The 72,089-nt window shown below is 43.6% G+C and overlaps 1 protein-coding gene across 1 annotated transcript; it reads right to left on the reverse strand.

The window, feature by feature from the left end:
- Positions 1-12,489: 12,489 nt before the first annotated feature.
- Positions 12,490-36,958, reverse strand: NPTX2 (neuronal pentraxin 2). Its single transcript, XM_040439782.1, has 5 exons — positions 36,217-36,958; positions 32,281-32,497; positions 23,152-23,396; positions 17,153-17,332; positions 12,490-15,041 (listed from the first exon to the last, which is right to left on the reverse strand). Exons 1-5 carry the CDS (start codon positions 36,649-36,651, stop codon positions 14,814-14,816), a joined length of 1,305 nt encoding a protein of 434 aa, XP_040295716.1. The 5' UTR covers positions 36,652-36,958; the 3' UTR covers positions 12,490-14,813.
- Between the last annotated feature and the right edge of the window lie 35,131 nt (positions 36,959-72,089).

Raw genomic sequence — 72,089 nt, forward strand, 5'->3', positions numbered from 1 at the left:
CTTTGCAAGGACACTCAAAAGCCTGCCATCCATGGATTCTGTCAGTGTTTGATCTGTTCATCATCAACATTGCGTGCAGCAGCAACCACAGCCTCCCAGACACTGTTCAGAGAGGTGTACTGTTTTCCCTCCTTGTTAAATCTCACATTTGATGATGGACCACAGGTTCTCAATGGGGTTCAGATCAGGTGAACAAGGAGGCCATGTCATTAGATTTTCTTCTTTTATACACTTTCTTGCCAGCCACGCTGTGGAGTACTTGGACGCGTGTGATGGAGCATTGTCCTGCATGAAAATCATGTTTTTCTTGAAGGATGCAGACTTCTTCCTGTACCACTGCTTGAAGAAGGTGTCTTCCAGAAACTGGCAGTAGGACTGGGAGTTGAGCTTGACTCCATCCTCAACCCGAAAAGGCCCCACAAGCTCATCTTTGATGATACCAGCCCAAACCAGTACTCCACCTCCACCTTGCTGGCGTCTGAGTCGGACTAGAGCTCTCTGCCCTTTACCAATCCAGTCACGGGCCCATCCATCTGGCCCATCAAGACTCACTCTCATTTCATCAGTCCATAAAACCTTAGAAAAATCAGTCTTGAGATATTTCTTGGCCAGTCTTTTTTTTTTTTCTTCTATTTTTTTTTTTTTCAATAAATATTTATTTTATTTTAGAAACCACAAATTAGTACATAATCCAGTATTGATCAAGTCAGTATACATAAACACAAACAATATAAACATCATTGCGGCAAACTTATACGATCATATAAGTTTACACCCAATATAATGATAATTATGATAATAATACCCCCCCCCTCCCCCCCCCTTCCTCCCCCCCCCATATTGGCTGCCGTCCAATCCATTCCATCAGCTATAGAACAACATTAAATATAGCTAAGTGGTCCTGTGTGCCACCCCCTAATTTCTTGCAATCTCCTCATATACTCTAATTTGTTGAAGGTATAAACTCCACTCGCTTACCGAGGGCGGGGAGACAGAGCCCCAATACTTAACCAACATAGCTTTGGCAACCATCAGACCCCTCATCCAGATCTGTCTGACCCGGAGGGGGGTTTCCATTTCTGAGAGATAGTATCCCAAAATCACTGTCAAAATGCCCGGGTTGTAATTCGACGCAGACTCCTTTTGTAGAAAAGAGAACACTTGGTCCCAATATTTTTTAATTTTAATACAGCCCCAAAGCAAATGTATATAATCCGCGTTAACATATCCACATTTAGGGCAACAACACTCCCTAGCTTTATTTTGAGGGAATTTTCCTTGGATTTTTGGGGTATAATATAATCGATGCAAAATCTTAAATTGGATTAATCTATGGGCCTTGGAAACCGACGCCTTCCTCACATTCTTATAGATGGAGGACCACTGTAGTGGAGAGCAATTCAACTCTTGCTCCCACTTAGTTGGACTTTTAAAAGGAGTAACAGTTGCCAATGCCGTTCGGAGTTTAGCGTATAATGCAGAGATCTTCACCTTCTCGTACTTGTGAACATCACAATAATCAAAGAATAAATTCTCTCGTGGAAAAATGAAGTCCCTATTCCTAGAGGCTACAAAAGTGTGTTTTAAACGTGTATACATAAACACGTCTAGTGGTGAACTATAAGTGAAACCAAATTCCAAAAGCGATTTAAAATGACCCGAATAAAAAAGGTGAGACACTTCATTGATATCCTTACGTGACCAATAACCAAAATCTGTAATTTTGAAGAATTCCGCCAGCCCCCTGTTCTCCCACAGAGGAGTAAAGGCAAAGGGACTGGAAACTTTAAGGATATCCTTCAGCTTATTCCATACCCTCTGTAGTGAACAAGGGATCGGCAAGGACTTCTCCAATCCCATATACCCAGTCTCCAAACATGCAAAAATATTCTCTATTGGTTTATCCATCACTTTAGTCAAATAGCAGCGCTGTATCTGTGCACATAAATAATAACCTTGAAAAAAGGGAAGTGACAACCCACCATCTTCCTCCGACAACCATAAGTATCTCTGCTTTATACACACCCTCTTCCTTCCCCAAATTAGATCGTTTATCAGAGTCTCCAATCTATGAAAAAATATATCGTCAATCCAGATTGGGGAGGCACATATCCGGAACAAGACGATAGGCAAGATAATCATCTTAATCAATGCTATTCGATCTGTCTGGGCCAACATCAATTTCTGCCAAAACGCTTATCTTACTCTTACTTTGTTCAATACCGGGGCCAGATTCAGCTCGTAAAACCTATTTATGGGTACCCCCAATCTTCACTCCCAAGTATTCCAAAGTATCCTTGGGGCCAGAACACTGATCCCCCTCCCTTCATCTACAGCCTTCCGGTTCAACGGGAGGAGCGATGACTTTGTCCAGTTAATCATATAACCTGATAGTTTACCATATTTCTCTATTACCTCTATCACGTAGGGAAGAATTTTCCATCCCTGATCCAGGAACAGAATCACGTCATCGGCATACAGACTTATTTTATCACTTACTCCCGCCACCCCGAAGCCATCTATACGATTATCCGAGCGAATCCTGCAGGCCAATGGCTCGATAAAGAGGGCGAAGAGGAGGGGAGACAGAGGGCAACCCTGTCTCATCCCTCTCCTCATCATAACAGGGGGAGAAGTCAAACCATTAATATTAATAGTTGCGACTGGCTGTTCATATAACATTTGGGTCATTTCCAAAAACAGATTCCCCAGGCCAAACCGAGACATAGTAGCCCACAAAAAAGGCCACTCCATCCTGTCGAACGCCTTTGCGGCATCTAATGACAGGATGGAGTGGTCTATACCACCCCCAACAGAAAGGTTCAGATACACCCTATATTGGCTCATCTGTATTTGGCGACCCGGGATAAAACCCGTCTGGTTAGGGTGTACCAGGGAAGCTATAACCCTCTTCAAACGATTAGCCAAAATTTTAGCGAGAATCTTATAATCCGTATTAAGGAGCGATATAGGTCTATATGACCCCATATCGCATGGATCCTTCTCCTTTTTTAACACCAGGATAATCACTGCCTCTCTAAATGATGGAGGTAAAGAACCGAGCCTACAGGATTCGTTCAAAACTAGAAGCAGGATCGGAAGGAGGGATTTAGCGTGATACCTGTACAGTTCAAACGGCAATCCATCTGGACCAGGGGATGAATTATACTTAAGGAGTGGAAGTATCGCCTGCAATTCCTCAAAAAGGATAGGGGAATCCAACATCTCTCTATCTTGTGCAGATAAACTAGGAAGCTCCAGTTGTTGAAGGTATTGGTCCATATCACTGCGACTGAACATAGAGTCAGACTTATAGAGAGTAGAATAAAATTTCACAAATTCATCGCTGATCTCCTCTACGCACCTCACGCTATTTCCTAGTGCATTCCTGATTTCCCTTATACTGGTAACCTCTCTCTGGTTAGCCACCAATCTTGCCAAGAACCTACCTGTTTTACCAGATTCACAAAAGCGCTTTTGGCCCTGGAATAAGAGCTTATGTTGTGCTTTTCTATATAACAATATCTTAAGCTGTGAATTGGCCTCCTTTAACTGATCAATGTATTGGTCCTTGTGGCAGGCAATCAAGGCAGCGCGTAGACTCCTTACTGCATCAGTCAGTTGTTGTTCCCTTCGCCGCTGTTCAACTCTGAACCTATTGATTTTAGTAAAATATAATCCTCTTATATGGGCCTTCAAAGAGTCCCACACATAATGAATATGCGCTGAGCCTAAGTTGAAGCCCCAAAATTCCTGTATATCCTGGTCTATTTGAGATTGTTCCCCTATCACATCAAACCAGTGCGGGTTCAATTTAAAGGCTCTACGCGATGGCAGAGCCTCCACGAACCCAATCAAGACTGGGGAATGATCTGATATTCCGTGCGGTTCATACTTCATTCTGAGAACACGGCGACACAAATCCTGGCTTGCAAAAGCCAGATCAATACGGGACATTGACCCATATGACTGGCTAAAGCAAGAAAACATTTTTTTAATGCCATAGAGGTGGCGCCAGATATCAACTAGCGCCAGCTCCTGGCAAATAGTAATCAGAGGGGATCGCGCCCGACCGTGCCCTGAGAACGAAGAAAACCGATCTAGCTCAGGGTCAGGTACTGCATTAAAATCGCCTGCCACTAATAGTGGGCATTGGTTTTTTGTGGCTATATATTTAGCCAAGTGTGAAAAAACCGTTGATTTAAATGGTGGAGGGATATAAATGAACGCCAAAATCATCTCCTGCCCTTTCAAAACCCCATAAAGGAATACATATCTCCCTTCGTTGTCAATCAAACTATCTAGAGGTTGAAACTCCATCCCACGGTGGATATATACGCTAACACCTCTTGCATATGAAGAGTAGCAAGCATGGTACTCAAGGGAAGCCCATTTCCTTTTCAATGTGAAGATCCTATCTAATGTTACATGGGTCTCTAATAGGACAACAATTGCAGGAAGATGACGAACCACACAATCAAACACCACCGTTCGCTTCACTCTGTCTCCCAGCCCTCTCACATTCCAAAATAGAATATTACATTCTTGGCCCAGTCTTGACGTTTCAGCTTGTGTGTCTTGTTCAGTGGTGGTCGTCTTTCAGCCTTTCTTACCTTGGCCATGTCTCTGAGTATTGCACACCTTGTGCTTTTGGGCACTCCAGTGATGTTGCAGCTCTGAAATATGGCCAAACTGGTGGCAAGTGGCATCTTGGCAGCTGCACGCTTGACTTTTCTCAGTTCATGGGCAGTTATTTTGCGCCTTGGTTTTTCCACACGCTTCTTGCGACCCTGTTGACTATTTTGAATGAAACGCTTGATTGTTCGATGATCACGCTTCAGAAGCTTTGCAATTTTAAGAGTGCTGCATCCCTCTGCAAGATATCTCACTATTTTTGACTTTTCTGAGCCTGTCAAGTCCTTCTTTTGACCCATTTTGCCAAAGGAAAGGAAGTTGCCTAATAATTATGCACACCTAATATAAAGTGTTGATGTCATTAGACCACACCCCTTCTCATTACAGAGATGCACATCACCTAATATGCTTAATTGGTAGTAGGCTTTCGAGCCTATACAGCTTGGAGTAAGACAACATGCATAAAGAGGATGATGTGGTCAAAATACTCATTTGCCTAATAATTCTGTACAGGGTGTACTGTAACATGAAATTTCACAAGACCAGAATCAGAAAACTAAGAAACAATTACAAATATATTGCATCTTTAAAAAATGCCAGAGAGGGGAAAAAAGGCTACAGAGTAGAAAAAACCGCTGGTAGGCATAAAAAAACACTTGCATGTCATGCAAAAAAAAAAAAAACAGCACCAACACCGTAAGGGGCAAAAAAGTCACTAAAAACCTATGTGTGTTTTCAGCCTAAAAGGCTGTAAAAGGGGTGCTTCATAAAGACAACGCCTGTCCATATGACCTATTAGGACCTCAGAAACTGAGTCTCGAGCTACGAGCCAGAATGGAGAGCCGCTGTGTACAAGTGACTCTCACTCTGACAGTCTTGAGTCCTCCATGAATTACATGGATGTCAATTCATCACAATGGCCGCCATGTAAGTCTAGGGTTATGTGGCGATATAAGTCACGTGATATCACATCTAATGATTGTTAATGGTGTTGCAATGTGGCAGTTGCAAAAATCCAGACACGATGCAGGTTGCAATTCGCATGTGACATTTAATCTACTGACTTTAATGTATGGTGCGTGAGACATTAGTGAGATGTTGGGCTTTACCTAATGAGTGATTCTAGGAAAGACCCCCATGGTCAATTAGTGTTTCATGGATGAATGCCACCATTGAGAGGCTGCACACCACCTGGGCCCTTCGGATCCCCAATCACTATAATGGGATCCGCCAAGTTTCTGGCATGAATGCCGGCTTTCTGCCAGTAAAAGAGTACTGCATGCAGCATTCGGATTCCATTATAGGAGACAGGGATCCTGCTGGCGGAATTCTGGTGCTCTGATCCTCTGCCGGAACAGAGTACCGAAATGCTAAAATGCAGATGTGGAAGTAGCCTAACATAGCCATGCCTAGGTTTGGGCATCCTTTAGCAGTTAATGGCACCCTTAGGGTACGGCCTAAATCTTGTGGCCATTAGTTGCCATGGGTGGCCATGGCTTGACCATATGTAGCCACCCGCGCCATTCGGCCATACCATTTCAAGTCATAACAATTTAACAAAGTTACCTGCTGTGTCTTGGCACAGTATTTGGGTGCTAGGTTGGGGTGCCACCAAAAGTACCCTGTTTTTGGAAGAGTATATACAGGGTAGCAAACTGAGTAAAGGAAATCTTTGCAATATAGTCAGTGAACCACTTAATTCACTTAATTCAACTACTTCTGGGTCAACTGATTCTGCATTTGCACCTTAAAAGCGTTACCTCCTAAACCCCTCTGTCTATATAAAGATGACTCCCTCCATTTCTAGGCTGACAGATCTAGCAAGCATCTCCAAGAACGCGGGCGACTGCAGGTTTACATATGCATGAGCATAAATATTTAATACCATGTGTATGCAGGTCAGGCATGAGAATATAGAAACAGCATTTAATCTATCAGCAAAATAAGAACATGTGGAGCGCCGAGACAAGAAGAAGAAGAAAACCCATAAAAGAAGAATAGTAAGAATCACTTTCCAGTGAGGTTTTATAAGCTAAGGCATCATGAAAAACAACGTAGCAAACACTTCAGTATAATTAGCAGCACACAATTAAAACACGATTCTCCGATACTGCGTCTTTAATTAAAACATCTGAAGATCGGCTTCATACCATTTATAAAATCTGACCTATATCTACAAAGGCAGATTACCTCTGTGGTAGATCAATGTACATTACATACACATAAGAAAAATAAATATTATAGAACAGTATAAATCTTTCTAGTTCCCTGCCACGTCTCTAGACTCTGTAGTACTCATATAATATATACCCCCAAGCTTAATATCCATATAACAAGGGAAGACAACTTTTGGCATTCAATGCCTGGCAGGAATACAACTCCCATGAGGCATTCTAAACATCTGAAATAATCAAGTCTTTATTATGTTCCGTCTGCTTGAGGTGTATCTGCTAGCTGCAATGCAGGAGAAGCTGTCATTTTTCAAGCTTTAGAGGGTTGTCTTACTACAAAAAAACATGTCCAGGTGCCCTATTGGGTCATATAGAGGTTATAAAGGGAAGTCCTCTGCCCAGGACTACAATCTATGAAGCAGCAAAAAAAGATTCTTAGCAAAGACCATCAATGTTTGATCGGTGGGAGGGTCTCCTTTTGAGGCTCCTGTTGGTCTTCAGAATATTTCCTTTAAAGGAGTTGTTCAGGCTTTGGAAAACATGTCTTCCTTCTAAAAAATGCACAACCACGTCCATTAGTTGTGTCTGGTATTGCAGCTTGGCTCTATTGAAGTTAAAGGCACAGAGCTGCAATACTGCACATAATTTGTGAAAAGGGGTGGTGATGTTTTTGGAAGAAAGTAGCTATGTTTTTTAAATCCCGGACAACCCCTTTTAAAGTTAACAGGCAAATACTGTATGTGGCTGTGCCTGGTACTGTAGCTCGGCCTCATTTATTTTCATGATCAACATGGGTTCCCAGTGGTTGGACACATGCTCGTAGAATCCATGGCCATCATCGATTTTCAGAAGCCATTGGATGTGGTGCCATTAAAACCCTTAGGAGCTGATCAGGAATTTAAATTACTGGAAAGATCTGTCAAAAAAAAAACTCTAGGCAAAGCTCCAACGATTTGATAAATGTTAGATTGATGGGGATCTCAGCACTTGGATCCCCATCAGTTAGAAGAAAGAGCTCCCCAGCTACATGAACATGGAAGAGTTTGAATGGAGCAGTGATACACCATGCGGCCACTCCCTTCAAACTCTATGGAAGTGATAGAAACAGTCGAATACTAATGGTGCCCATACACCTTCAGTAGCAGTTGACTAGAGATGAGTCAATCGATCGTCTCATTAGCAAGAGTTCTTCACTCCACTTGCACCACTCCTTGGAGCAGCACCACTGTCGCCAGCACAGGTGAAGAGCTCTTGCTAATGAGACAAATCAATTTGGTAGCATCGATTCGACATCCCTACTGCTGACCAACAGCTACCCCTCCCGTTTCCCCTGTACACATACAGGCTTGGTTCAGCTGAATGTGTATGGCTTTTCAATGGGAAGAGAAGAGAAAGTCACTGCCAGACGCCTTAGGAGAACAAAAGGACTGGGTAAAGAATTTCAATTTGCCCAATTCTTCTCACCCCCAACTTCGTCCATCAGAGGAGAGTAGGAAACTCCACAGGCCACACACATAGGATTGTCAACCGGTCCCCCTCAAAATGCTGAGATAGGCCAACAATAAACTAATGTGTAAGGGAGCTTTAACGGTTTCCCTAATACTATTCTAATCTACTATTTAAGTGCCAAATGTTGTCTTCCACTTCTTAAAGACAGAAAACAGACCCTTGAGGCAGTAGCCACTCATTGCAAAGATTACCGTGAGGAAATAAAAGCACGTTAGTAAAACACATCAATAGAAATTAAACAGCTTATCTAATAACACGGTGCAAATAACTACAATCTGCTGTCTTGGTAGCCAGCCATTAATCACCATATTACAACAGGAATCAGGACCCTGTGCTACACCGATAGCACAAGCTTGTCACATAGTGAGCATGTTCTGGTACATAGACAGGAACGTCATATTATTACTGGACCATTTTCATCTTGCATAATCCAATCAGATAGTCATGGGGCTCCAGGACCTACACAATTACCCCACTAAGTCTGTCTGAGGATTCTCAGGGTCTCACTCTTCACTCTTGGTTTTGGCTCTCAACCATAAAATGAGGATGATCCTATTCAGCCCTCCTACCAATGTAAGAAAATGAAGACTTTAGAGGGTCGTGGTGGATTCTAGAGGGTTGGATTTGAGAAAGAAGATGGCCAACCCTATGGTCCAATTGCAGGTTGCTCAAAGGGGCACCAAGAATGATTAGGAAACCCTCAAATCCATGAACTGACGGTCCCACCAAGCAAAGCTAAAGTTGTGTTGTAACAGTTAAATGTGTTACTTGCACCATGTTTTCCATCAAGCCTATAATGGTTCAGGAAGATATTATACAGAAGATGATAACAGGTCATCTAGCACATTGACAAACTCTTTCATGTAGAAAAACAATTCAATGCATTTTTTATCACTGAAATGATACCATGGATATGTTGATACGCGGCAAGCATAATGTGACTTTGGCACTGGCTCATAGTTGGCCTTTTACAGCAAAGACGTCAAAATTCAAACTACTGAAAAACAGTACAGATGGAAAAGGATGAAGAATGTGAGCAGAATTCCAATCATACCTAACCATATAAACCTAAACCTTATAGGCTTCATTTTTATTCTAGAATTACTGTACGTTCTTCCCAAATACTAGTAAGAAATATTGAGGTGGTCTGACATATGATGAGGACTTATTGTTTATTGCACCCTGGGGTAATCTGGCCTTAAAGGGTTCTCCACTTTAGGCAATTCCTACTTTTTAGAAGGGTCCTTTGATATTAAGCTGACCACAAAGTGTAGTCCTGTTGGGAACCTCAGCATTTAGCTGTTAGCCTTGGGAAAACCTGGCAGCAGGGCAACCACATGGGAAATTAAAGGCTATGGACACCTTTGTGGCATTTTTTGGGGATTGCATTTTACTCATTCCAGGCTAAAAATCGTTTCTTCTATTGGTCTTTATTAAAAATGTTCAACCATTTTTGAGGTACAAGGGTTAAAAAATCAGTCTGTTTGCAGAGTATCACTTCTCAGGTTAATGCAAAGCCTTATCTCTGATCTTCTGACCTCAAAAACACTCATTTAAGCCAGTTCGATAACAGTTTAGCTATAATGAGCCGTCAGCTTACGGGAATGAGAAGTGATACTCTGTAAACAGACTGATTTTTTTAACCCTGGTATCACAAAAGCGGCTGAAAATTTTTAATAAAGAGTAAAATTGAAAATATGATTTTTAGACTGATATTAGTAAAATGCAATCATAAAAAAAAGATTTGCCCTGATGGCATCCATAGCCTTTAGGCATTACACACAGGTTATCTGTGTAATTCAGGACAGGTCTCCCAGAACAAGAGATTACCTCTTTGTAGTCACCCTCCACTCTGGACAAGGATCCTGAACGTAGGACCCCATTCTATTATCTTCTAATTCTCTGATGGAGTATGTGAATATGGGTTTTCTAAAGCAAACAACCCTTTAACTCCCTGTTCATTTGCATACTGTACATGTCTGATTGCTGCCATTTTGAATTTAAAGGGAGTATTTCTTATTTTGGACATTTACGCCATATCCACAGAATGTGCTATAAATATCTGATAGATGCAGGTCCCACCTCTGGAACCTGCACCTATCTCTAGTACATGGATCCCCTCCGACCCTTTCTCGTGGCTGAATGGAAAGGTGGCTGTGCATGCATGGCTCTCTATTTACTTTTATGGAAGTGTAAGCATGCCATGTATATTAATGAGAGTTCAATTTTCTTATGTACAACCAATAATCACAAAAACCTTGCTCTTTGCTGGTCCTAGAAGAAGGAGGCTAAATACTGACCTTGTGTGAGCACTGCTAGTCATTGAAACTCCATCAATATGTTTCCTAAGAAATGGACTTAAAGGGCTTGTCTGCTTTTTACAAAATCTATTTGCTAAAATAGTCCCCCCAAAAATAAGCTGTTCTCGGGTTGTCCCATTACAACCCCCCTTTCCACAGTGATCCGCTATACCCTGTAGGTAGGGGAGAGGGATTTCACAGTACCACAGCAGTGGAGATGAATCACTTAAATAAATGCCCTATTTATTGGATATGTGAAAATAAGTTTAATAAACTAGGTCAATATTCAAAGTCATAGATCTAGTTTAAAAAAGTTATGCTTACTAGTGGACAACCCCTTTAAAGAAAACACCTTCACCAATGATCACCATCCCATAGCCTATAATCACACAAACATGTAAATTGCACCTTAATAGGTAGAGCAAATTAGATCACTATGGAAAGAACTGCTTCTATCTCATATGGATTGATGGTCCCACCCTTGGATAGTTGCCTTCTAGCATGGTCACCTCCAAGAGTTGAAAGAATGTGAATAGATGATGCTTATGAAGGGTGAGCCTCAAATGAATTTAAGGGGGGATTGAAACTTCTCGGAGTTACATACAGGTTGGGGTCTTCAAATTAATGTCTACATGACTGGCTTGAGGTTAGGTGCACCAGTAATGTCTGGTCTTTGACTGATTCAACACCATTATAGTACCAGATTAATGGAGACAAGTCTTCTCCTTCCTTCCAGCTATAGACGGTTACAAAACACTATGCTAAATAATGAGATGGAACGATCATTTACCACTACGTCACTTCATGTGGAATTCAAGGATTTTTTTTTTTGCTACTTGAGTAATGTATTAACAGCTCCTTAAATCAAACTGGAAACATTACAAATGCTAATTGTAATTCTATTGCCCATTCACAGCTTAATACAACTGTCAGTGTAACGAATACCCCGACAGAATACTGTGAGCAATAAATGTGATAAAAGTCTTCTACGATATATTATTGTAGCTGTGTTACTTTTTAATTTGATTTAGACTTCTTGGAATAAAGTTCTTTTGGCTGAAGTTATTTCTGCTTTTTTTAAATTTAATGGAAACTATTCAAAAGCTATTGCTACAAGTACAGAGGAGCCGGTAGACCGCCAACTGTAAATCTAATACTACGAATGACTGTAGCTCTTGATATATGGCTGTAGCTTTAAAACAGACTAATTAACATAGTGCAAACGTTTGTGATAAACCATAGCCACCAAACGGTAATGAACTTCTATTGGTAGAGTCCAGGTTTAAAAAAGAGTCAACATGGGCTTAAATGGCTTAAAGGGGTTTTTCCTATATGAGACGTTAATGTTTTCAGACACGTCATATGGGTCACAGTGATGGAACCCCAAACTGTCAAAAAAGTACCAGTTTCGAGATACCATTTTAATAGAGAAATCCATAGATGGACAAGTCTCCAGTGAACTCATAAACATATGAGAGGGTGAACTTGGTTGATTGATGTGACTCCCATTGAATTCAATGGAGAGGTGTCCATGAAGGTCTCACTCTCTGCTCATTACAATCCTATCCATAAGTGCCTCCTTCTCCATCTTGGTGTAAGTCAAGGGCAAACATACCCTACAGACGCACCATACAACTGCTATGGAGCCCTTGGAGAGGGAACCAGGGATGGTTGGTTGCATCCTTCTTACTGCTGGGTGCACCGCCATTATTATCGAACATAAATGTTGGGAATTGATTGATGGAAAGGATTTGGAGAAGGAAAAAAACACCAGATCCATCCTGGGTAGCAAAACCTAGAACCATAAGGAGGGTCCCAACTTGATCTTTGCTATAGGGCTCCTTCTCTTCTGTCTACACCATTGTTAGACCCTTCTGTTTGACCCCATCATTAGTTTTACGGCCTGTCTGATTGATGTGACATTAAACTTGGTCATAGGAAAACATTACAAATTAAAATAATGCAATTTATTGCTCATTAGCAGAAAACAAGCAGCCATTACAGGACGTGCATGAGATCAGAATACAGGATCCACTATCACATCCTGCTGAATTACTAGCAGTTTACAATGAAGGTCCAAATGGGTGTTACGAGTTTGGGTGGGGGTGTCCCTGCACAATCTGAGACTGGAGCCCTGATTGGACAATGTCAGACTGTGCAGGGACACAACCCCAACTGGTGACACCCATCTAGACCTTCATAGCTAACGACTATTAATTAATTTATAGAGTGATGCTGTTTCAGAGGGACAAAGGGAAACTCATTTTTCTAATCTCAGACAACGCCTGTAATGTTATTAATGAGCAGCCAATCAGATACTGGCTTATTGGCTCTGATCGGCCTTGGACTAATGTGAGCCAATATTTGATTGGTTTATTTTACGTTCTCCATTAGGCTATTTAATTAGATTTAGATTTTATATATATATATTGTATTATAATAACATAAAAATTTATTACATTTGTGCATTAATAATATTTTATACATATTATTTCCATAGCAGCTCTGGCAAAAAAATAGTCAGTATAAATTAGTATAAATTTGTCTTTCGTCCATCTCCAAATAGTTTATTTACATCATTTGGAGCAAATGAAAGTTGAATAAATATATATGTATATGTAATATATATGTTATCAAAATGTCTTGTTCTGGTTGATTCTGGGATCAATAAAGGTGATTTATACAGGGGTTAAAACAGCGCTATCGTGAATATATCCAGAGGCAGAATAGAGAAATATGATGCCGCAATATATGGGGCATTCTACAGTAATTAAACTGCTGCACATTATTATAATATTTATTTCTTATAATAACTATATAGCAACTGCATTTTGCAAGTGCTACATTTTGCAATTTTACTGAAGCTCGAGACATAACTAGTTTGCATAAAATATCTGCTAAATAGGAGCCGTCAGCTCTCCTGTCTCGTCTGTTTTAATAGCTTCATGCATTCCCCATGTAATAATTCTGGAGCATCTATTCATATGACTCTATGTTGTACCATTCCTTTATTATTTCTGCCGAATTACTAGCAATTTACAATGGAGGTCCAGATGGCTGTTACCAGTTGGGGGGTGTCCGTGTACGGTCTGACACTGGCAATACTGATTGGACAATATCAGACTGCGCAAGGACACACTCCCAACTGATAACACCCATCCGGACCTTTGTAGCAAACTGCTAATTCATTCATAACTTCTAGCAGGAATAATAAAAGAATGGCACAACATAGAGACAAAAGAATACATGAGGGAAGCAAAAAGTTACTAAAACAGACAAGTCAGGGGAGGGGACGGGTCCTCTTTAACGCTATTGTCATTTCATAGATTTATCCTTTTAGAACTAGTTATGTCCACATCACTAGTAAGATTGATCTCTGCAAATATTTGGACAATTTGCAAACTACACCTTGGCCAAAAGTCCCCAACCAAAGAGGGGTATATACTATGGAGGGTGCCCAGTGGCAGAATTAAAGATGGCCTAGCTTCATCCATGTGTGATCCCTCCACTTACAACTGTTCATAGTCTCAGTCATAAGGTGTTATAACAAAATCCCCTTCTGGGACTTTATTTTGATGGCCTACTCTTAGGATAGACCATCAATATCACAATGGTGGGGGTCTGACGACTGATTGCCGCTGTGTCGTATATTGTGTAGTGGCTGTGTCCTAAAATGGGAAGGAGTTGCAGTACCATACACAACCACTACATAATGTGTGGCACTGTGCTGGTTAACAATGAAGAGGCCGCAGCCCTCGCCCGGGCACCGCAGCCCCATCAAGCATCTGATAAGCAAGAATACCAGGAGTCAGACCCCCATCAGACTCATCCTAAGCGTTGGTCATCAGTGTTAAACCACTTCAACCAGAGATCTGTTTTCGGTGCACCCATATTGAAAATATGTCTATAGTTAAGGTATTTGAAGTGAGAGGAAGCTACATCTGAGAAGATTTATGGCTACGATAAGGAAGCAGTAAAATGTGACTTCCCCACAGAAGTGCTGCCGACATGATACTCTGGATTTATGCACGGAAAGCTGACACCATGGTGGCACCTGTGAGCTAAATTTCACATCAGATACAATAGTTTTGTCAAGGGATTAAAAAAATCATCTGAGCAAATAAGTGCATTGTAGGACAAGTAACCTCATTCGAGATTGTCTCCGTAGAGTAGAGCACTTAAGGGAATTGTGTCTTGGCTATAAATCCATCAGACGTTCTTCGCATGGCTCCAGGGGTAATTTTGTCGCACCCCCAAATACATCGACATTGTTATCGGCCCACGGTATAATGTTTCCTGGCATGTTGGTGGAACAGTTGGCTATGTTGACGATGTCTTCTAATTTTAGGACACGGTCCCAGATATTAAACTGGCTCAGTTCTCCGACAAAAGCTTGAGTGGCATCAAATCTTCCTCCAACAGTGTCCTTCAGGTGGGAAACAAAGAAGATGTCAATGAATATACCTATAGGACTACATCTGAATCTGCATATAGACATCATAGGGGGAGATCTCCATCTGTTAGTGGAAAGGGGCACTATGGTTAGCCGAGTGCATCCACATCTTAATTTTAGTGACTGGTGGAGGTCTCTGCATCCAGACAGCCATGAATACAACTGCAGTCTTTACTTCGGTAGGGTGACCTACACGGCATCTACTTAGCAGTGGCGACTCAGGGTATTGCAGCTTCATTCTATACCTTTAAAGGGGTTCTACAGGACTTTTATATTGATGGCTTATTCTCCGGATCAGTGGAGGGTCAAACAACCTACACCCTTGCCGATGAGCTGCTCTGCAGTAGCGCCAGAAGTCAGCGTCAGAACTACACAGCTCCATCCATAGAGTAGTGGATGAGCCGGTTGCTGCAGAGCTAATTTATTAAATAGACGGAACTGAGGATAGGTCATCAATATAAGTACCAAGTACCAAAAAATACCTTTAAAGGGGTTGTCCCACGAAAAATATTATACAGTTTTCAAACCAGCACCTGGATCTGAATACTTTTGTAATTGCATGTAATAAAAAATTTAGTATAGCCCCTGAGATATTCAATAAACTGTATCTGTACAGCGCCACCTGCTGTTTGTTTTTTTCTTATTTCTTAGTCCTACTCACAGAGATGGCCGCACATGCTCAGTTTCATCCTTCAACTGCCTCCTGAGCTGTGATAGGAAGAGAGCTAAAGAAGACAGGCCCCCTGAGAAAAGACATTTCCCTTGAGCTGCCAGCTTGATATGTACTATATCATTTCTGATTTTCCTTGTTTACATTAATCATGGGATAACCCCTTTAAGTGAATGAGATGAAGCTACAATACCCTGCATTGCCACTACAAACTAGATAGTGTGCTGGTCAGCGGATCAAGGGAAATATTGGAGAGGCTGCAGTGCTCATCCCTCCAACTGATCGGCAGGGTTGCCAAGAGTTGGGCCACCATCGATTTCATTTTATTGGCCTATTCTAAGACCTGCCTATTGTGTTCAGTCCTTCTAGTGCACTGATTCTTATTGGCTGCCTACACAATAGCAGTAATTCCTCTTCTGTCTGTATACAAGAGGATTAGGGTAATGGTCTGAGCTACTGAGCATGTGCAACCATTAGCACTGGACACAATAGGTGGACATACTGAGAGAGAAACACAATTTTGGAGCAAAGTAAGCCATACAACAGGTGATGCTTAACAAATCTATGTGAAGATATACCATATGTATCATCTCTATCATCTCTACACTGTCTAGTCTAAAAAAAAAACTGAAATCCTGCAGTTTTCACTCTGCCCATTAATTCTTATAATAGACTGGCACTTCCTGATTTGTAAAAAATAAAATAAAATCACTTCTCAGCAGTCATCTCATTACCCTTTAGAGGCAGGATTGCAATGGCAGGCATCATCTATATATACAGATAACATAGATCCACCATTCACAATGACCTCTGTAAAAGGTCACAAAGCACTCTACCACAAAAGTCATCTCCAGACTACAGACTACAGGTCCATATGGCTACTGTAAACCAATGATGCTAACAAAAAGAACTCAGGCATGATGGCCGTTCTCATAATCATGTACAGAAAATAGAATTTAAAAAATGTCCCATCAGAAAATGAAAACAGATTGGTAATAAATATGTATAAGTATCTGGTTTTAATAAGGAAATATATATGTATTTAGTCATGTAAATTAGCCACAAAATTTTATTTGTATCCAAATAGAATGTAAATTAGCAATAAATATTTATTTTTTTATCAAAATATTTATCAGAATATAAAGTCCATTAAAAACAAAGATAGAACACTGAAAAAAAACAACCCACTATTGCATATACAGAAAACGTGCCACTGGAACAGTAGTTTTTATCATCTCCATCCTTCAAAACAGAACAATTTTCAGACCAGCTATTTATATGGAACAACGAAAGGACATTGGTCCCTTGGGTGCTGTGGGGAAAGCAATGGAAGTGGCTACTATTGAGCTGATGTTCCTTTCAGGTACGTGTCTTTCCTAAGGATAGCTGTTGTGTAATTACACTCGGTGCTCACCTGCTCCTGGCCCAGAATAAGAATTCCATTTGGTTTAATTGGGTGCCAGGGGGCCAGGTTTTCCCCTGAGCCCAGTTTGATGCCATCCAGATACGCTTCCCACATTCCATCCCTGGTCGTCCATGTGATGCAAACATGGTGCCATTTTCCATCACCAATGGAAAAGGGGAGCTGGGCCACCTGTCGGGGGGAAAAAAGAAAAAGTCAGGCGTCAGGACGTTTTTTCGATGCGTCGGATAATAAGAATTCAATATGAAATGGGAAAGGGTTGTGCAGTGTAATATTATTGACTTTTCCGAGGATGATGAATCATTTATAAGTGTCTCTCTTGCTATTCAAACACACGATAGCTAAAACTCAATAATGCTACACTGGGATAATGACTAATGCCGTGGCATAATGGGTGCAGTTCCCCAGAATACTTAATTGCTCGAGCTGTTTGACTTGGCAGAGAGTCTTACTAAACACTCTTTGTCGGACCATCAGTCAGACCAAGGAGGAGTGAGGGGTGATCACTCAATTACAGCACCTCACCTCCCTATGCTATCCCAGTAGTGTGTGGTTGGTCAGGACTTCTCACACTACACTTACCATCAGTGTCGGACTGGGGTACCTAGGGACCACCAGTAAAATTTATTTTGAGGGCCCACTGTACGGATACATTCAAATATAATAAATAATCTAACAAGTTTTTTATATGAACATAGGCTGGTTGAGGTGCTGTACATTGAATATATGTATGTAGTGCAGTAAATCTAATGTGTTATGTGCCACTTGTGCAGGGCGTGGGAGACTAGGGGCCCACCTTGCTCAGGGGCCCACCGGGGGATTCCCCTGTGGGCCAGTCCGAGCCTGCTTACCATTGCACTGTTCCTCTGCTCTCATGTTTTTCTAAGTCTATCAAGAGCTGTCATTCTGTCAGTCATCCAAATCCTCCACCTACTCACTGCAAAGTGAGATTATCGCAGTGAGTATAACTCTATGGTGCTCACCAGTGATGAAACTTAGCAGTCTTTTTTAATTCAATGTTCCATGCTAGAGGTTAATATACAGGCATAACAGGGCAGCGCCAATGGCGTCGCCACCACTAAAATGTATGTTGCTATAATACCACTTGTCCTAGTAGTGCATGCAGGTGTACTGACATTTGGCCAAAGGCGAGCAATCACTGCCCAACTGTGGGGTGCAGTCCTAGATCAGATGGCTGGTCTGTCTCAGCAGTGTGGCAGGTGCCTGAAGCAATTAACCCTAACCGTGTGCAGTAAAGTCCAAAGCCAAATGCGAGCATTAGCTTTATTGACATTGTCTGGCAGCTTTCACTCACACAGGGATGTTGTCTCCCTGAAGAACAGTTGTTTTCTACAGTATTAGCTTGTCTGAGTAATACACCAGCAGCAGAATGCACTTCTTTCCTCTTGATTTGCTTGCTAGCCACTTCCTCTAGCCAGTTAACTATTTCCTACCCATACACAGCTTTTGGAATACAAAGTGCATACATCATAGCATCACAGTAAACATTTTAACAGTAGTGAAACATAACATTAACCCTTTAGCAGTGAACTTGTGGGTCACTGCTAAAGGGTTAATGTTAGATTTCCCTTACGGCCTCATGCACACGACCGTATAAATGACATCTATGTGCATTCCGTATTTTGCAGAACGGAACAGCTGGCCCTCTATAGAACAGTCCTATCCTTGTCCGTAATGCGGACAATAATAGGACATGTTCTATTTTTTTGCGGAATGGAAATACGGACATACGGAAATGGAATACACATGGAGTACCTTCCGTTTTTTTTGCCGACCCATTGAAATGAATGGTTCCATATACAGTCCACAAACAAACGGAACGGACACGGAATGAAAATACGTTCGTGTGCATGAGGCCTACTACTGATTTCTGACAGAAGAAGCTTTCATGGGATAAATATCTCAACCTCCTAGTCAATGAAACCCTACATGCTTGCACTTCCAACTTCTTCTATCCTGAACCCTTACAAGTCATTGAGCAGATACAACAGTTAACCATTGATGGAGTGGGTATTTGCTCAATGTGAATGCACATGTGGCAGCAGATCCTCATAAGCCAGTTTATCAGCATACCTTAAACATAGGAAACAGAATAAGAGACCCACATATGACAGCGCAATACTTATAAAAGATGGAAGTGGACTTTTCTGCCTCCAAGTCATTTTCCTGGTATTGATCCTTGGTCCTGTCATTAAACAGATTGACAGGGAATCTGTCACCCTGATTTTGGACCATTATCTACAGTAGTACATGAGTAGTACTGCAGATGAGGAGTTCAGATCACTATTTTTTTATTTTCCTACTGCCCCCTGTTCCCCCCCAGTCAGAGTTGTATTGAAATACATTGTCAGGACTGCTTTGCATACACACAGGAATCCCTTTCCATTATGTTAGCACAGCAGTCCCGACTACGCAGTTTTGAATGCTGACAGTGGGAGAACGGGGTGGAAGGAGGGGACAATAGGAAAATGAAAAATAGTGATCTGGACCCCTTTTCTGCAGTATTACACATATATTACTGTAGATAACTGTCCAAAACCGGGGTGACAGATTCCCTTTACCCCTGTTAGAGGCTGTTAGAGTAAGCTCTAGGGAATAGAGTGTGGGCATTGAATCCATGGGAACACATATTTTTTGCCCTATAAGACGCACTTTTTTTTTCCCCCCATTATGGAAGCGCTCATTAGTACAGGAGGACCAGGAAGCTGTGAATGTTGCGCTCCCCTGGCTCTGTACTCACCTGTTCCTGGTTTTCCTCGGCCGCTTGCTGTGCTTGTGAGTGCGTACAGCGTAAGGATGTCGACGCTCTATGAGCATCAGGTCACAGCACAACACGCAGGAAGATAAGGAAAAGCAGGAGCTGGATCTCAGGAGTGGTAGAAGCGTCCGGAGCAGGAGAGGTGAGTTGCTTTATTTATTTTTTGATCTGAGGTCTGATCACTATGAGGGTCATTAACATGAAGGTCTGATCTGATGTCTGATTAATATGGGGGTCATTAACATGGAGGTCTGATCTGAGGTGTGATTAATATGAGGGTCATTAACATGGAGGTCTGATCTGATGTCTGATTAATATGGGGGTCATTAACATGGAGGTCTGATCTGATGTCTGATTAATATGGGGGCCATTAACATGGAGGTCTGATCTGATGTCTGATTAATATGGGGGTCATTAACATGAAGGTCTGATCTGAGGTCTGATTAATATGGGGGTCATTAACATGAAGGTCTGATCTGAGGTCTGATTAATATGGAGGTGTCATTAACATGAAGGTCTGATCTGAAGGTCTGATTAATATGGGGGTCATTAACATGGAGGTTTGATCTGAGGTCTGATAATTATGGCGGTCATTAACATGAAGGTCTGATCTGGGGTCTGATTAATATGGGGGTAATTAACATGGAGGTTTGATCTGAGGTCTGATAATTATGGGGGTCATTAACATGAAGGTCTGATCTGAGGTCTGATTAATATGGGGGTCATTAACATGGAGGTTTGATCTGAGGTCTGATTAATATGGAGGCTTATTAACATGGAGGTTTGAATATGGAGCCTTATTAACATTGGGTGATCTAATCTGAGGTCTGATTGGGGGTCTTATTAACATTGGGGGTCTGTTCTGAGTTCTGATTAACATTGGGGGTCTGATTGGGGCTCTGAGCTGAGCTCTGATGAAAAATATTTTTTTCTTATTTTCCTCCTCTAAAACTTAGGTGCGTCTTATAGGGCGGAAAAAATCGGTAAGTCAACATAGAAGCTGCATACCCAAAACAGTATAGGATATTTTATATCTGCAAAGTTACCTTAGATTTATTTTTATTTTAGATACATAGAAACAATACCAATGGTTATAAAGTTGCATGCAGCTTTTAATTAATCGCCATCACCCAACTTGTGCTCGGATGTGTAACCTTCACCTGCACCTTCATATTTCCCCACAGAATTGGAGCATCACACCTTTGTTATTGGACTGTGGATTCCTCGCTTTACAAATGCTGGCAGCAACGGGAATACATTTAAGACGCACAAAATGACAGCAGCTTGTGAGATCTGTACGCATTTCTGATAAGCTGTGAAAAACCAGACCATCTGAATGGTACAATGGGTCTCCTAGCAACATTACTACTATACGCCATGGGACTATATGTTTACCGGCTCAATAAGCTTTGCAGAAAGCCTTACACTGCATGTAAATTATAGCGCTCATTATCTGGACTATGCAAACAAATCTAACCCACCGCACAGCCTATAAACCTAACCTGTAAAATGCTATCCCGCAATATATATTACAATTGTCCCTGCTATGGCATTTCTGTGACTCTTTATGGATGCAAAAGCTGAAACATAAAGCAGCGCTGACATCTTTGAAGTTTGTGTCGGTGAAGATCTACCGTGGAGAGCTATGGGAGCAGAAGTGCTGCTCCCATAGAGGACAGACACAGTATGCTGGGGATTAACTTTTGATGTCCCATGCTATGAATTTGATGGCACCAGTATGTACGAGTATACACAAAATCACAGATTTTGATGCCAATTCTGTAGCAAAACCATGGCAAAATACACACGCATTTTAAGGGGTGAAATCCACAGAAAGAACTGACTGGACTGCAGATCTAACATATAGTAGGTCAGTTTTTGTGCAGAATTTTTTTCCATGGCATTTGGATGAGATTTGTTAAAGTTATTATCCATGTTCCTGCAAATGTGTTTCTATGTGCATTTTATTCCTGCTAATCCAGAGAATCAACAGCATTTCTGCTACGCATGGATATAGCATAAGGACTCGTAGACATAGCAAAGCCACGTGCATGGATCAGCACAGAATACCTGTCGGTCCGTATTACAGACCCGTAGGCACTCAGGCTGTCACTAGGGATGAGCGAAGTGAGCTTCGGATCCTAGATCCAAAGTCGCTTCGCTCAAAACTTTGGTTAAACGCTATGGAGATCAGTCTCCATACAACATTAAAATGTATGGCCTCCGACGTAGCGAAGTCAGTTATCCCTTAATAACTATTTGATTTTTAAACAAAAAAAAAAAAACATTTTAAAACTTGGATCTGAACTCGGCTTCGGATTCGAGGTACTAGTCGGAACTGAAGCGAAGTTCAGATCCAAGTTTTAAAATGGTTTTTCAGTTTAAAAATCAAATACCTAAGTTAATCACCAAAGTCTCACAAGACTTCAGAAATAACTGACTTCGCCTCGTCAAAGGCCATACATTTTAAAGCAGATCTCTGTACAGCATTAAGCCGAAATATGGAGCAAAGTGACTTCGGATCTAGGATCCGAAGCTCGCTTTGCCCATCCCTAGCTGTCACCATATGGGGTCTCTGTAAGGTGCCATATTCTCCTCTAAAAGCAATACTGTGCTTAAAGGGGTTATCCCAATATAAAAAAATATAAAATCAGCCACCATACAGTACACTACAATCTAACAAAGCTAGAACCGGCCCTGTACCTCACATGGATCCAGAGATCTCCCCATTCAATTCTCCCATTGCTCTGCTGGATTTATTTCAAGCTGCCGGCTCAGGGGGCGTGTCCTCTCTGCTGCAGCTGGTGGCAATTGAAGGATGGAACTGAGCATGTGCGTCCACCTCAGTAAGGTGGACACAGAAATTGCAAAAATAACAAACAGCGGGTGGTGCCATACAGATATAATTCATCGAATAACTCAGTGGCTATGCAATTAGAAAAGTCCTCAGATCCAGGCACTGATTTGAAAACTGTTGAATATTTTTCATGGGACAACCCCTTTCACGTAGCATTGCAGTTCCTTCATTCTATAAACCCACCTGATGGATTATCCTACTGATAGTAGATTGCTAGGAAAAACGTCTTGCCCCATTCATCGAGAGCCCCTTTTATTTTCCTACACTGGCGAGCCCCATTGAATATGATAAAGGAAACATTACAAGCTGTAATATATTCTGCACAAGCAAGAGGGGGAATTCTTCTGCACGTACCTTGTCATTAATCAGTAGTTCAATAGGATGATTCCCCCACTCAATCAGCACTATCTCATTGGCTTGGCCTTGTACAGCATAGGAGAATGGGGTCCCGATGCCCGGTGAAGCACTGGACTTCAGCCACATGCAGATCGTGAAAGCAAATAGCTCAGGCAAAGTCTTTTTTATCTTCCCGTACAGATAATTAGTACGAAGCGGGAGGGAAACCTTGAAGTCATCTGGTGATTTGAATGCGCTGCTCCCTGTCAGAATATACAAGGTGGAAACACAATGTAACCAGTTCACAGTCAATAAATAAATACAATGACATTTCAATCGAAACCGACAAAATATAGAAATAAAATCATTGCTTCATCCTCTAGGCCAGTGGTGGCGAACCTATGGCAAGGGTGCCAAAGGGGTTACTCTCTGTAGGCGCCCGCACCCAGGAAAAAGTCTATGGTGTACCAATATGCCTCCTATCATTCATCAGCGCAGGGCGTGCTACGATCGGCACAGGCAGCGCACTGAATGTAGGCAGGCTATTATAGGTAAATGGAAGATATATTATATCGGACTGTAGTATTCAGGTTAACTTGCCGTGTTGGCACTTTGCGATAAATAAGTGGGTTTTGGGTTGCAGTTTTGGCACTCGGTCTGTAAAAGGTTCGCCCCCACTGCTCTAGGCTATATTATTCATACCTGGAGTCATCAGGGGTGGATTGGCCATAGACCCTACAGAGAAATTTCCCGGTTGGCCGATGCCTAGGAGGGCCACCCAAGCCCTTCGCACGGCCTCCATACCTCCGGGTACATAGTGATCTGATTCTCCCCATAAGCACCTCTCCTCCTGAATTCAACTGTGATGACGTCCTCGGGTGCAGCTGAATACTGTGGCACAGGTGGCAGTATTTTGTGCTGCACTACTGTGGTATTTTCTGCAATATATTGCTCTGCACTATGGTATTACTGGCCTTGCTTACTTCTGTTGTCCCTGTCTAATTATTTTGCCCCGTCTTACGTTAATTTGGACCTACCTGCAACATAAGTCCACGTTTACTTTTTTTCCCAGGGCCACTTTTAGGTTTCCAGTCCACCCCTGGGATTCACACTGGTACGCTAAGGAGCAGTGGGCACTTTGTGTGCCGCCATGTGGTGCTTCCATACAGTATTCAGTGGCATTGCTTCTAAAGTAGAAAATCCACATACACATGTGATGGAACGTGGCACATTTTGTGGTTCCAATAGAAAAACTCTATATGCTTCTGTATGAAATTGGAGTCATTATGGAAGCACAGTATGGAAACATAAGATGGTCATACGCATAGTCAGCCAAACCCAGTGAGCGAGGCCAATGATCTCTACAGGTATGGGTGCCCATAACTCTCTCGATGACAGATATTGAGGGAAATGGATCAGCCATGTTGGATTTCAACACGCACGATCCTTTGTTCCTGAGAACGACAACCTGCTGCAGTTAGAGTATCTGCCTTGTTCACGCAGCATTAGAGACTCCCCGTGATCATGATCAGATTCCCATCTGATCATAAACACCCCGTCGGATACTGTATAGTGCTCCGTATGGCAGCATATGACAGTGTTATTCTCTTCTAGAAGCAACAATGTATATATGATCCAAAAGAGAAAGCCTCTGCATGCTTCCATATCCTACTAAAGGTGTGCACAGGTAGAGCAAGGCCTACGGGTACTTACATCTCGTAAAACCCTAATGAGGGCATATGTCTATGACTACACACTTTTCCTGGTCTTTTATTTGCATGAGTTCTTGCAGAGCTATGCACGTTTTTATTTTGTGCTCATAGGCTCACCATTGCACTTTGTTGCACCCAAAGCTCCGCTCTCTCTCCCTGCTCCCCCCCCCACCCACTTTGAGTGACAGCACCGCCAGGCAGTGTTGACATAATCCCACTTGGCCCTGAAGTCTCGCACGTTCGCCTCTGTGATCAGTTCATGTGCAGTATAGGCTTGAATCTTGCTGGGCTGCAAAAATCTGTACTGTGCATGCGCCAATAATGTTGCTAAGCACCTGGCACTGTATTCGCAGTACAAAGTCTTTCGTCCCAGCAAGCTGTCGGCCTGCACTGCACGTGTGACGATCCGAGGGGTGAACTTCCAGTGATTACATCGACACTGCCTGGTAGTGGGCAGGGAAAGTGAGCAGAGTTTTGGGTGCAACGAGGCCCTAATGGTGACGCCCTTGTTGCACCAAGAACCTCCATTGCTTAAAGGGAATCTGTCACCTAAAAAGCGCCTCCCAAACCACCAGCATTACCTTAAAGTAGCCAGCAGTATGTTTCTAAAGATCCTTTTCTTCCTCCGGCCAGATGCACCAAAATCTTGAAAAACGAACTTTAATCACCTGCACGCGCTATGTAACAGCAGAGTTTGTAGTCAAGGGGGCAGCGGCCTCCTCGCTTCAAGTGAAGCTCAGCCTGCCCCTTACCCATCCTCCCTTCACTGTGATTGACATCCTGCTGTGAGGCTGGGATCATGCAAGTCTTGCGCATGCGCGGTGTGCTCCTTGTCATTGCGCAATCCCGTCTCCGGCTCCCGCACTCAGCCGGATGCTTTTCTCCCTCAGCGCATTCGCCGGGCGCGCGCGCACAATTGAAAAGCCCAGAGCATGCGCCGGCTGCGTGCGGGAGCCGGAGACGGGATCGCGCAGTGACAAGGAGCATTCCACATCACAGATGCGGACTCATTCACTTCAATGGGTCCACAAATCCTGAGATGCGGAATGGTGCGGAACGGAAGCACGGAACAGAACCCTACGGAAGCACTACGGAGTGCTTCTGTGAGGTTTTGCCCATACTTCCGTTCCGCAAAAAGATAGAACATGTCCTACATTTTTTGCGGAACGGCCGGATCGCGGACCCATTAAAGGGAATGGGTCCGCGATCTGCTGCGGCTGCCCCACGGACGGTGTTCGTGCATTGCAGGACACAGATTTCACCTTGACATCCTGCAGTGAGGCTGGGGTCGTGCAAGTCTCGCGCATGCGCGGTGAGCTCCTTGTCCCTGCGCGATCCCGTCTCCGTCTCCCGCACTCAGCCGTCCACTTTCCTCTCTCTGCGCATGCGCCAGGCTTTCCCATCGTGCGCGCGCGCGCCCGGCTCATGTGCAGAGAGACGAAAGCGACCGGCTGAGTGCGGGAACCGGAGACGGGATCGCGCAGTGACAAGGAGCGCACCGCATCTGCATTAGGCTTCAGAGTGAGGAGGCGTGTCTCTCAGTAATCCAATACGATTGGCTGGCAGGAAGCTGCTGGCTACAGCAAGTTTGTATGTGACCTGAGGGAATGCAGTTTTGTCCTCAGAGAACTGGCAGAGGAGCCATCTTGAGAAGATCCTCATAATGTAGGATTCAAAACAGCCGTAACTAAGGGGAAAACTCAAGGAAAACAGTGGTAAGTGAAGAAACTAAAGATTGCTTTATGCATAATGCTGCTGCTGCAGCAGTAACATATGCTAAAATAGATTTTTTTATGAAAATATATCCTTTAAGAAAATAAATAAATAAAAACGTGACTAGCTCTGCAGAGGGGCCACCGATCGAGATGGTGTAAGGTGCACTGGATTCTCTAATAAGTCATTTGCATTGATAGGCAGGTAATAAGTGGTGACAGATTCCCTTTAAATACTCGTCTTATCCGTCCTGCAATCATATAGATGGAAACATTTACCTTCTGCTTCCTGACATCTCACTTTTCTAAACTCTTTTATGTGTTATACGGGGATTAAATTATCCTGTGAACCCAAAGTAGGTTGTTTTTAAAATGGAAAATCGAATTGGTCTACCTTCCCGTAACATAATTCCTTATTAATGCACTTTACAATGTGTTTAGCCTTCAGATAGCAATCACAGCAACCTGGATGCATTGCCATACAGTCTTTGTTGCCCATAGCAACCTAACAGCGCTCAACAATGAGATGGTTGCTATAGGCAACACGGTCGGTCCATTTCTGCAATATTGTAGCAAACAGCGGACAGGTCTACAGTCTACTTAGGATACATTACTGTGATCTGTAGATGTATTGCACTGATCAGTAGATATAATTTGTTACCTCTTCCAGGTAGGTGGACCGTTCCGCTGTACGCCGCAGTAGTACGGTAGTTTACAATACATTGCTTGCTCTCCCAATACCGTGGGAGTACCAAATAATACAATGTCAGCAGTTTTACTGGAGTAGTGGTAGTATATGATATAATGCTTGCCTGCAGAAATTCCAGTACTCATAGCATATGGTAAACTGCAGGTTTGCATGCTGGAGTATTAATAGTACTCTGTATGGCACTATGTTACTCCTATTTGTTTTATATACTATACTAGTATTGTGATATGTCACGACTTAGTACTGCCAGATCTACGTATGTGCTACCCCGGTGATGGGATGATGTACAAGTTCACATCTCATTACAGTACGGTGAGCTCTGACGTGGAATGGACTCCACGTGATCATCAGACCAATATAGGGTTCATCTAATGGAAGGAAAGAATGCGGGTCCCTATTAATTGACAGCAAACAGAGATCTTAAAATTTATGCAGAAAGTAGAAAATTTTATAACTTTTCATTATATGAGGACCTTTATTGGCTGAGTCTGGAATATCCCCTTTAAGGGGCTGTCCCACGAAAAATGATCTACAGTTTTCAAACCAGCACCTGGATATAAATATTTTTGTAATTGCATGTAATTAAACATTTATCATAGCCAGTGAGCTATTCAATAAAATCTATATGTATAGCGCCACCTGCTGTTTGTTCCTTTTCTTATTTCTTTGTCCTGCTCACTGAGATGGCCGCACATGCTCAGTTTCGTCTTTCAACTGCTTCCTGAGTTGTGATAGGCAGAGCCTGGACACGCCCCCTGGGCTGTGATAGAGAGAGCATGGACACGCCCCCTTAGCTGCAGCAGAAAAGACACTCCCCTTAAGGTGCCAGCTTTGTATACATCTAGCAGAGCAATGAATGGGGAGATCTCTGGATCCATGTGAGGTACAGGTCTGGTTCTAGCTTTGTTAGAAAGAGATTGCCATGGACTATATGATGTCTGATTATCATTTATTACATTAGTCATGGGATAACCCCTTTTAAGAGGTAATATAGTTTAAAGTTATAGTAATATAGTTGTAGTATTTAAAGGGGTTGTCCGTGTTCAGAGCTGAACCCGGACATCCCTCCATTTCCCCCCCGGCAGCCCCCCTGACTTGAGCATCGGAGCAGTTCATGCTCCGATGTTCTCCTTTGCCCTGCGCTAAATCGTGAAGGGCAAAGGCATTTTCTGGAGTTCCGGTGATGAACCGGGCTCTCCATGGGGCTGCCAGGAAGCCCGGTGACGTCACTGGCACTGATGGGCGGGCTTTAGCTCTGCCGTAGCCAGTAAAACGGGTAGGGCAGCGCTAAAGCATGCCCATCAGAGCCGGTGACGTCACCGAACACACTGCCGGGCGGAAGCTTCCACCCGGCAGTGTGTTATTGTAAACAAAAGAGCCCTTGCACTGCGCCATCTAGTGCAGGGCAAAGGGAGCGCATCGGAGCATGAGATGCTCCGATACTAACATCAGGGGGGCTGCCTGGGTGAAAATATGGGTATGTCCGGGTTCAGCGCTGAACCCAGACAACCCCTTTAAACATAATTAAATCTTGGCTATACCTAGGTTGCTATTGTGTCAGAGTTAAACGGATCCGACCCCATTGACTTGCATTGCGGGTCATGACGGATCCGTCTTGGTCCGCATCCCATGACGGAAAGAAAACTACAACATGCTGCGGTTTTCTCTCTGGTCTGAGAACGCAACCAAACGGAACGGAATGCATTTTGGAGCACTCTGTTCTGTTCAGTTATGTTTTGTCCCCATTTATAATGAATGGGGACAAAACGGAAGCGGTTTTCTCCGGTATTGAGATACTATGGCGGATCTTAATACCGGAAAATAGAAACGTTAATGTGAAAGTAACCTTACATTTAGAACTGGAGCTGGATGCGCCGAAGTTATGGAGTGGCGTCTCTTCATAACTTCTGCGGATCCACCACCAGCTATGAGCCTTTATTATTACTGCCGTGATAGAGGGAAGGTATCACTATTAGTATCACATGACATTATCATGTTACAGATGTGCTTGGATATCGGTCTCACATATGGCGGTATACTAACTACACCTCCAGCTCCCTCACCCGTTCTCATTACCAGGCAGCAACTACTAAAAGTGCCGGTGGCAATATTTGGTTTTCTGGTCCTCGAGGAGTAAAATGCCCAGCAAACACGTATTTGAATTCAGCCATTATAACCTATCTATAAAATGCAGTGACACACAGGCCTCCATCCAGAACCTGCAGAAGACGTCACCGCCTGTAGGTAACAGTCTCCACGCAGGTTGTAGAGGTGGCCTATAGGGAGTCACTGTATGGTCTCAACCCCTGTAATACACCGACGGGATCCAACGGCTTGGAACTGGTTTAGAAATGAATATAATCACAGCTCATACTGGGATACCAGTGGTTAATACCTGGAGGCCATAGGTCCTTCCCTGTGGAAGGCACAGACAGTAAACCTGTCTATAGGCAGATCTGTGTACAGGCTTGAAGAATAGGAGGTTATCATACATGATACATACACATACTGTACACATTATCAGGGATGGACTGGCCATAGACCCTACAGGGAAATTTCCCAGTTGGCCGAAACCCAGGGGGCCGCCTGAGCCCTCCTTACGGCCGCTGGACGGATACATGTGATCCTCTCAGCATTAGAGGGTTTCTGTCACCTGAAAAACGGGTATTAAGCTGGCTGACATGAGCGACGTGCCAATGTCAGCTGAACATAACTATATTAGTGCCATCTCGCTGCCTAAAGCCGTGATGGAGAAAAAGGAACTTTTCTAATATGCTAATTAACCTCTAGGGTCCGGGGGGGCGTTGCACTTGCTCCTAGAGGCCCCGTTTGCCCACCTCTTTTCACACCCTTCTTCTCTTGATTGACAGGACCAGGGCAGCGCTGCTCTCCTCCGTCAGAAAATCTCGCGCCTGCGCCGTCTCGTATTCTGCGCAGAGCAGTGTGGGAAGGACGTTCTCCGACAGCCGGCTTCCTCACTGTGACGTATTGAGCGCAGGCACACAGTGAGGAAGCCAGCCGGCGCCGACCGTCCTTCCCTCACTGTGCGCCTGCGCCGAATACTGAGCGGGACGGCGCAGGCGTGTGATTTTCTTAGTAGACGCGGCTGGCAAGAGGAGAGCAGCTCTGCCCTGGTCCTGTCAATCAAGAGAAGAAGGGCATGAAAAGAAGTGGGCAAACAGGGCCTCTAGGGGCAGGTTCAACGCCCCCCCCTGATCCTAGAGGTTAATTGGCATATTATAAAAGTTCCTTTTTCTCAATAACGGCGGCACATAGTGAGATGGCACTAATATAGTTATGTTCAGCTGACATGAGCACATCGCTCATGTCAGCCAGCTTAATACCCATTTTTCAGGTGACAGAAACCCTTTAATTAACTCAACTTAATCAACTGTATTGCTGTCCTCAGGACGATGATACAGTTGAATACAGCAGCAGGGGCAGCAGTGCTATGTGCTGCACTGTGGTATTTGCTTCTGCTGCGGCGGTATCTTGTGCTGCACCAATGTATTGATTGTCCCATCTACTTTTATTGTCCCTGTCTAATGTGTTTTGCTCCTCTTTCTGTCAATTTAAACCCACCTACAACATAAGGACCACTTTTAGGTTGTTCCCAGTCCACCCCTGAACACATCTATTATCTATCTATCTATCTATCTATCTATCTATCTATCTATCTATCTATCTATCTATCTATCTCATATCTATGTATCTTATATCTATCTATTATCTATCTATCTATCTATCTATCTATCTATCTATTATCTATCTCATATCTATGTATCTTATATCTATCCATCTACCTACAATCTATCTATTATCTATTATCTATCTATCTATCTATCTATCTATCTATCTATCTATCTATCATCTATTATCTATCATCTATTATCTATCATCTATTATCTATTATCTATCTATCATCTATCTATTATCTATCTATCTATTATCTATTATCTATCTATCTATCTATCTATCTATCTATCATCTATTATCTATCTATTATCTATCTATCTATCTATCTATCTATCAATCTATTATCTATTATCTATCTATCTATTATCTATCTATCTATCATCTATCTATATATATATATATATATTATCTATCTATCTATCTATCTATCTATCTATTATCTCTCTATCTATCTATCTATCTATCTATCTATCTATCTATCTATCATCTATTATCTATCTATTATCTATCTATCTATCTATCTATCTATCTATCAATCTATTATCTATTATCTATCTATCTATCTATCTATCTATTATCTATCTATCTATCATCTATCTATATATATATATATTATCTATCTATCTATCTATCTATCTATCTATCTATCTATCTATCTATCTATCTATCTATCTATCTATCTATCTATCTATCTATCTATCTATCTATTATCTATCTATCTATCTATCTATCTATCTATTATCTATTTATCTATCTATCTATCATCTCATATCTATTATCTATCTATCTATCTATCTATTATCTATCTATTATCTATTATCTATCTATCTATTATCTATCTATCATCTATCTATCATCTATCTATCATCTATCTATCTATTATCTATCTATTGTTAAACTCTTACATACATTCTGTGGTCATCATTTTATCATCTGGTATCATTAATGAATCAGTTGTGGATGATAAAAGGAGAGAAAGCCTTAAGACGGTCACTGCTTCTTCTCTTAAATCCATCTCTTGTATTGGCTTCAAAAACTGCATAAAAAAACATGAACATGTGGCCGTACTGTAATTCTTCACATTTGAAAAGTCACATGTCTTATCCAGAATTAGAAGAACATGGCTGCATTCTTCCAGAAACAGCGCCACACCTGTCCACAGGCTGTGTCTGGTACTGCAGATCCTGTCCAGTGAAGTGAATAGAGCTGAGCTGTAATACTACGCACAACCTGTGGAGTGTTCCTGGAAGAAAGCAGCCAGGTCCATAAAACCTCCTCCGCCATCACTGCTGACACATCACGCATGTATGGGACTTACCTTTCTCCAGCTCGCTGACTCTTTCCAGGAGAGCAGAGAGCGCGGACTCGGTCCTGTGCCTGTGCGCTGCGCTCTCATTATGAAGCAACGACTTTTCATCTTCAAGTTCTGCCACTTTGTTTAAAAGCTGATGCTCCAGGTCCCCCAGCCTCCTCTGGAGCATCTCTCGGAGGTCACTCGGCAGAGCCGAATACGACACATTGGATCGCAACTGATACTTTAACAAAAAAGGACAATCAATTAGACATCTGACGGATAGATTAGGCATCCAAATTCACAGCGTTCCCCTGCAATGGGGCCGAAATGAGTCTAAAATGCCTTATCCCATTTCTGCTACCTGCTCTGGTTACCCAGCCATAGTGTTATCATCATTACAGATGCAGCAGAGCTGAGTTTGTCTGGGACATTTAATACCACTCATTGTAATGTTGCTGCATGAACTCAAAAGGCCATTAGAGTCTCTATGAACAAATGTATGATAAAAGTTTATACAATTTTCCAATATACTTTCTGAAGCAATTCATCGCACTACTCAAGATCTCTGCTTGCAGTCATGGAATAGAACCCTTCATTATTTACCCCGGTCGAGTGATGGACACACAGGTGCATGGCTTGTTACAGTGCAACTATCCCTTATTCCCGCTGGAACCCCCACCGTTCCTAAAAATGGGGGGATGGACTGGCGGGTCAAGCTTGTGCTCTGCTGCTCCATTCATTTTCTATGGGACCACTGGAAATAGCTGAGAGTTGTAGTCCGCTGTCTCTAGAGGTTCCATAGAGAATGAATGGAGCTGCAGGGCACATGGCTTGACCCGCCACTCCATCAGATCTTGGAATGGGACCTCCGTTCTGTGGATCGGTAGAGGTCCCAGTGGTGGGACCCCCATGGATCAGTTGGTTATTCTCTATTCTGTGGGTGGGGGATAACTTCAAAACTTGGCACAACTCCTTTAATGAGCTGGGACCAGGACAGATTTGTATCACATAGAAGTAAACAATGAAGAATTCCATTGCATGGCTGCAAGCAGAGATCTTGAAGATTGTGAAATAGATAGATAGATAGATAGATAGATAGATAGATAATAGATAGATAGATAGATAGATAGATAGATAGATAGATAGATAGATAGACTGAAGGTATATGGAAATAACTCCATTTTACAAAATGTTCATTTGCTCAAACTTCAATACCTCTTTAAGTGACAAAGTCATGGCTGCTACATATATGAACAACACATGAGATAGTGACCGGCGTGTGCACATTCCGCCGAGGATTAGACCGCTCTATCCCTCACTGGGAGTCGCGGTCCTCTCCTCTCCTCTTCCTCTCCTCTTCCTCTCCTCTCCTCTCCTCTTCCTCTCCTCTTCCTCTCCTCTCCTCCCCTCTCCTCTTCCTCTCCTCTCCTCTTCCTCTCCTCTTCCTCTTCCTCTCCTCTTCCTCTCCTCTTCCTCTCCTCTCCTCTCCTCTCCTCTTCCTCTCCTCTCCTCTTCCTCTCCTCTCCTCTCCGCTCCTCTCCTCTTCCTCTCCTCTCCTCTCCGCTCCTCTTCCTCTCCTCTCCTCTTCCTCTCCTCTCCTCTCCGCTCCTCTCCTCTTCCTCTCCTCTTCCTCCCCTCTCCTCTTCTCCCCCTCTTCCCCCCCTGCTCCTCCCCTCTTCCTCTCCTCTCCTCCCCTCCCCTCTTCCTCTCCTCTCCTCTCCTGTCCTCTTCCTCCCCTCTCCTCTCCTCTTCCTCTCCTCTCCCCTCTTCCTCCCCTCCCCTCCCCTCCCCTCTTCCTCTCCCTCTTCCTCTCCTCTTCCTCTTCCTCTCCTCTTCCTCTCCTCTCCTCCCCTCCCCTCCCCTCTTCCTCTCCCTCTCCTCTCCTCTTCCTCTCCTCTCCTCTTCCTCTCCTCTTCCTCTTCCTCTCCTCTTCCTCTCCTCTCCTCCCCTCTCCTCTTCCTCTCCTCTCCTCTCCTGTCCTCTTCCTCCCCTCTCCTCTTCCTCTCCTCCCCTCTCCTCTTCCTCTCCTCTCCTCTTCCTCTCCTCTTCCTCTTCCTCTTCCTCTCCTCTCCTCTCCTCCCCTCTCCTCTTCCTCTCCTCTCCTCTCCTGTCCTCTTCCTCCCCTCTCCTCTCCTCTTCCTCTCCTCTCCTCTTCCTCTCCCTCTCCTCTCCTCCCCTCTCCTCCCCTCTCCTCTTCCTCTCCCTCTCCTCTCCTCCCCTCTCCTCTCCTCCCCTCTCCTCCCCTCCCCTCTTCCTCTCCCTCTCCTCTCCTCTCCTCCCCTCTCCTCCCCTCCCCTCCCCTCCCCTCTTCCTCTCCCTCTCCTCTCCTCTCCTCCTCCCACTAGAATAACAAGCCTCATGCAGACAACGAGCAGACATTGTCCTCAGCATTGTGCCTTTCATTCATACAGAACCCATCCGATGTTTTACAGAGTCACAATGCAAGGAGTCAATGTGGAATAGGATCAGGTCTGCATAAGAAAGTCCATGGAAAGAACTTCTTCAGGGTTCCTGCCCCTTTAAGCCGCTGTCATAATCAATAATGAACGGCTGCAAGAGGGGGTTTGGGGGGTTGTAGACGGACCGCAGATACGGAGGACGTCAGTGTGCGGCGTGTAATGTCCTGAAGAGACACCACGGACTCCCTGAGGTTCTGGATATTTGGTGCTCGATCTTCAGGTTCTCATGGTACATCCATCGCTCATACATGTCGGTGCCAGCGAGTGAGCGCCAGTCTGTCCCCGTGCTGACGGACAGACATACATTACAGACGGACAGACACTTCATATACACTGGGCTGTGGTCAGACCCTAGAACTGAGTGGAGTACACAGCGCTGCACAATGTCTATGGAGAAGATAGAGAGATAGATAGAGAGATAATAGATAGATAGATAGATAGATAGATAGAGAGATAATAGATAGATAGATAGATAGATAGATAGATAGATAGAGAGATAGAGAGATAATAGATAGATAGATAGATAGATAGATAGATAGATAGAGAGATAATAGATAGATAGATAGATAGATAGATAGATAGATAGATATTAGATAGATAGAAGATAGATAGATAGATTTCTCCCCTCCGTTGGTTGAACTAGATTGACATGCTGTAACCATATTATGTAGAATAGATATGTAGACAGACCAATAAATCGATTGATAGGGTGAAGGACAAAGTGATGTCTTTTTCTCCTCCTCTAGTTGAATTGCATGGAAATATGTCCTATTTTAACCATGATATGCAAGGATAGATTAAACAGATTTGAGATAGATAGATAGATAGATAGATAGATAGATAGATAGATAGATAGATATATAGATAATAGATAGATAGATAGATAGATAGATAGATATATAGATGATATTAAGCTGCAGTGTATATACAGATAGAGCAGAGCATGGTCTGTCAGTGAAGCAGAGCTGACTTGGTCCAGTGTTCCACTACCTCATGGTTTGTTAGTAGTTGTGTTCTGTAAGACGGTGACTGATCTTTCTAAATCAACTTAACATTCACAGAACAGTTCTACATCTCTAGCTCTGCTACATTGAGATAAATAGATGATAGATAGATAAGATAGATATAAGATAGATAGATAAATAGATAGTATTAAGCTGCAGTGTATATACAGGTAGAGCAGAGCCTGTGTATGTAGCAGAGCTGACTTGGTCCAGTGTTCTGTAGGACTGTGACTGATCTTCCTAAATTAACCACATTCACACAACATAGTTCAGTGACAGCTCTAGCTCTGCTACATTCAGTGGTGCAGACACGATGAAGTGGTTGGACCCCTGTCAGCACCCTGTACCTTGGACAGCTCCCGGGCTCCTCTCCCTGCGCGCTGTCCCTGGTGCTGAGGTCCAGGCTCCGCACAGTGTGAACACAGCCTTGCACTGCGGTTTTCACCTCCCCCCCCCCCCCCCCCCCCCCTATAATCACATCCTGTGGCCAGCCTTACCTCCAGGTTCTCCAGCCTGTCCTTCAGAGTCTGCATGGTGCGGCCCAGCTGGTCGATGACCTGACCGGGGTCCCGGGGCAGATCCCCCATGGTGTCTTTTCCTCCCGCTTTGCCGGATAGTTTTTTCCAGGAGCCATGCTTGCCATCCTCTGCCAGGCTCTCGCAGCGGGTTAACTTGGCAGTCAGCTCCCTGATGGTTTCCTTTTGGTTGCCTATGGTCTCCTTCTGTTGCAGGACGGTTTCCCGGAGCTGAATGACAGTAGTTCTCAGCTCCTCTTCTGGGGACCCGGTGAAGCCTGGCATGGGGCACCCTGGGGTGGCATCAGGGGGGAGGGCAGTGCACACAAAGCGCTCCCCAGTCTTCTCCTGGTTCTTTATAGTATTACTAGTAGCAAAAACCAGTAAACAAATAATCCCAGTCAGCAGGAGGATCATGCCTACCGCCGCCGCTCCGCACCACAGGCTGGACTGCTTGGTTTGTATTGTCGAATCGTCTCGCGCCGACTACAGAGAGGAAGTCAGGAGCCGAGACGTTTGCGATCAGACCTCAGCGACGAAAGTTGGTGCGATCTGGTCGGCGGATGTGAAGTCGACCAAGGGGCAGTCAGAGGGACGAGCAGAGACTTTCTTGGAGCCTCTCTGGCTGCTCTCTGTGAGATCCTCTCAGGTACTGAGCTCTCTGCTGCTCCAGCTCCTCTCACTGCCTCATCTTAAAGGGACAGCAGCAGCAGGCGTGTCCTGGACGGCAGCATCTTCCCCACATGAGTGTCATCTCATCCAACGAGAGTCTGCAGGGCTGAGGGTGGTGGGTGGTGGGATAGAAACCAGAGCCACAAGGGGTTAACTGCTGGAATACTTCATTGGACTGGAGCTGGATGAGGTGTAAAAGTACAAGGGGAAAGTGCTGGTTAGGGCTGCCAAGCAGAATTTTACCTTTTCCTGGACAATTTATCCCAAAATCACTGACAGACATTTTTTACGGAGAAATTGGAAAACCATAATAAATATTACACGTAATCTGTGTCTACAGCTCAATATACTGATAAGACGCCATCACCAGCATTTACTGGGAGCTGTCAAATGATGAGAATTACCACCAAAATAATCTAGTCAAATACAACCAACCTCAAAAAAATCACAGACACATTTTTTTTTTTCACGGACACAGGAAAAAAGTCGCTTATTTTTACGGACTGTCCAGAAATTTCTGGATGGTTGGCAACCCTGGTGCTAGTGCAGAGTGCAAGTGGTGCTGTGTGCTGTCCAGTCATGTCCGCCCAACTAATGTAGAGTTAGATGGTGTGTGTGTGTGTGTGTGTGTGTGTGAATAATGTGTGTGTGTGTGTGTGTGTGTGAATGTGTGTGTGAATAATGTGTGTATGAATAATGTGTGTGAAAATAATGTGTGTGTGTGTTTGTGTGAATAATGTGTGTGTATGAATGTGTGTGTTTGTGTGTGTGAATAATGTGTGTGTGTGTGTGTGTGTGTGTGTGTGTGTGTGTGAATAATGTGTGTGTGAATAATGTGTGTGTGTGTGTGTGTGTGAATAATGTGTGTGTGTGTGTGTGTGTGTGAATAATGTGTGTATGAATAATGTGTGTGTGTGTGTGAATAATGTGTGTGTGTGTGTGTGTGTGTGAATAATGTGTGTGTATGAATAATGTGTGTGTGTGTGTGAATAATGTGTGTGTGTGTGTGTGTGTGTGTGTGAATAATGTGTGTGTGAATAATGTGTGTGTGTGTGTGTGTGTGTGTGTGGGTGTGAATAATGTGTGTGTGTGTGTGTGTGTGAATAATGTGTGTATGAATAATGTGTGTGTGTGTGTGAATAATGTGTGTGTGTGTGTGTGTGTGAATAATGTGTGTGTATGAATAATGTGTGTGTGTGTGTGTGTGTGTGTGTGTGAATAATGTGTGTGTGTGAATAATGTGTGTGTGAATAATGTGTGTGTATGAATAATGTGTGTGTGTGAATAATGTGTGTGTGTAAATAATGTGCGTGTGTGAAGAATGTGTGTGTATGAATAATGTGTGTGTGTGTGTGTGTGTGAATAATGTGTGTGTGTGTGTGTGTATGAATAATGTGTGTATGAATAATGTGTGTGCAAATAATGTGCATGTGTGAAGAATGTGTGTGTATGAATAATGTGTGTGTGTGTGTGTGAATAATGTGTGTGTGTATGAATAGTGTGTGTGTGTGTGTGTGAATAATGTGTGTATGAATAATGTGTGTGTGTGTGTGTGTGTGTGTGTGTGTGAATAATGTGTGTGTATTAATAATGTGTGTGTGTGTTTGTGAATAATGTGTGTGTGTATGAATAATGTGTGTGTGTGTGTGTGAATAATGTGTGTATGAATAATGTGTGTGCAAATAATGTGCATGTGTGAAGAATGTGTGTGTATGAATAATGTGTGTGTGTGTGTGTGTGAATAATGTGTGTGTGTATGAATAGTGTGTGTGTGTGTGTGTGAATAATGTGTGTATGAATAATGTGTGTGTGTGTGTGTGTGTGTGTGTGTGTGTGTGAATAATGTGTGTGTATTAATAATGTGTGTGTGTGTTTGTGAATAATGTGTGTGTGTATGAATAATGTGTGTGTGTGTGTGTGTGTGTGTGTGTGTGAATAATGTGTGTGTGTGTATGTGTGTATGAATAATGTGTGTGTGAAAATAATGTGTGTGTGTGTGTGAATAATGTGTGTATGAATAATGTGTGTGTGTGTGAATAATGTGTGTGTGTGTGTGTGAATAATGTGTGTGTGTGAGAATAATGTGTGTGTGTAAATAATGTGTGTATGAATAATGTGTGTGTGTGTGTATGAATAATGTGTGTGTGTGTGTGTGAATAATGGGTGTGTGTGAATAATGTGTGTGTGAATAATGTGTGTGTATGAATAATGTGTGTGTGAATAATGTGTGTGTGTGTGTGTGAATAATGTGTGTGTGAATAATGTGTGTGTGAATAATGTGTGTGTATGAATAATGTGTGTGTGTGTGAATAATGTGTGTGTGTAAATAATGTGCGTGTGTGAAGAATGTGTGTGTATGAATAATGTGTGTGTGTGTGTGTGTGAATAATGTGTGTGTATGAATAATGTGTGTGTGTGTGTGAATAATGTGTGTGTGTATGAATAGTGTGTGTGTGAATAATGTGTGTGTGTGTGTGTGAATAATGTGTGTGCAAATAATGTGCGTGTGTGAAGAATGTGTGTGTATGAATAATGTGTGTGTGAATAATGTGTGTGTGAATAGTGTGTGTGTGTGTGTGTGTGAATAATGTGTGTGTATGAATAATGTGTGTGTGTGTGTGAATAATGTGTGTGTATGAATAATGTGTGTGTGTGTTTGTGAATAATGTGTGTGTGTATGAATAATGTGTGTGTGTCTGTGTGTGAATAATGTGTGTGTGTGTGTGTGTGTGTGTATGTGTGTGTGAATAATCTGTGTATGAATAATGTGTGTGTGAAAATAATGTGTGTGTGTGTGAATAATGTGTGTATGAATAATGTGTGTGTGTAAATAATGTGTGTATGAATAATGTGTGTGTGTGTATGAATAATGTGTGTGTGTGTGTGTGTGTGAATAATGGGTGTGTGTGAATAATGTGTGTGTGAATAATGTGTGTGTATGAATAATGTGTGTGTGAATAATGTGTGTGTATGAATAATGTGTGTATATGAATAATGTGTGTTTGTGTGTGTGTGTGTGTGTGTGTGTGAATAATGTGTGTGTGTGTGTGTGTGTGTGTGTGTGTGAATAATGTGTGAATAATGTGTGTGTGTGTGTGTGTGTGTGTGTGTGTGTGTGTGTGAGAATAATGTGTGTGTGTAAATAATGTGTGTATGAATAATGTGTGTGTGTATGAATAATGTGTGTGTGTGTGTGTGTGTGTGTGTGTGTGAATAATGGGTGTGTGTGAATAATGTGTGTGTGTATGAATAATGTGTGTATGAATAATGTGTGTGTGTGTTTGTGAATAATGTGTGTGTGTATGAATAATGTGTGTGTGTCTGTGTGTGAATAATGTGTGTGTGTGTGTGTGTGTGTGTGTATGTGTGTGTGAATAATCTGTGTATGAATAATGTGTGTGTGAAAATAATGTGTGTGTGTGTGAATAATGTGTGTATGAATAATGTGTGTGTGTAAATAATGTGTGTATGAATAATGTGTGTGTGTGTATGAATAATGTGTGTGTGTGTGTGTGTGTGAATAATGGGTGTGTGTGAATAATGTGTGTGTGAATAATGTGTGTGTATGAATAATGTGTGTGTGAATAATGTGTGTGTATGAATAATGTGTGTGTATGAATAATGTGTGTTTGTGTGTGTGTGTGTGTGTGTGTGAATAATGTGTGTGTGTGTGTGTGTGTGTGTGTGAATAATGTGTGAATAATGTGTGTGTGTGTGTGTGTGTGTGTGTGTGTGTGAGAATAATGTGTGTGTGTAAATAATGTGTGTATGAATAATGTGTGTGTGTATGAATAATGTGTGTGTGTGTGTGTGTGTGTGTGTGTGTGTGTGTGTGAATAATGGGTGTGTGTGAATAATGTGTGTGTGTATGAATAATGTGTGTGTGAATAATGTGTGTGTATGAATAATGTGTGTGTGTGTGTGTGTGTGTGTGTGAATAATGTGTGTGTGTGTATGAATAATGTGTGTGTGTGTGTGTGTGTGAATAATGTGTGTGTGTATGAATAATGTGTGTCTGTGTGTGTGTGAATAATATGTGTGTGTGTATGAATAATGTGTGTGTGAATAATGTGTGTGTATGAATAATGTGTGTGTGTGTGTGAATAATGTGTGTGTGTGTGTGTGTGTGTGTGTGTGTGAATAATGTGTGTGTATGAATAATGTGTGTGTGTGTGTGTGTGTATGAATAATGTGTGTGTGTGTGTGTGAATAATGTGTGTTTGTGTGTGTATGAATAATGTGTGTCTGTGTGTGTGTGAATAATGTGTGTGTATGAATAATGCGTGTGTATGAATAATGTGTGTGTGTGTGAATAATGCGTGTGTGAATAATGTGTGTGTATGAATAATGTGTATATGTGTGTGTGTGTGTGTGTGTGTGTGTGTGTGTGAATAATGTGTGTATGAATAATGTATGTTTGCATAATGTGTGTGTGTGTGTGTGTGTGTGAATGTATAGCATATATGAATGGGGTGTGTATGAATATAGAGTGTATGAATGGTGTGTGTACAGTATTAATGTGTAATGTGTGTGCATGGTGTGTGTGTGTATGAATGTACAGTGTGTATCAATGGTGTGTGTGTGTGTACAGCATGAATGTATAATGTGTGTGTATATGATATATGAATGTAGAGTGTATATGTATGAATAGTGTGTGTATGAATGTATAGGGTGTATGTGTGTAAATGTACAGTATACTGTAGTGTGTGCATGAATATATGGTGTGTGTATGAATGTATAGAGGATGTGTATGCTGCTGAACCCTGATCTTATGTGTGTAACTACAATTAAACTCTACTTGTGAATATACAAAATGAGGTTAATGAATATAATATAGTTATATATGCGTGTCAATACAAGTATTGAGTCTAAAGCATATATATCATTTTCACATACTATTAGGTGTGTGTAAGCATGTTCAGTCTGTGTATACGTATGTACACATGTGTGTATGAAGAGAATACGAGTATGAATGTACAGTCGTGGCCAAAAGTTTTGAGAATTACATAAATATTGGAAATTGGAAAAGTTGCAGCTTAAGTTTTTATAATAGCAATTTGCATATACTCCAGAATGTTATGAAGAGTGATCAGATGAATTGCATAGTCCTTCTTTGCCATGAAAATTAACTTAATCCCAAAAAAACCTTTCCACTGCATTTCATTGCTGTCATTAAAGGACCTGCTGAGATCATTTCAGTAATCGTCTTGTTAACTCAGGTGAGAATGTTGACGAGCACAAGGCTGGAGATCATTATGTCAGGCTGATTGGGTTAAAATGGAAGACTTGACATGTTAAAAGGAGGGTGATGCTTGAAATCATTGTTCTTCCATTGTTAACCATGGTGACCTGCAAAGAAACGCGTGCAGCCATCATTGCGTTGCATAAAAATGGCTTCACAGGCAAGGATATTGTGGCTACTAAGATTGCACCTCAATCAACAATTTATAGGATCATCAAGAACTTCAAGGAAAGAGGTTAAATTCTTGTTAAGAAGGCTTCAGGGCATCCAAGAAAGTCCAGCAAGCGCCAGGATCGTCTCCTAAAGAGGATTCAGCTGCGGGATCGGAGTGCCACCAGTGCAGAGCTTGCTCAGGAATGGCAGCAGGCAGGTGTGAGCGCATCTGCACACACAGTGAGGCGAAGACTTTTGGAAGATGGCCTGGTGACAAGAAGGGCAGCAAAGAAGCCACTTCTCTCCAAAAAAAACATCAGGGACAGATTGATCTTCTGCAGAAAGTATGGTGAATGGACTGCTGAGGACTGGGGCAAAGTCATATTCACCGATGAAGCCTCTTTCCGATTGTTTGGGGCATCTGGAAAAAGGCTTGTCCGGAGAAGAAAAGGTGAGCGCTACCATCAGTCCTGTGTCATGCCAACAGTAAAGCATCTTGAGACCATTCATGTGTGGGGTTGCTTCTCATCCAAGGGAGTGGGCTCACTCACAATTTTGCCCAAAAACACAGCCATGAATAAAGAATGGTACCAAAACACCCTCCAACAGCAACTTCTTCCAACAATCCAACAACAGTTTGGTGAAGAACAATGCATTTTCCAGCACGATGGAGCAGCGTGCCATAAGGCAAAAGTGATAACTAAGTGGCTCGGGGACCAAAACGTTGACATTTTGGGTCCATGGCCTGGAAACTCCCCAGATCTTAATCCCATTGAGAACTTGTGGTCAATCCTCAAGAGGCGGGTGGACAAGCAAAAACCCACTAATTCTGACAGACTCCAAGAAGTGATTATGAAAGAATGGGTTGCTATCAGTCAGGAATTGGCCCAGAAGTTGATTGAGAGCATGCCCAGTCGAATTGCAGAGGTCCTGAAAAAGAAGGGCCAACACTGCAAATACTGACTCTTTGCATAAATGTCATGTAATTGTCGATAAAAGCCTTTGAAACGTATGAAGTGCGTGTAATTATATTTCACTACATCATAGAAACAACTGAAACAAAGATCTAAAAGCAGTTTAGCAGCAAACTGTGAAAACTAATATTTGTGTCAGTCTCAAAACTTTTGGCCACGACTGTACAGTGTGTATATGTATAAATGTATAATATATGTGTATAATTGGACAGTATGTGAGAAAATGTGAACTATGTTTACAGGATTATTGCACTGTGTGTATGAGTGTACAGTGTGTGCTGACTATACAGTCTGTACAGGGTCGGACTGGGGTTCCTTGGACCTACCAGAGAAAATATTTCTCTGGGCCCAAAACAGTATGTGTATGATTGTGTTGTACATTGTGTTGTACATTGTGTTTGAATATACAGTGTGTATGATTGTGTTGTACATTGTGTTTGAATATACAGTGTGTGTGTATGCTTATACAGTGTGTGTGATTGAATATACAGTAAGTGCATGAATGTAAAGTTTATGTGTGTGATTGTGTATATGACTATACAGTGTGTTTGAATCTACAGTACAGTATGTTTCTTTGATTATACAGTGTGTGCATATGACAGTGCAGTGTGTGTATGATTATACAGTGTGTATGATTGGATATACAGTAAGTGGGTGTATGAATGTATAGTATATGTGTGTGACTGTACAGTGTGTGTGTATGATTATACAATGTGTTTGAATCTACAGTACAGTATGTGTGTGACTGTAGTGTGTACACATGAGTGTACAGGGCTCATATTGTACATACATACACATTACAGGATACCTCTCAGTACTTGCACGCTGCCCAAACCAGGGGCACCATGAAATCCAAAAACGTTCCTGCTCATTACCCGGACTATGTTCTACTCAGAAGGACTGCTGCTTAAAAAGAGTCGGGCAAAATACAGAATCTTGTGGTGTGATTTGGGAGCCCATCTGATAGCTCTACTCATCTTGGCCGGCAGATTTATGCACAAGTTCAAGGCGATCAGATGATCCGGATGACGGTGTTATCGCCCATTCATATTGTGTCCTATTCACGTTAATATTGATGCCTGGTAGGTCACTGAACTGTATGTCCCCTGATGAGCCCAGGTCATTGGTGTGGGCGAAACCCGTTGGGACTATATATCTATACCGATAGTGCATTTGGCATCGTGATAGACGGCTGCGCTGTGAGAATACACCATTGTGTGCGCTAAACAGCTGCCTATAATGCGTACCATAGAACATCTCTTTTCTCTTACTCTAATGGATTTAGCACGTATCTATACGGTGCAGATATATCAGTATATCTTGCTACTTATATCTCAAAAATATATTTTTTATTATTTTCTGTATTTAGACCAGGTCATCACCAAGTGGGCCGTGATTAGACCCAGCCCGGATAGGGGCAAACTAGGGCACTGCAGGAGGTTCCTGAACACGGGATCGCCCCTATCGGGGCGGCTATTCTGTTTTTTAGGCAGGAATAAATATCTTAGGGACAGGCCCAATCAAGAAGTCATTATCCTGCCTAGAACTAAGTGTTCTTTAGGAATCTCACTGAGAAACAGAAATAATTTTTCAGGGCACCAACTGCATATCCACCCATGAAGTGTCGATTTTTTTCTTTTTTTCTTTGTGTGTTTGTTATTATGGGAGTTTGTTATTTTATACGTATTATACAATAAAGGCTACGTTTTATGGCAGGTGGTACCCTGTGATTATACAATTTATACATACCATCCGTGTTTATTCTCCCTCTAACGGGATATCGTCTGAGCTGTGATTACTTAATTGTTGGATCCTAACAAGGTTCCAAGTAGAGCTTTAATATGCAACAAGAAGAAATGAGAGTGAGAAACGTTGTGATGGCAAAGGCAAAAAAACTCTCCCTTTTTGAATGTGGTCGGGTTGTTGAACTGCATAAGCAGGGTCTCTCACAGCGCGCCATCGCTGCTGAGGTGGGACGCAGTAAGACGGTCATTTGGAACAAAAAAGTCAAGTGGAAGACCCAAAAAAATTTCATCAGCACTGAGCCGGAGGATCTAATTGGCTGTCCGTCAAGACACTGGACGATCCTCGACCCAAATGAAGGCCCTTACTGGTGCTGACTGCAGCCCCATAACCATCAGACGGCATCTGAGACTAAAGGGCTTCAAAACCAAAAAACGTCTTCAAAGACCTCGTCTCCTTGAACGCCACAGAACTGCTCGTTTGGACTTTGCAAGAGAGCACCAAACATGGAACTTTCATAGGTGGAAGAAAGTTTTATTTAACCTTGATGGTCCTGATGGTTTCCAACGTTACTGGCATGACAAGCAGATCCCACCTGAGATGTTTTCTACGCGCCACAGTGGAGGGGGTGCCATAATGGTCTGGGGTGCTTTTTCCTTCAGTAGAACAATGGAGCTTCAGGAAGTGCAGGGGCGTCAAACGGCCTCTGGCTATGTCCAGATGTTGCAGAGAGCATTCCTCATGACTGAGGGCCCTCGTCTGTGTGGTAACGACTGGGTTTTTCAACAGGACAACGCTACAGTACACAATGCCCGCAGGACAAGGGACTTCTTCCAGGAGAATAACATCACTCCTTTGGCCCATCCTGCTTGTTCCCCTGATCTAAATCCAATTGAGAACCTTTGGGGATGGATGGCAAGGGAAGTTTACAAAAATGGACAACAGTTCCAGACAGTAGATGGCCTACGTGCGGCCGTCTTCACCACTTGGAGAAATGTTCCCACTCACCTCATGGAAACACTTGCATTAAGCATGCCGAAACGAATTTTGGAAGTGATAAACAATAACGGCGGAGCTACTCATTACTGAGTTCATGTTTGGAAGTTGGATTTCTGTTTTGGGGGGGGGTTTAGTTTTTTTTGGAGGTGTGGTCCTAAACTTTTGATCAGCTGAAAAACAGCCTGTTTCAGTTTATTCGTTGTTTTCATTAAATTGAATGCTCAAAAAATGTTTTGTCTCACTCCCATTTCTTCTTGTTGCATGTTGAAGCTCTACTTGGAACCTTGTTAAGATCCAGCCATGCTAATTTAGATTTTTTGCCATTTTTCAAGTGGTCTTAAACTTTTGATCAGGACTGTATTTACCCTGGGCGATTAATTAATGTTGAACAAGAATAAAGAGTGACAGGAAAGCTATTCTCTAGATCTTGGACCACTATCAGAAGATGGATGGGGATAAAGGGTTCTCTGTAACGGGGTTCCGAAGGTGCACTCGGTCTCCCATCAGCCGCAGACCTGCTGCTTAGCTTCGGGAGCGAGGATCTGTGTTTGACCTCGTTCCCAGGGCGGCTTTGCTAGCTGGGAGGCTCCCTGCTCCTAGGTCTGCCTTGAGCGCCGAGCTGATCACTCGGTGCTCGACTGGTTGGTCTGTCGGTCATGTGACGCTGGCCACGTCACATGACCCTCACTCCCCACTATAAATACAGGCAGCCTGCTGGCCACAGGTTGCCTGTTAATTTAGGTTCCTGGCAGTTGTTGGATACCTGTGTACTTACCTGATCCTGTTCCCTGACGATCCTTTGCCTGCTCCTCCTGTACTGCGCATCCTTCCTGGTATATTGACCTCGGCTTCCACCTGACTATTCTTTGCGGACTCCTTTGGTACTTCTCGACTCTCCTGGTATTTATGACCCCGGCTTCTCCTGACCTTTCTTTGCTTATCCCTCTGTACTGCGTTGTCCTCTTGATTTTAACCCGGTCCGTTCACTATCCGTTATTTGTCTTGTCTGTCCTTCCCGCACGTATCCTAAGTTAGGGACTGCTGTCCAGTTGTCCCCTGTCATCAGGACTCGTGAGGCAAGTAGGCAGGGCCAGGGGTGAGGGTGGAGCACAGTGGTCACTATCCTCCCCCCTGTGTGTATGTGTACGTGACCGTTACATTCTCTTCTGTGCCCTCCTCTTTATTTACTGGATGTTGATAAATTACTCGGGGATACAGAAAAGTAACATTATGTATGTTTCACAGGTGGAGAGGTACTTCCCTTCTCTGAAAAAACAGCAATTTCCTATATCTTGACAACTGGTATCAAAGTCTTAAATCCAAAATCAAAATCCAGCAACATATAAGACCCTTAAAAACATTAAACTTTAATTCAATCACTTAAAAAGTTGTATCCCTCTAGTGTAAGTGGTGATGAACAATCGGTTCATCAGATAATATAATACCTAATACAAGATAACCAATTCAATAATACGATACCTAATACAAGATACGCAATGCTTTATCAGAAGATACAGACAGACAAACAAAAACCAAGCAAATTTCAAATTGGAGTGGGGTGGGGAGACCTTTCCCTAAAGATCACCCTACGATACAACTCAGCCCAGAGACGACCCCTAATGGTGGGGACTCTCTGTCCTCGTGCCTGGGCTATAACACCCTCACTGTTCCTCACGGGTCCTGTTACCCCTAGCTCCCCAACGCGTTTCCCCCATACAATGGGTTCCTCAGGGGGTCAGTACAGTAGGTGGATTATACCCATAGCTTGTGAATAAGCAATACATACAAGAAATACATTAATGAAAATAAATAATAAGGCGTATCTGCATACGACACTTGACACATGCAATGATACCGTGTACTATCCTGCATAAAACACTTGATAGATGCAATAATACCGTGTGCTTATCTTATTATTGGGAGCGGGCTAAACCAGACTGGACGGGCTCTTATATGCCCTATGATTAGACATCATACCAGTCCTATCATAAAACTCCATTCTGCAGGCACATCACACCGGACCTTGATAAGTACCTGTAACAGAAAGATCAGGACTCAGTAACTCAGTCAAAACAAAGGCTCACAGTAGCCGAAACGCACGCGTCACTTATCATTTGTATGTGACCATTAAATCTATTTGAAATTATTACTGAAGCGAGTGCTGGTCCTTACTATACCATTATCTGTGGATCTTCCTCCCGGGACGCGCGCACCGCACCGCTGAAAGCAGAAGTGCCGCTTGTATCTTCTCTTGGATCTAACAAGACCAGGATGAGTGTCCATGCAACAGCTATTCAAGAAAGGTGAAGGGCAGCCAAGGTTATGCATATGCCTAAAATTTCAAATAAATGGATCTTCCAATTACCCTTCAATGCCCCCATGTAATGAATGTCAGGGTTCAAAAACTCACATAAGATGGTCCCCTCCACTCCTCACCGATCCCAGGGCTCTTTCAGTGACGGTGTCCACTGTTCATTCTGTGCCAAATACCCCTATATATATATCTCCAGGAGGGCTAAATTAAAATTGGCGCCATCCTGCATTCGCAGGATACTTCTGGTCACGTGAAAATAATCACGTGACCCAAACGTCACGGCCAAAAAAGCTACGAGCAGATACTGGAAGCCTGTGCTAGCATTTCTCCTGCGGTGTTGCTATCAGTGTGTGAAGAGTGGGAGAAGAGGGTTGCATTGACAATCCAACACAATGGGCAGCACATTGAACACATTTTATAAGTGGTCAGAAACTTGTAAATAACTCATGAAAGAATAACGTTTTTTTCGTGTGAAATTCCCAATAAGTTTGATGTGTCACATGACCCTCTTCCTATTGAAAAAACAAAAGTTGGATTCAAAATGGCCGACTTCAAAATGGCCGCCATGGTCACCACCCATCTGGAAAAGTTTCCCCCCTCACATATACTAATGTGCCACAAACAGGAAGTTAATATCACCAACCATTCCCATTTTATTAAGGTGTATCCATATAAATGGCCCACCCTGTATAATGCCTAGAATGATCGATCTTCATCACTACTACCTCCCCACTGCCCAGATATATCAGTGGGTTAATCTTGTATTAGGTATTATATTATTGAATTGGTTACCTTGTATTAGGTATTATATTATCTGATGAACCGATCGTTCATCACCACTTACACTAGAGGGATACAACTTTTTAAGTGATTGAATTAAAGTATAATGTTTTTTAAGGGTCTTATATGTTGCTGGATTTTGTACTTCCCTTCTCTGATTTAGCACAAATGACAAACTTGGGTCATTTAAGTTGGTTCAGGTATGTTCAGATACGTTCAGCACTTTCCAGTGTAAAAGAAGCTCCATTGTTGGAGATGGACACTTCTTCATCTTTGAATGTTGTGATAGGGAGTCTAGGCCAGAAGGGCAAGATCTCCCAACTATATAAATAATTAGTTAAGGCACTATTTAACAAGGCTGTCTCCCCGGGTCAGAAGGCTTGGGGAATTGATTGTCCAATGGTTACGTTACAGGAATGGGGAAATATATTTGCTTATTTAAGATTAGTATTGCATAATTCGAATCACATATTGGTACAGTTTAATATTTTGCACTGAGTGTATATATCACGCCGAGTTAGCTTAATAAATGTGGTTTAAGAGAAGCTTCGAATTGCGCACAGCGGGCGGATTTTTTGCACATGCTTTGATTGTGTCCAGATCTTAAAGTTTACTGGGGTTCAATGCAGAATTTTATCACCCCCAAAAAAAAACTGAGAGTGCTGGATACTGAGTGACCTAGCTAAGGGAAACTGCCATAAGTACAAAAAGATTCTTCTGATTAGAATTATGTTTTTAGCCAGACTGTTGATTATTCGAGTCTGGACTTCACAAAAAACTCCAAAGCTCAATGAGTGGTTATATTTGGTTAAAAAGGTCAAGAGATACGAGAATGTTTTATATAACCAAAGAAATTCTGAAGGAAAAATGGTCTAGGATATGGGGATATTGGAAGTGGTAGTTTATTTTTATTGTTCCTCCCCCCACCCCCCACTTTCCACACCCAGATCTTTTTAAGACCACGTTTTATCTAAAATTCAGAAGCCTGATAAATTAACACCTATCTCTTTGTCATAAGGGATCCTGTCAGTGTGTCTGGTAAAGAACATGAAACTGCTGACAGGTTCCCTTTTAATCTTGAAAAAATAAAATTGACATTCTGACTGTTTCTACTGCCGATACATAATGAGTTACTGGCAGAATAGTGTTGTTTTCTATCCTTCTTTCACTGGTGAGCTACCATTGAGAAAACAGGAAAAATGAGACTTCTCTGCCCAAGGGGGAGATGCATTATTAATTAGCAAACCGTATTAATGGACTTCTAGTAATGGGAAGGAGCTGCTCCAGTATGAAAGGTTATTACTAGTTGGAGATACAGCCATGTTTTGCGGTAGGAGACCTGTGCTGATGTATTCTAAATGATCATTACCGTATATAATGAAGCTCGGATCTATTCTCATCTGCACTTCAGTTCTTCACTTTACATGTTCTAATGTATTAATGGACTTCTGGTAATGGGAGGAAGTGGTGAGCGGAAGCTGCTACAGTATAAAGGGTGAGTGTTACAGGGTGGAACCCACATGTTTTGCGGTAGGAAACCGGTGTGAATGTATTCTACTTTGTCCTAACAGTATATTAGATAATGAAGTGTTATCTGTTCTGAGCTGCAATGCTCTGCAGTTTATGTTTCCTAATGTGCGTTAATACAGTTACTATGTAAATATGAATGTGTATTATATACAGCGCTGGATGCAGTTAAAAAGGGGTAATCATTGAAAGTCATATGCCAGGAAGCCCCCGAAGTGGGGCCCCTAGGCCCATCATAGAAAATCCATCTCGTTGTTGCTACCATTGCACACACAGGACATATCATCAATGAGGTCTAACAGGTTAGTTTTGAATCAACCCCTTTTAACATGCTGGTGTCTGGATCGAGTCGCGGCCCCCTCTTCGCCCCAAAAAAGTTAATTATCTTTTAAGTCAAACATTATAAGAACATTTACATCCATTCAGAGTCACAGTAAGGAGAAAAAAAATTTCAATCGTAAGTGACTTTTTTCCTCTGATTGTCATTCACTTTCTCTTTTCTTCTCCATTCGACCCACACCACCATGAAGACCTCTTCCACCCACGACTCATCTCTGCAGGGTTTTCCACCCAGAGATCTTTAGCGCCTCACTTTTCCAGTACATATCCACCTATTCGCCACCCTCTACTCAAAATTCCCATCCTACATCCTTTAGTGACCACCCATACGCCTTTTTACGGCCGTCACTAAGGGGCCTTAGGCTGGGCCGCCGCTTTTTTATGGCGGCCTAGTCTAAGCGCTGCATGGGTCCCCAGTGCATCAGGGAGCGGGAACCCGGCTCTCACATGAGAGCCGCGTCCCTGCTCTACCCCACACATGGGTACCGATGTGTGTGAAGGCTGGCAGGGGTCTGATGTAGGCCCCATACCAGCCTTCAGTAATTTCCAGCAGGCTGTGCCTCTCTGGTGCAGCGTGCTGGTCAATGTTAAAATAGCATTGCCATTAAAATGCAATGCACTATAGGGGTAGTGCATTGCATTTTAAAAACAATCAAAATACTGCCTGTTATAGTCCCCTTGTGGGACTATTAAGTGATAAAAAAGGGAAAAAATACCTTTATTAAATAAAAAAATTCCATTAAAAAAATTACGCTTTTTTTTTCCATTGAAAATACGCTTTTCAATTAAAAAAATTGCAAAAAAAAATCTCCCCCATATGTTTGATATTGCCACGTCCGTAACGACCCGGACTACATAAATATCACATAAATTATCCCCTACGGTGAATGCCGTAAAAAATAAATAAATAAAAGACAGAATTGCTCATTTATTCTTAGTTGCCACCGAAAAAAACTAATAACAAGCGATCAAAAAGCGCCATTTACTCCAAAATGATACCAATGAAAAATACAAGTCGTCTCGCAAAAAGTAAGCCCTCACACAACTCCATAGAAATCTAAATTTAAAAGTTATGGGTCTTGGGAAGCGACGATGAAAAAAGGAAGAAAAATAGGCTGGTCACTAAGGGGTTAAGAGTACCATCCCAGGGCTTCCCCCAGTACTGTGCCTGCAGCTTCTTTAACAGTACCATCCTGCTGTGCCTGTTGCTGCCCTGCCCATAACTATAGCCACCCCTGGAAATACAGTGCTAAACAGACACGCTAAACGCTTCCCTTTGTGCCTCCCACACAGCGTGCCACTTTATTGTCCTCCTCACAGTCACTCTGCCCCTGCACGCTTTTAAAATGCTCTCCAAAAAAAAAATGAAAATATAAAATAATAAAATATTCTCGTCACCCTGTTCCCAGAATGAATAAAGCAGCTCAGGCCTCTGTCAGTGGCATGGCACAGGTGGGCATGATGATGTCACTGCATTCGGCCGGCCTGCATTGAGCTCCTGGCTCCTTGTAGGCCACAGGTCTGAAGTGCCGGAGGTCTATGAGAGTGAGGGAATCGATGGTCCTCAGCCCCACCATAGTATTCAGTTGTGGCCTCCAACCTGGCTCCGGATCTCCTGACAGATGTTTTTGGCTGTGAAGAAATGCCAAGAGTTGTAGTCTACCAAAAGCTGGAGAACAACAGATTTATGACCAATGGCATGTAAGAGAACCATCTCACCAGCGCCACCTTGTGGAAGTGGCTCCCTATGAGTTGAGATCTGGCTTTCCAACAAGCCTTGGGAGTTGACAAGGGAATATAGCCAAGCCAGACATCCATCAATAGACAGCTGTTTTGGGGTGTTTGCACCTCATCAGTATGGAGTAGGATTCTGGCTAACTTGTTGGAAAGTCGAATCTTGACTCATAGGGAGCAACTATTAATAGGTAGCGCTGGCGAAATGATTCTCTTTCTTGGGAGACACCTCTTTGTATATTCTTTTCCCATGGAGCATTGCCATTAATAAGTCTCCATATAATGGAGTACTTCCAGTCTCCATACAGGCAGAGGGGCATCTAGCCTTTCTGCTGCCTGAGGCAAAAACTCAAATGAAATATCCCCCCCCCCCCTTCCCCCACCTATGTCAAATTCTCAACTTTACCCTTTCCCTCCAGCCTTAGGGTACTTTCACACTAGCAGCAGGGGACTCCGGCAGGCTGTTCCGGCAGGTGAACAGCCTGTTGGATCCGTCCTGCCGCTAGTTCATGTGTTCCCCCGGACTGCTGCTCCGTCCCTATTGGGCCTGCCGAGGCCACACCAACTTTTTTAGACCTGGCGTGAGCGGGGAGAAGTGGCAGATATCTGATAGTAAATGACTCCCATAGTGTAATCCTCATAAACTTCAATGCTAATGCATTGGAGTTAATGAGAAAACCTATCTAATGACTGATTGTTATAGTTCCCTAGGGGAACTATTAGAAAGTGTAAAAAAAAAAAAAGTTTTAAAAAATTCAAATCACCCCCTTTCACCAAAAATAAAATAAAAATACACAAATCATTTTTAAACATTAATATCAAGGGCACCGCCGTGTGTGACTGTACTATTATATCCTATACGGCAAACAGCGAAATGGAAAAAAGTCAAAATGGCCGATTCGCCCTTTTTTTGGTTGCTTCACCTCCCACAATTTTTTTTTATAAAAAGTAGCCATACACACCCCAAAATGGAATCAATGAAAAGTAAAGATCGCCCCGCAAAAAATTAGCCCTTACACGGCTCCGTGGACATAAAAATAAAACAGTTATGGGGGTCAGAATATAGCAATGCAAAGAATTTTTTTTTAATTTAAAACGCAAAAACAACTATTTATATGTGATATCGTTGTAATCGTACTGACCTGGAGAATAAAAGTAACAGATCAGTTTTACCACATAGGAAACGGTGTAAAAATAAACATAAAACTGTGGCGCAATGTTTTTGTTTTTTTTATGATTCTACCCTATTTGAAATGTATTTCCCGCTTCCCACCACATTGTATGCAACCGTAAATGGTGCCATTAGAAAGTGCATCTTGTCTCGCGAAAACAAGGTCATATGGCTATGTGAATAAAAAAAATAAAAAAGTTATGGCTTTGGGAGTAAAAACCGAAAAAACACGGAAAATCACCCGGTTTGCTTATATTTTAAGCAAAGGTATACAATGATTCTCCTGGACCACAATGCAAATCTGTAAAAGGACCACTGGTTTCATGGCACGTTACAGAGGGGCCTTTCGCCCGGCACAAGCACCAGGTCCCCGATAAGGCTCCTCTAAACAGGTCCTTTGTTCACAGAAGTTTTTCAGACGTTTTAGCACATTCTTCTGACAAAAGAGGGGCCTTATTACTACTGAGGGGTCTGTGGAGAGCTTTATTACCACTGGGAGAACAATAGGGAGGCTTATTTCTACTCGGGGCTCTGGGAGGGTATTATTAATAAAGGAGGGTTCTTCTACTAATGAGAGCACTTTTGGGGAGCATTATCACTGTTGGGAGGCACTGTTGGGGGCACTGTTGGGAGGCACTGTTGGGGGCAGCATTACTAATGAGGGCATTCTAGAAGGGAATTACTATTGGTGGTACTTGGAGGAGCACTATTACTATGGGGGGGGGGGTTGTATGTCACTTATTTTTCTTCAGGATAGTATTTGGGGGTATTGGGGGGCACAGCGAGCAGAAGGATAACACTGTGGGGGACTCCAGGTTGGGGGATGATGATAGAAAAGTGAGGAAGCTAAGATGTCCATGTGTCACACTCTGCAGAGACGAGAGGTGGGCTGAAAAACACTACAGCATGCTGCAGTTTTATTCCAGCCGTCTCTTGGCATGTTTATTATAGTGAATGGGGCCGGAGTGGACTTCCGGCAGCATGGTGCACTACTGGTAGCACGATTCCGACAGGCTGTTCCCCCGCCGGAGAAGGCTACCGCTAGTGTAAAAGTAGCCTTAGAGAACTGGGCCATATTCATTGGGGCTTGGGCCCCAGATCTTTTTAAACCCTAGCAACGCCCCTGACTGACACAATCTGGCACAATAGAAAACGGATCCGTCTTCCATTGACTTTCAATGGTGTTCAAGACAGATCCGTCTTGGCTATGTTAAAGATAATACAAACGGATCCGCACAAAACACGAGTGTGAAAGTAGCCTAAGGCTCCATTCAGACGTCCGTAACGTGTTTTGCGGATCCACGGATCCGCAATACACGGACAGCGGCAATGTGCATTCTGCTATTTGCGAACCGCACATTGCCGGAACTAATAGAATATGCCTATTCTTGTCCGCAATTGCGGACAAGAATAGGACATGTTCTATTTTTTTTTCGGGAACGGAATTGCGGACCCGGAAGTGCGGTTTCGCAATTCCGTATCCGGGCAGAGAAATGAATGGGTCCGCAATTCCGTTCTGCAAAAAGCGGGTTGCGGACGTGTGAATGGACCCTAAGGATGTTCCCTATTAGGCTACAGCAGTGCTTCTCAATTATTTTCTGTCATGCCCCCCCCTCCCCCCCCCAGGAAGAAGAAAACATTTTGTGCCGCCCCCCCGCGCGACTGTAAATAGTATCATTTGTCTATAAAATTGTAATAAGTACACCTCTGCATAAGGCCTCTTTCACACGACCGTTTTTTTTTTTCCGTTTTGTGGGCCGTTTTTTGCGGTCCGTATCAATGGTCCCGCAAAAAAAACTGAATGTACTCCGTATGCATTCCGTTTCCGGATTTCCGTTTTTCAGTTCCGTTGAAAGATAGAACATGTCCTATATTTGGCCGCAAATCACGTTCCGTGGCTCCATTAAAGTCTATGGGTCCGCAAAAAACGGAATGCATACGGAAATGCATCCGTATGTCTTCCGTATCCGTTCCGTTTTTTGCGGAACCATCTATTGAAAATGTTATGCCCAGCCCAATTTTTTCTATGAAATTACTGTATTTGCCATACGGAAAAACGGAACGGAAAAACGGAACGGAAACGGAAACACAACGGAAACAAAAAATGGAACAACGGATCCGTTTAAAACGGACCGCAAAACACTGAAAAAGCCATACGGTCGTGTGAAAGAGGCTTAACACTGTATCCTTATTAACGTATAAGAGAATAAAAAAAGAAGTTTGTAAAATACAAAAATTAAAAGCATAAAAATGAGCCACACTTACATCAGTTGTGGAGCAACTTTTCTGTACAGAGGACCGATTTCCGGGTCTAAAAGTCACACGGGCAGGTTTGGCCAATCAGGATAGAGCATCATCCAGGGTACTGCCTTCTAGTTCGTATACTTTTTCCTCCTCCATCCCCTGGTTACTATTTCTTTTCCCCTTTTCAGTTTTATTATCAGATTTTGTGTTTGTCCTACCTCCTCTCCTTGACCCCTGCTCTTTATCTTCTTTCTGTGCTTCAGCTCTTGTTTTCCCACCTGGTGATGCTGCGGATGTATCTTGGCGACTCTGCCTTGATGACATGCCGGCGTCCTGCTCTTTCTCCTCTGTGAGTGGCACTAGGAACCGGCGTATTGATTCCTGTATGTCTCCACGGGTCCTCTGCATGTGTCACGTGCGTTGGCGGTCACGTGGTCCTCCCCGTCGGGCTGCTACTGGGGCTGCGCTGGGACAATCTCCAGTGATCGCGCCGCGCTGCTCCCTCTCTCCAGCCGTAGAGTTGCTAGGCAACCGTCGCCGTGTGGGACGCCGCTTGCGAGTGAGTCGGATAATCCGATCTGGACATCCAATATGACAGTGTTTGCCGAGGTCAAACGAGCCCCCCTTTACAGAGCCTCGCGCCCCCCTATTTGAGAAGCACTGGGCTACAGCCACACAAACGTATTTTGTTTCTATGTCCTGTTTTCCTGCCCTCTCCTCCCTTGCCTCTGTTCCTCCCCCCATGCCGCTGGCAGCTAGGCCCTTGAGCCTACATGGATTGTGTCCACACCTGGCAGAAATACTGTGCATTTTCCACAATGTATTTCCCTGCAGAAGATTTGCAGCTACAGCAAATTTCAGCCACACACAACGGAAAAAAAATCCACACAATCCTTGTGGAAATTGACTTGCAGCACGAATTTGTAGCAACTTATGCAGCAGATGTCCGGCGTGGATGTCACACCCTTTGCATGCAGGGCGGGTAACACTCCACAAATCGGCAGACATTGACAATATCATGCAACACCTTGTTTGTCCTGGCAGAACATTCAATCCAAAATGATGAGGACCTCTCCAGTTCCGCACAGATCTCCACCTTCTTCTGATGTCGGGATGCCGCAATCAGTTCTATACGTCTTTCCACCTCCAGGTGCAGAAAATGCCATTTTACACTAATCACAACTGCATATTCTTCTTGTCACCGTGCTAGTCCTCAGCCTCGCTTCCCATTTATCTTCCCATTCATTACTGCATTTATTCCACCGTCCTAGAGAGGAGCGATCAATGCTGCTTTACTCTGTGCAAATATAAAATCAATGATATTACATTGCCCTCTTAAAATGATACAGTCTAGCTGACGTGAACAACAGGCAGATAATGCAGCGAGCTCTTCTAGTGTAATCCAGGGCCGACAATGACACTTTAAGGGCTCGTTCACACGACCGTGTGAAGCCCGTGCCCGTAATGCGGATCTCATTTGCGGTCCAGTTCCGTGGCCATTCCGCATTATGGATGCGGACCCATTCATTTCAATGGGTCCGCAAATCCGGAGATGCGGAACGGAACCACGGAATGGAACACTACGGAGTGCTTTCTGAGGTTCCGTTTCGGGCTTCCGCACCGCAAAAAGATAGATCCCTATGCGGCTGCCACACGGCAGGTGCCCGTGCTTAGCGGTCCACAGCACGGGCGCGGGCTTCACGCGGTCGTGTGAACAAGCCCTAAGGTAGACATGTACCATTTTTGTGTCTGTTTTGCCATTCGTGCATAGACCATAAAATGGAGAAAAGATACAATATATATATAAAAAGTTTCTTTAATGCCAAAGTTTACTTGGACCTAAACATTCACATATGACTGCAGCTAACCCCAAAAGATGTCACACAGATAGGAAGCTTAGATATGGGGGAGATGATTGGAAAGGTCAGAGCACTGTCAAGTTGACTTAAAGGGGTATTCCCATCTCAGACAATGGGGGCATATCGCTAGGATATGTCCTCATTGTCTGACAGCTGGGGGTCCCACCACTGGGACCCGCACCTGTATCAAGAATGGAGAGAGGAAAGTGGTGGCTGAAGGACCCCAGGGAAACCCCAGGGACCACCACCAAGCACTCTCCCCATAGAAGTGAATGGGAGAGCACCACGTCCACCATTCCCATTTATTTCTATGGGGCTGACGGAAATGGCCGCGCTAGCTTTCGGCTATTTTCGTCGGCCCCATAGAAATAAATAAAGGGCAGTCTCCGAGACTTTGCCGATTGCGTTTATGAGATAGATGCCAGTGGTGGGACCCGCAGCTATCAGACAAAGGGGGTAAAGCCTAGGCATATGCCCCCATTGTCTGAGATGGAAATACCCCTTTAAAGCCTCTTTACCTGGACTAAACCCTCTTTTCTGAAAATGTTGAGGTGCCACTGATCAACGAGCAAAAGGTCATACATAAGGAGAAAGCGTGGTTAATCTGGACTTCGAACTCATCAATTTGAGTAAACAGCAATCTGCTGCCCAGAAACAATGAATCTGTATGAGTAAGAGCAATCACAGCAGTGATCATTCATTCCCATACAGAGGAGGTGATTGCTGCCTGTAAATGCAGCTCTGACCTCCTTTGGCAAGCAGGCAATTATGGAGATAGAATGGTTCATTCCTGATAATTGACTGCTTGCCTGTGTAAAGGAGCTAGCTATTCATGGACTCCGCCTATAGCAGTGATGTCTAACCTTCGTCACTCCAGCTGTGGTGAAACTACGACTCCCAGCAGGCTGATTCATTTCTATGAAGTTCTGAGAACGGCCAAGCAAGTGTGCATCTTGGGAGTCGTAGTTTTACCACAGCTGGAGTGCGGGAGGTTAGCCATCACCGGCCTATAATAGAGAAAACTTTAGGGAAGTTTTAAAGGGGTTTTCCTGGAGTAAAATATTGATGACCTAATGAAAAATTCACACTTCAGTAGCGGAGAGGCATAAACGCTGGAGGAACAACTCAAGATTAGCGACTGGCGAATCGTTTGTACCGCTACGTACGAATCCGAATAGTTCATTACAGTAATTGATCCGTATTAGGCCTCTTGCACACGAACGTATTTTCTTTCCTTTTCCGCAAAAATACATATGGTCGTGTGCAAGAGGCCTTAGAGGAATTATCTCACTACTGTCTGTAAATAGCATTTTTTCCTAGGCTATCAAAATAAAAAGGCCACAGGTCTCGTGAGAAAATCTTAATCTCGCGCCTTTACTGTGAGTAGCGACTCATGCATGATTATACTCAATAGTGGACCTGAACCTGGGATTATGGCTTATGCCACAATTAAGTACGAATCTGGGTTCAGATTCATTACTGAGTCTATGCGCCGCCAAACACAAATCTTAACCTTGCGCATGTTACTATGATTGGCGGTGCATGCTCAAGATTAAGATTTTCTCGCAAAGGCTGGTGGCCATTTTATTTTTATCACATAGGGAAAAATGCAATTTACCAGCGATAGAGGGACGGTTCCTCTACCACTGGTAAATTACGAACCCATTCACTCATCTCTACTCTAGATATACACTGCCTGTCCAAAAAACAGTCGCCACCAAAAAAAGCCTTTAGCTTTGATTACGGCAGGCATTCGCTGTGGCATTGTTTCGGTAAGCTTCTGAAATGTCACAAGATTTATTTCCATCCGGTGTTGCATTAATGTAGAGTCTGACTGCTGCGCAAAGCCTTCTCCAGCACATCCCAAAGATTCTCAATGGGGTTAAGGTCTGGACTCTGTGGTGGCCAATTCATGTGTGAAAATGATGTCTCATGCTCCCTGAACCACTCTTTCACAATTTGAGCCCGATGAATCCTGGCATTGTCATCTTGGAATATGCCCGTGCGATTGGGGAAGAAAAAATCCATTGATGGAATAACCTGGTCATTCAGTATGTTCAGGTGGTCGCTGACCCCATTCTTGGAGCACATACTGTTGCTGAACCTAGACCTGACCAACTGCAGCAACCCCAGATCATGGCACTGCCCCCACAGGCTTGTACAGGAGGCACTGGGCATGATGGGTGCATGACTTCATCTGCCTCTCTTCTTACCCTGATGCGCCCATCACTCTGGAACAGGGTAAATCTGGACTCATCAGACCACAGGATCTTCTTCCATTGCTCCAGAGTCCAATCTTTATGCTCCCTAGCAAATTGAAGCCTTTTTTTCTGGTTTGCCTCACCGATTAGTGGTTTTAGTGGTTTTCTTATGGCTCCACAGCTGTTCAGTCCCAATCCCTTGAGTTCCCTTCGCATTGTGCGTGTGGAAATGCTCTTACTTTCACTATTAAACATAGCCCTGAGTTCTACTGTTGTTTTTCTTCGATTTGATTTCACCATCACGATCATTCAGGATTTTTTTCCCGCCACATTTCTTCCTCGAATACGATGGGTCCCCACTATCCTTCCAGTTTTTAATAATGCGTTGGACAGTTCTTTAGTAGTTTCTGCAATCTCCTTAGATGTTTTCTCTGCTTGATGCATGCCAATGATTTGACCCTTCTCAAACAGACTAACATCTTTTCCACGACCACCAGATGTTTCTTTCGACATGGTTGTTTAAGAAATGAGAAGCAACTCATTGCACCAGTTGGGGTTAAATAACTTATTGCCAGCTGAAAGATTGCTTTCACAACTGAGAGCGCTGGGGTGAGATATGCCAAACTTTGCAAATATTCCCACAATCTGTGAGCCAGAAAAGCAAATTTACTGCAGCTAGCAAAAGGACAATATGTGGACAGATGGACGATGCGGTGTAATAAACTGACGGCATTACCATGGACAGATTTTACCTTTCTTCTCCTGTTTGGACAGAGCTGCTGTGCACACATTCTAGATTGAACTTCATCTCTCTGAGCAGCGGAACTGACTCCCATGGTCTTGTACAGGTGGCTGTGTCACATTTTCAGATTTCTCCCATTCACCATCATATATACACAGCGCCGATTCTGGCTTCGGGCGAGTGAGGCTGAAGATTGAGGCAAACATGACTTCAGGGACTGTAGACAGAGCTTGATCGATAAGATTAAGTAACTTCTTGCATTTCTCATTGTCTCATTCCCTTCCCCGGGTCAGCCATAGACCCTACAAGGAAATGTCCCAGTAAGCCGATGTCCGAGGGGCCGCCAGTCCTCCTCACGGCCAACGGCTGGGTACATAATGATTAGTGTTCAGGGAATCGAAGTCCATGAAGCAGACTTCGATCCGAATTTCAGGGAAAATTCAATTCTCTGCCAAGCCAAATTTCCTTCTGCTTTGTGGTAGCGAATTGATTTTCCCTGAATGCCGGTAAACAATTTAAAAAAATCATACTTACCTCCTCCGATTTAGCTGAAAGAGCCGGCCGCTGACATCTTGATTGAGGATCTTACAAAAAATCCCGTACGCGGTGACGTATGACATCACCACGCCTGCTGACGTGATGACGTCATCATGGGCCATGCAAGATTTGGCGCTAGATCTTCAATCAAGATGGCGGCGGCCGGCTTGTCACAATCAAATTAAAGAGGTAAGTATGATTTAATTAAATTTTATTTTATTTTACACCCAATTATTGCTATCAGGTGCCGTGATCAGCTATGAACGCGGCATCTGAGGGGTAAAATGATGGGGTGCGGTGCAACCGGCGCTCCCTGTCATTGCACCCACTACTTACAAAGAAATGTGCTTTGTGATGACTTACAGTAATTCGTCACAAAACTGATTTTTTTTTTAAAGATTTGGTGAAGCAGCTGAATTGAATTTTTTAATACTTTGCTCATCTCTAGTAATGATACGATGTTCTCAGCCTTAGGGCTCATGCACACGACCGTATGTATTTTGCGGTCCGCAAAAAATACGGATGACATCCGTGTGCATTCCATATTTTGCGGAACAGAACAGCTGGCCCTTCATAGAACAGCACTATCCTTGTCCGTAATGCGGACAATAATAGGACATGTTCTATCTTGTTGCGGAACGGAAATAGGGACATACGGAAATGGAAAGCACACGGAGTAACTTACGTTTTTTTTTGCAGACCCATTGAAGTGAATGGTTCCGCATATGGTCCGCAAAAAAACAGAATGGACACGTAAAGAAAATACGTTTGTGTGCATGAGCCCTTAATTCTAGCAGTATCAGGTATTATCCACCTGGCAGGTGGCCGCAGGTCCCCTCCTGACTTCAGCTGTATCGCCATCCTCAGGACGGTGCTACGGTTGACTATTGCAGCACGGGTGGCAGTATTTAGTGGCTGCACTAAAGTATTCCTGACCCCACCTGCTTCTGTCAGTTTGGACCCTCCTACAGCATGGGGTCACTTTTATTTTTATTATTTTCAGGGACACTTTAAGCATGTCCGTCCCTGGCCTTTCCTCACTTTTCCTATACAAGAACCAGCGAGCGATGAATGGCACCATGGTGATAGGAAGTAAATGTAAGTTCCTTACAGATTTCTGAAAATCACGTTCTCCACCAGTAGTTTTACATACAGTAGTAGCAGTGGCTCAATAGCAAAAATCAAAATGGTGGTCCTTTGGCACTGGCATGCACATCCACAACATCTCATCCTTGGACAATAGGTGCAGTGCATGTTTGCCCCATTTCCGACCCATCCCTAGGTGAGACATGACCATGAGGCTAGGTCTTTCCGCCATTATTTTGTTAAAGCAAATCTGTCACCAGATTTAACCCCCAGGAACAAGAATACTGATGTACAGATACCTATATTGCTGATCATACTCCTCATATAGCAGAATAAATAAAGATTTAATCACTGACCTGCTAAGATGCCAAGTGTCCATTGGGCAAGGAAGTACCCTGACTTCCTTCCCCCACCCATCACCTCTGTTCTTCAGTGATGGCTCTAACAAATTCTTATTATGGCATAGGAGAAGACTAGAGCTGTCACTCAAGGGTAGAGAGGACATGATGCTGTTTTAATTTAATCACTTTGGGATACTGATCATGTCACCATCAGAACAGGGCTTCTCAAACTCTTTCTATTTGAGTCTCACCAAGCAATCCGTGGTGATGGTAGGGCCTCACCTGTGAACAGCTACAACTACTACCATGGAGCAACCAATATTATCTTGGCAAAAGTGCCAAATAAATGCCACAGTGCAGTGCTCATATTAACCCAAGCAGCAACATCCAAATACCACCAAGTGGCACAACATATCTTTTAAGTAGCACGAAACACAGATGACTTGTGCAGCTCAAAATATCTCCACTGAAGCACTAAAGAAATACCTGTCATGTTCTACCGAGGGTCATAGAACATCTCTCAAGCATACAACACAAGGTAAGCAATCAGACAACAAGACAAGGGCCAAAATACTTCATAAACAGAGACCCAGACGTGGCAGAAAGCTGGACCAGCAAGGGGGGGGGAGGCCTTGTGGGAGGTAATACCACTGGACCAAGTGCACCGGTTTGACCTTGGGGCCAAACTCAGAGGGGGGAGACTCAGTGAGCCCCGTTCTTCACAGAGTCCCTGATTGTGAGGATGAACTTAGCTGACGGCTCACTGGTCGCACCAATGTAGTGCCCCAGAGGTGCGTTACCACCTCTTACACCCCACCACCCACCACCACCACCACCCTCCACTGTCTTCTATGATTGATTTATAGTCACCATGCATATTTATGCCAGGTCCTGCACATTGTGTATTTGTAATACTGATTTTGTAACTGTTAATATGTAATGTGTCTGGTTCACCAGCAGGTGGCAGCGAGCTTGACAGAGCTGTTTTGTCTAGAATGGTGCCCTTCTTTCCATTCTAGCCCTCTCTAGAGAGGGAGGAGTTTTAGTTAGAAAAATAAAGTTTAACCTACCACTTCTAGGGGAAAGGTTGTGTTCAAGCTACAAGCCTCAGGAACCAGGAGTAAAAGTTCCCTGGATAAAGATAAAGATAAAGACAGAGTCAGACTACAGAAAGCTAAGTATAGCAGAAAAGAAAGGATTCCTATTTAAGCCTGGCAGCATAGCAGAGCTGAGTGTGTTTGCCTGCCAGAATTAATGCCAAAGGCTGCTGGTGACCAAGACAAAGTTGGAAGATTGTTTACCTGATGAAAGTTTATTCAAGTAAAGTTACTGTTCAACGCTATACAAAGTCTGGACTCCATTTCTTTCTCCATCCCTTTCATCAACTACCCCTTGCTCTGCTTCGGACAACGGCACCTGGGGTCAGGGATATCCAGGTGGGAGCACCGTGACACGTGCACAGCCACATCTAAAGGGACTTTGTAAGCTACCCTTCACCGCCCTGGCATTCCTACACCTGGGTACCACCAACACCCTCTACTTAAGGGGACTCCGTCCCTTGTTGCTTCACTGCAACTGGCGTCACGACAATATATATATATATAACATCAACTCAACACCAGAGGGGGGGGCCCTGACTGCTGGCTCGCCCGTTCATTCAAGACATAAAGGGAACAAACACAGGATATTGTTCATACAAGACATAACGGGAACCAGAAAACAAGACATGAAACCAGACAATCAGATGCCTGTTCCCCATGCGTAGTTACTCCATGGGCGAACAGACAGAGCTGCCATGCGAGGAAACATCAAGCAGGGACCAAGACAAGGTGACCTTGATGTCTCACTAGGTGACCACATAGACAGGGCATATGGAATAACCCCAAGTCAGGTGTATAGCTTCAGCATTTAGCAAAGCTGCCGACAGACTTAGCCCCAAACCCGCAGCTCACAGATAATATAGCAGGTTAACAAGATCATCTGACCACCTAGCAATCACACCCTGAGCAGAACATTAACCCCACATGAACCGAGACAAACAGGTAGGGGAGCATGCAAATACAGATAACAGTTCACACACCGGAGGCCGCAACTACAGATCGCTCAAGGCTGAAGCCAGTATGTCAGAGCAACTAACATGAGCAAACCCGACAACCCATGTCACAGTGTGACAATACCACGGTGCAGCACAAAATACCTCCCCAGAAGTGTCAAATAGCACAGTGCAGCAAAGAATACCTCCCCAGCAGTGCTAAACAAAAACTACAGTACAGCAAAGAATACCTCCCCAGCAGTGCTAAACAAATACCACAGTGCAGAACAAAATACCTCCCCAGCAGTGCTAAACAAATACCACAGTGCAGAACAAAATACCTCCCCAGCAGTGCTAAACAAATACCACAGTGCAGAACAAAATACCTCCCAGCAGTGCTAAACAAAAACTACAGTTCAGCAAAGAATACCTCCCCAGCAGTGCTAAACAAATACCACAGTGCAGAACAAAATACCTCCCAGCAGTGCTAAACAAAAACTACAGTTCAGCAAAGAATACCTCCCCAGCAGTGCTAAACAAATACCACAGTGCAGAACAAAATACCTCCCCAGCAGTGCTAAACAAATACCACAGTGCAGAACAAAATACCTCCCAGCAGTGCTAAACAAAAACTACAGTTCAGCAAAGAATACCTCCCCAGCAGTGCTAAACAAATACCACAGTACAGCAAAGAATACCTCCCCAGCAGTGCTAAACAAATACCAAAGTGCAGAGTAAAATGCCTCCCCAGATATGCCAAAGAACTACCATAGTGCAGCACAACATATCTTTACACTAGCACCAAACACAGACCACATGTGCAGCTGAAAACATTACCCTTGCAACAATAAACAAATACCACAGTGCAGCACAACATACCTCCCCAACAGCGCCGAACACAGACCACATGCACAGACCAAAATATCTCCCCTACAGCACTGAACAAATACCACAGTGTAGCACAAAATACCTCTGAAGCAACGCAAAAGTGAATAACACAGTGCAGCACAAGATACCTCCTCACCTCAGCAGTGTCAGACAAGTACCACAGTATATATTTATATTTAGATGAAAACTGTTATCACAGCTGAATCTGAGGTTCCAACAGAATGCTTTCAGTAATAAAGGGAGCAACCGGGGATTCACCTGCTGCCCATCAGACCAATCCGTGTCAGTATGAAGATAAGGTAAGAAATTAGTACCATTTTAATCTTACACGTTATTAATCTATTCAACATAAATCAATGGAACATCGCATGTGACTGAATCCTAAAGAAATTATTTGCTTTTGGCAATCCCATGTTTTTAGAAGCCCCCCCCCAGCCTATAAGATCATCACTGGATATCCCACTGTTGGATCCATCAGTGATCAAATGAAATCTATTGGTGAACCGACAACAATTTTCAATTTCCCTGCAGCGCCCCCCGCAGGGTAAATGAAACATTGCACAATTCCCTTTGAAGTCAGTGGGTCATCCATGTAATGTATACTGTAGATGTGTCATCTATACATTGCTGCAAGGATCATCCATGTAATGTATACTGTGTCAGGTCCTCCAGAGAGATGACAAACGAAGGTCCTGATCTTGAACCAAGGACCTCTGTCGATTAACTCAGTATTTGAAATGGGTCGTCTAAACCAGACAACCGCTTTAATATAATTCTCACAATTGATAGATTACTGCAATAACACTTAGGCTACTTGGTCCGGTGAACTCCATAGAATTAATGGGTATCCTGCAGTGTCGAGCAATTTCTGAATCACTCTAAACACAGCCACGGTCGTCTCATTATCATAAGTTGCGCTCTCCATTATTCAGCCGCTGTAAACTAATTGTGAGCTATCACTTTTCATGTTAAATAGTGGATCCAGTCAGGCGATTTTAATCTACACAAATGAAGAAATGTAGCTGAGGGGAACATGGCTTCTGTCTTGCTAGTAAATTATTGCAACCCAAGTTAATGAGAATATTTTTTCTTTTTGAGATGTCAGCGGGAAGGGGAGGGGGAGATTGTAAATGACGCTTAACAATCACCATGTCACCATGTAATGTAATAAGACTCAGATACCTCGGAGCAAGTCAAGCCATTATAGTGCCTTTCTTCTACCTCTATATTCCCTTTTACCTTCATTCTTTGTGCCTGAGTTTATTTTAAGACATTCTGGAATATCAGACAGTCAAACTCAAAGTATAGAACTCATAAATGTAGAGAACCTTCAGAGTTACAGCAGAAAAAATAATTGTGTAGTCTCCCAGTGGAAGGTGGTATCTGCAATTGGTTCGTACAGTTATGTAATGCACTATATACTCAATATGTTCCAGTATGAGCCAGGCATGGCCAGAATTAACCACCGGGTCCAGCCATCTCTGGAGTTTAGGGTGTGGGCCGGTCCCACCCCTTAGTTCCAGAGTGTTCTAGTCAGTCTAGCTGTAGAAAGGGAGGAGTTAGGGGGCAGTCTAAATGTAATCTTTCCTCAATCCCAGGATACTTTGGTACCTCCATGAGCTCCAAAGGATGGAAGAGAGGAAGATCTGAAGGAGGATCTGCATGGCTACAGTGTGGGAGTCAGCAAGGTAACCCAGTGTAAAGCATCCCAGACCCTGCTGCTGGACAGGGGTAACCTGTCAAGACACCCTTTACACCCCAGACTAGTGGACACTACAGCCACGGTTGCCAGATTGCAGTTGTTAGCTAGAGATCCCAGTAACAGAGACTGTAGCAAGAGAAAGAGTAATCTGAGGGCTATTGCTGCCAACTACTTGCACAGCCCATGCTTGAACATCTGAGAAGAATTTCCACTGTGTGCAGATAATTGCTGGATGTACTGCTACTCCTATTTTGTCCTGGCTACTGACTCTCATAACACCACATGTTATGGCCATTGGACCATTTCAAGCCCTGTCTTGCATCTACATGGACATTTAACATCAAAGACAACCCAAACTGATATCAGACAGGGAGACCCACAGCTACAGAGAGTGCCCCAAGGGAATACAGGGTGCCCCTCCTTCACAGCATTGACTCCAGGGAGAAATGGCTTGAGGGAGTACACCATGACATCATCAGCGCTCTACCACTCCCATCCTCTGCTCCTCAGAGGCTCACTGCAATTGTAACATAAATATGACAGGCTTACAGTTGATGCGAGAAAAATAAATTGTCTTCCCAGGATAGATGACTGCGTGTGCAGTTTTCCTGGATGCTGCTCAAAATTGAAGCAATACTAAAGGAAGGGGAGCAGTAACAAATTAAAACTTAACTTTGAATGTATATATCATGACAATAGATTCTCCCTAGACAGAGAATAATAGACCCCTTACAAACATAAATAGACACATATGTGTAGGCCCTAAATTGGTGTGATACCAAAATTAGCAACACACCAGGCTAGCTGTGGTTCTCCCTAGGCCTAAATACTCAATAGTATAGCCACATAGAGGACAAGTAGTGAAGTCCCTATGTCCCAGTCCCAAATGAGGGGTACCCGAACTAAGGGGACGCTAAAAAAACGGAATGGTCTTAGGCTACTTTCACACTTGCGTTAGGTGCGGATCCGTCTGGTATCTGCACAGACGGATCCGCACCTATAAATGCAAACGATGGTATCCGTTCAGTGCGGATCCGTCTGCATAACAGCTTTTTCAGATTTGAGTTTTCACGATCGTGAAAACTCAGATCCAACAGTATATTCTAACCCAGAGGCGTTCCCATGGTGATGGGGATGCTTCAAGTTAGAATATACTAATAACTGTGTACATAACTGCCCCTTGCTGCCTGGCAGCACCCGATCTCTTACAGGGGGCTGTGATCCGCACAAATAACGCCATCAGGGGCCAGACCCCCCTCCCTTCCCAGTATTAAAAGCATTGGTGGCCAGTGCGGCCCCCCCCCCTCCCTCCCTCCCCAGTATTAAAAGCATTGGTGGCCAGTGCGGCCCCCCCTCCCTCCCCAGTATTAAAAGCATTGGTGGCAGTGGCCACAGGCTAACAACCCCCCTCCCTCCCAACATTGGTGGCAGCGGAGCGGCATTTCCGATCGGAGTCCCAGTTTAACCGCTGGGGCTCCGATCGGTTACCATGGCAGTCAGGACGCTACTGCAGTCCTGGCTGCCATGGTTACTTAGCTTATACTTACATGTGCTGTCTGTGGCCGGCCGGCGCTCCTCCTACTGGTAAGTGACAGGTCTGTGCAATGCACCGTAAGTATAAGCTAAGTAACCATGGCAGCCAGGACTGCAGTAGCGTCCTGGCTGCCATGGTAACCGATCGGAGCCCCAGCGATTAAACTAGTTTCCGATTGGAAATGCCGCTCTGCTGCCACCAATGATGGGGGGGAAGGGGGAGGGAGGGGGGGGGGGTCGCACTGGCCACCAATGCTTTTAATACTGGGGAGGGAGGGAGGGGGGGCCGCACTGGCCACCAATGCTTTTAATACTGGAGAGGGAGGGGGGGGCGCACTGGCCACCAATGCTTTTTATACTGGGGAGGGAGGGGGGGTGCTGCACTGGCCACCAATGCTTTTAATACTGGGGAGGGGGGTCTGGCGCCTGCTGCCTGGCAGCCCCCGATCAGGGGGCTGAGATCCGCACAATTAGCCCCTCAGGTGCGGCACCTGAGGGGTTAATTGTGCGGATCACAGCCATCTGTAAGAGATAGGGTGCTGCCAGGCAGCAGGGGGCAGTTATGTACACAGTTCATAGTATATTCTAACTTGAAGCGTCCCCATCACTATGGGAACGCCTCTGTGTTAGAATATACTGTCGGATCAGTTTTTTCACGATCTAACTCAAATCTGATGGTATATTCTAACATAGAGGCGTTCCCATGGTGACGGGGACGCTTCAAGTTAAAATATACCATTGGATTGGAGAAAACTCAGATCCGATGGTATATTAATAGGGACTCCTGACTTTACATTGAAAGTCAATGGGGGACGGATCCGTTTGCAATTGCACCATATTGTGTCAACGTCAAACGGATCCGTCCCCATTGACTTGCATTGTAAGTCAGGACGGATCCGTTTGGCTCCGCACGGCCAGACGGACACCAAAACGCTGCAAGCAGCGTTTTGGTGTCCGCCTCCAGAGCGGAATGGAGGCGGAACGGAGCCAAACTGATGCATTCTGAACGGATCCTTATCCATTCAGAATGCATTGGGGATGAACGGATCTGTTCGGGGCCACTTGTGAGAGCCCTCAAACGGATCTCACAAGCGGAACCCCAAACGCAAGTGTGAAAGTAGCCTTACCGTTTTTTTGTTGAGGCCTCAGTTGTTCACAACGTATAGTTGGTGAAGGAGGTGGTCACGTAAAGAGGGCTTGTCACTCAGATGTCCAATTGGTAATAGAAGCATCCGAGATTTAGGTCAGACGTAGTGGTAAATTGGCCTCAAAGAAAGAGAGACTTTCCCTGGTACGTCCCTGCTTGACCTATTTGGCCCTAGTGACCTAACACTGGGTCCGTGCCCCGCAAGGCACGGAAACCCTATGAAACCCTAAATCAGGGTGACCAGAGAATGGACTCGTAATATTAACAAGGCAAGGGAAAAATAACTGCAATATGTAGGCGCGTCCCGCAATATGTAGGCAAGGGAAAAATAATTGCAATATGTAGGCACGTCCCGCAATATGTAGTCTTCCTTCTGCAGAGCCCTCTGAGATTTGCAATGGTGAGAGGAGTTCCAAGAGTGGTGTGGTAGCACCAATGCAGCATGTATCACACTGCTAGAATTGGGCAAGAAGTAATGACCAATTTGTTAATGAAGTCTCAGGGGCTTGACTGTGGAGGCCTGAATTGGAGTTCCTGGCAAGGGATGTAGAGCAGCAGTCACCACAGCTGGAGAGGGAGTCTTTATTCCTGATGGCTTGCTAAGGTGACATGGTTGTAGAAGACGGCTGCAGATGTGATGGCTTGCAGTGGCGCCGCCTATGAGAAAAGGGAGTCTCCCATCCTGCCAACAGGTGACAGCTGGGTCTTTAGGCAAATAGGCAGCTGGTTAAAGAGTTGGCCTGGAGCATTGGGGAGACAGATACCCTGGGCAAGTGTGACAGGCTGCATATAGAGTGAAGACCTGGGCTACAGCACTTGAGGACTAGAGGCCTGAACATTGCACCAGGATAACAGTCAGGTCTGCCTTGGAACTTATAGACTGTAGATACATACTGTAAATAGTGAAAGGACTGTGCCTCTATGTGACAACCAATATGCTTACTGTGCCTTTAAGAGACTACAACCACCAAGAGTACTATGCCCTCATATTGAGTGAAATGCCACGCATGTGTACCTATGAATTTGTTTGGTGCAATGTTTTCAAGTACCATGCCCTCCCATGAAGAGACCAACATGTAAACTTCTACATTTAAGTTTTTGTTTGCTGCAATTTCTTTTTTTTTTTTGTACCTCCACCCGCCTTAGGGTACTTTCACACTAGCGTTTTTGCTGGATCCGGCAGGGTTCAGCAAAACGCTTCAGTTACTGATAATACAACCATCTGCATCCGTTATGAACAGATCCGATTATATTATCTTTAACATTGCCAAGACGGATCCGTCATTAAAGAGAGTCTGTCACCTACCTGACCGGTTTCAAACAGGTGACATTGTTCAGTGGGGAACAAAGACATGACACAGATGTTACCCGTGTTTAGTTCTTCAGATGCTTCAAAAAAGTCGTTTTTATCATATGCTAATGAGCCGTCGCAAGTGCCCCGGGGCGGAGAGTTTTCTGAAAGTGCCCAAGTTCCCCCGCCTCACTCGCGCCTAACTCCGCCCCTCAGTAAGCTCAGGCCAGCCCTGTGGCTCTGTGACATCATATTTCCCTATAGGCTGTTCGCGCATCACTGCCGGGCCCGGGCATGCGCACTGTTCTGCCCACTGTGGGCAGAGGGACAAGGATATGGAGTGCACATGCACCAGTTACTGGCGTGAAATTGGCGCATGCAACAGCGCTTCACCATATTTGATGTATGGCTCATTTATATATTTGTATAGGCTAATCATGTCCCCCTTTAGACGTTTCTTCTCAAGACTAAATAAATGTAATTATTTTAATCTTTCATCATAACTAAGACCCTCCAGGCCCCCTTATCAGTTTAGTCGCTCTCCTTTGCACTCTTCGCACTCTCTACAGCTCCAGAGCATCCTTTTTATGGACTGGTGCCCAGA

The sequence above is a fragment of the Bufo bufo genome, chromosome 7 (assembly GCF_905171765.1).
Source record: "Bufo bufo chromosome 7, aBufBuf1.1, whole genome shotgun sequence".
Lineage (NCBI taxonomy): Eukaryota > Metazoa > Chordata > Amphibia > Anura > Bufonidae > Bufo > Bufo bufo.

Coding starts and splice junctions, on each gene's coding strand:
- NPTX2 (XM_040439782.1), bottom strand. CDS start 36,651: ATGATCCTCCTGCTGACTGGGATTATTTGTTTACTGGTTTTTGCTACT. Junction 32,498..36,216: donor ACAGGCTGGAGAACCTGGAG/GTAAGGCTGGCC, acceptor TTTTTGTTAAAG/TATCAGTTGCGATCCAATGT. Junction 23,397..32,280: donor AGTCAGCGAGCTGGAGAAAG/GTAAGTCCCATA, acceptor ATATTCTGACAG/GGAGCAGCGCATTCAAATCA.